This window comes from Carcharhinus amblyrhynchos, unplaced genomic scaffold, assembly GCF_965287045.1.
Source record: "Carcharhinus amblyrhynchos unplaced genomic scaffold, sCarAmb.v2.hapA chromosome_131, whole genome shotgun sequence".
Lineage (NCBI taxonomy): Eukaryota > Metazoa > Chordata > Chondrichthyes > Carcharhiniformes > Carcharhinidae > Carcharhinus > Carcharhinus amblyrhynchos.
This window is the reverse complement of record NW_027649871.1, coordinates 358,928-430,306: the sequence shown is the minus strand read 5'-3', so window position 1 is coordinate 430,306 and position 71,379 is coordinate 358,928. Positions and strand designations below refer to the sequence as shown.

Genomic DNA, 71,379 nt, shown 5'->3' with positions numbered 1-71,379 from the left:
GTGAGGCAGCAGTGCCACCGTGCCGTCCCATCCAGCAAATGAACATAAGAACTAGGAGCTGGAGTGAGTCATTTGACTTTCTCTGCCATTCATTAAGATCATGGCTGATCTTCTACCGTCCCGCACAATCCCCATACCCTGTAATTTCTCCAATACCCAATATAAAAAAGGACAGTAAGAGTTTTTATAAATATATAAAGAGGAGGAGGCTGGCTAGAGTGAATGTTGGACCCTTAGAGGATGAGAGGGGGGATTTAGTGGTGGGGGATGAGGAAATGGCTGAGGCCTTAAATAAGGTTTTTGCCTCGGTCTTCACGGAGGAGAATGCGAATAGTTTGCCGGGTATTAAAGATAGAAGGATGGTAGGAGTTGAGGACCTGAATGCGATTACTGTCACGAGAGAGGTAGCACTTGATCGACTAGCGGGACTGATGGTGGACAAGTCCCCAGGACCGGATGGAATGCATCCAAGGGTTCTGAAGGAAATGGCAGAGGTGATAGTAGATGCCTTAGTGATTATTTACCAAACTTCACTGGATTCCTCGGAAGTGCCGGAAGATTGGAAAACAGCTAACGTTACGCCGCTGTTTAAAAAAGGTAGCAGGCAAAAGGTAGGGAATTATAGGCCAGTTAGTTTAACATCTGTTGTTGGAAAAATGCTTGAATCCGTCATCAAAGAAGAAATAGCGAGGCACCTTGCAAAGAATTGTTTGATAGAGCAGACACAGCACGGATTCGTTAAGGGGAAGTCGTGTCTGACAAATTTATTCGAATTCTATGAGGACGTGACTAGTGCAGTAGACAGAGGGGAACCGGTGGATGTGGTGTTTCTCGATTTTCAGAAGGCGTTTGAACATAAGAACATAAGAAATAGGAGCAGGAGTAGGCCATCTAGCCCTTCGAGCCTGCCCCGCCATTCAATAAGATCATGGCTGATCTGTCGTGGCTCAGTTCCACTTTCCCGCCCTCTCCCCATAACCCTTAATCCCCTCTCTTATCAAGAACCCATCAACCCGCTTCTTAAAAATATTTAGCGAGGCAGCCTCCATCTGCCCGTTGAAGTGGTGGAGGCTGCCTCGCTAAATATTTTTAAGAAGCGGGTTGATGGGTTCTTGATAAGAGAGGGGATTAAGGGTTATGGGGAGAGGGCGGGAAAGTGGAACTGAGCCACAACAGATCAGCCATGATCTTATTGAATGGCGGGGCAGGCTCGAAGGGCTAGATGGCCTACTCCTGCTCCTATTTCTTATGTTCTTATGTTCTTATTAATTCCAGAGATTCACCACCCTTTGAGTGAAGAAGTTCCTCCTCAACTCCGTTCTAAACCGCCTCCCCTTTATCTTGAGGCCGTGCCCCCTAGTCCTACTGTCTTTTTTGAGCGGGAAGAGTCTCTCCACCTCTATCCTATCCATCCCATTCATCATCTTCTACGTCTCAATGAGATCTCCCCTCATTCTTCTAAACTCTAACGAGTACAAGCCTAGTTTATTCAGCCTCTCCTCATAGCTCAATCCCCTCAACTCTGGTATCAGCCTAGTAAACCTCCTCTGCACTCCCTCCAAGGCCAAAATATCTTTGCGCAGGTGCGGCGCCCAAAACTGCACACAGTACTCCAGCTGCGGCCTCACCAATGCCCTATACAGCTGCAGCAAGACCTCCCTACTTTTATATTCAATCCCCCTCGCTATGAAGGCCAGCATCCCATTCGCCTTCCTGACCACCTGCTGCACCTGCAAGCTGGGTTTTTGCGACTCATGCACAAGGACCCCGAGGTCCCTCTGCACCGTCGCCTGCTGCAGTTTTTCGCCACGTAAGTAATAGTCCTTCCTACCATTCTTCCCACCAAAGTGGACCACCTCACACTTGCCAACATTAAATTCCATTTGCCATTTCCTGGCCCATTCGCCCCGCCTATCTAGATCCTTCTGCAGACTCTCCACACCCTCCGCACAATTTGCCTTTCCCCCAGTCTTGGTGTCATCAGCAAATTTCGACACCCTACACTCGGTTCCCTCCTCCAGATCATCTATATAAATGGTAAATAGCTGAGGCCCCAGCACCGACCCCTGGGGCACCCCACTAGTCACCAACCGCCAATCCGAATAGCACCCATTGACCCCCACTCTCTGTCTCCTATTTGACAACCAATCCTCTATCCACGCTAACACCCTACCCCCAACTCCATGTCCCCTGACCTTCTGCAATAACCTCTTGTGAGGTACCTTGTCAAACGCCTTCTGAAAATCCAGAAAGACCACATCCACCGGCTCTCCTCTATCCACTGCCCTAGACACATCCTCATAGAACTCCAGTAAATTTGTCAGACACGACTTCCCTTTAATGAAACCGTGTTGCGTCCGCCCTATCAAGCAATTCCCTTCAAGATGCCTCGCAATTTCCTCCTTAATGACGGATTCTAACATTTTACCTACCACAGACGTTAAACTAACCGGCCTATAATTCCCCGCCTTTTGCCTGGCACCCTTCTTAAACAACGGCGTAACATTAGCCGTTTTCCAATCTTCCGGCACTTCCCTGGAATCCAGCGACGTCTGGAAAATAACCACCAAGGCATCCACTATAACCTCCGCCATTTCTTTCAGAACCCTCGGATGCATTCCATCCGGTCCTGGGGACTTGTCCACAATCAGCCCCTCCAGTCTGTCGAGCACCACCTCTCTAGTAACAGTAATGTCATTAAGACCCTCCAGTCCTACCACCTTTCCATCGCTAACACCCGGCAAATTATTCACGTCCTCCTCCGTGAAGACAGAAACAAAAAAGTTATTCAAGACCTTAGCCATATCCCCATCCCCTACCACTAGGTCCCCTTTCTCATCCTCTAAAGAACCAACGTTCACCCTAGCCAGCCTCTTCCTTTTTATATATTTATAAAAACTCTTGCTATCCTTTTTTATATTAAGTGCTAGCCCAGCTTCATAGCTTCTCCTACCCTCCTTTATCAACTTCTTTGTCAATCTTTGTTGACATTTAAACCTTTCCCAATCCTCTTCTCGCCCACTGCTCTTAGCTACTCTAAATTCCTCCGCTTTTAATTTAACACTTTCCTTCACCTCCTTCGTTATCCACGGCTTATTAATAGTAGGAGGGATTACTATTTAAAGGGCGAAAAGCTGCAGCATGCTACGGTGCAGAGGGACCTGGGGGTCCTTGTGCATGAGTCACAAAAACCCAGTCTGCAGGTGCTGTTGGTGATCAAGAAGGCAAATGGGATGCTGGCCTTTATAGCGAGGGGGATAGAATATAAAAGCAGGGAGGTTTTGCTGCGACTGTACAGGGCACTGGTGAAGCCGCAGCTGGAGTACTGTGTGCAGTTTTGGTCGCCGCACTTGCGCAAGGATATTTTGGCCTTGGAGGGAGCGCAGAGGAGGTTCACTAGGCTGATACCGGAGATGAGGGGGTCAGACTATGAAGAGAGGCTGAATAGACTGGGTCTGTACTCGTTGGAGTTTAGAAGGATGAGGGGGGATCTTATAGAGACGTATAAGATAATGAAGAGGTTGGATAGGGTAGAGGTAGAGAGATTCTTCCCGCTCAGAAAGGACAGCAGGACGAGAGGGCACAGCCTCAAGATAAGGGGGGTGCAGTTTAGAACAGAGTTGAGGAGGAACTTCTTCACTCAAAGGGTGGTGAATCTCTGGAATTCTCTGCCTGTTGAAGTGGTAGAGGCTACCTCGCTAAATATATTTAAGACATGGGTAGATAGGTTTTTGGTAGGCAAGGGAATTAAGGGTTATGGGGAGAAAGCGGGAAAGTGGAACTGAGCCACTTCAGATCAACCATGATCTTATTGAATGGCGGGGCAGGCTGGAAGGGCTCGATGGCCTACTCTTGCTCTATTTCTTATGTTCTTATGCACCTCCCTCACGATCCCAAAATTTATTAATCTCTGCTTGTGGATATAGTGAACGTCGATGTCCACAGCTCTTTGGGAGAGACCATTCCCAAACTTCTTTCTCCTCATCTCAATCCTAATGAGCTGACCTCTGATTCTGAGACTGCAACCATCCCCCTGCCCCCCACCTCCCCCACACTCTGGTTCCAGATTTCCCAGTGGGGGCAAACATTTTCTCAGCATCCACCCTGTAAACCTCAGAGTATTTTATTTGATGGAAATAAATCCATTGGGAAAATACAGATATTCAGGCGGTGGAGATAGTGGATGGTCGTGGCAGGGGTCGGGCGTTGATGAATCATAGCATCATAGAACCACGCAGAGCAGAAGAGGCCCTTCAGCCCATCGAGTACGCACCCACACATTAGAAACACCTCAACTCTCACCTAATCCCATCTGCCTGCACTTGGCCCACAGCCCTGAATGTTATCATGTGCCAAGTGCTGATCCAGGTACTTTTTAAAGGATGGGGAGCAACCCGCTTCCACCACCCTCCTAGGCAGCGCATTCCAGACTATCACCATCCTCTGGGTGCAGCCTCCCACCCCTCTCTCCACCTTCCAAAGGCTCTTTGATTCATTCCCACCCTGGAAACCTGGAAATTAGCTGTATCTGGTCACCATGATCTTCTCTCTGTGCCTCCTTGCAGTTCCCCATTGGTAGCTCTGGAGGATTGGACTTCCTGTCCACTGACAGGCTGAAGTCTGACCCTTAGCTCAGCCCAGAGTGTTGTCATTGTGAGTCAGGGTTTGTAAAAGTCAATCCTGTCAGAATCCGTCTGCACCCCCACCACCCTGCAAAATCCAGCCCTCTGTTTCCCTTCAACTCTCGGTACTTCTCATCGAATCTACAGTGCAGAAGGAGGTTATTTGGCCCACTGAGTCTGCATCGACCACAATTCCACCCAGGCCCTATCCCCATACATTTACCCTCGCTAATCTCTCTGATATTAAGGGGCAATTAGCTTGGCCAATCCACCTAACCCGCACATTTTTGGACACTAAGGGGCAATTAGCTTGGCCAATCCACCTAACCCGCACATTTTTGGACACTAAGGGGCAATTTAGGATGGCCAATCCACCTAACCTACACATCTTTGGGCTGTGGGAGGAAACCGGAGCACCCAGAGAAAACCCACACAGACACGGGGGAGAACATGCAAACTCTGCACAGTTACCCAAGCCGGGAATCGAACCCGGATCGCTGGCACTGTGAGGCAGCCGCGCTGACCATTGGGCCACCCTGCCGCTTCTGTCAAGTAGTATTCAACTTGGGATTGCTCTCCCAACTTGTGTGAGTGAGGAAGACTTTACTGGTTAGACAGCAGGCTGTGCCTCAGCAGTGTCCAGTGCCTCGGTCAGTATTGGCTTGTCTGGGGACTGTTTTCTCATTTGACTTCTCTGGAATGGTTTGACCCAACTGAGTGGTTTTTCAGAGGGCACATGATCATCAGAATTGAAGGACATTAGCGAATCAGGTGGGTTTTTATAACAATCCAGTCGTTTCATTCTCATCACTGGGTGCAAGTGTACGAGCTGAGGGACTGGACCTCCTGACAAAGGAGTTAGGCCCTTATGCCAGGAACAATTGGTTCTGAATTGGTTTTGGGGCCACGTCTGAATGGCCTGTGACCAACAAGGGGGGGGATCCAGTAGGGAATGAGTTAATGAACTTTGTAATACTTGGGAGAATGGAAAAAAAAATCCAGTAGTCTATATGCAGCCTGTTTTCGTATATCTCAGACAAATGTAACTTTGTTTTTGTGTGTCCAGACTGTAGCTGCCCTTGCTGTTGTACACAAGTTTCAGGTGACCCAGACAGGGAGACTGCAGCTGCTCTTGCTGTTGTACACAAGTTTATGATAAGCCCACTCAGAAATGTAGCTGACCCAACTTGTGGTTAAGTTGTGTCTTTAATTTTGTGGACTTTCGCCTAACATAGTGAAACTTGCATGTCCTAAATATATTCATATATATATATCCGTTATACACTGCTTATGTGTCATGTACCAACATACTACACATATACACATATTATACAACTTGTGAGCATAGTTGTACCGGCCCGTTAAGTTTAACTTGTCTTGTCGGCCTGTATGTTAGCTAAGGGCTAATCACACACGTCAATCACAACCTTGAGATAACCATGAAGAAATGCCGAGTCAGCCATGTTCCCATGATGGAGGACAACCCACAGCCTGGGAACCTGCTGAGAATGAGAGCGGGGGGGACGCGGGTATAAATATACGCTCTTAACTTGGGTTCGGGGAGACGCCTGGGGAACCGCTGTTAGGTGCCAGGTGTATCTCCCAAAAGCTTTTGAATAAACTGCTGTACTTTGACTCACAATTAGTTTCAGAGGTATCTTTACCGACCACACCACATTAAAATGCCGGATATTTCAGATATAGATATTGCTGCCCAAAATCTCACAATAATCCAGCCGGGATTTCAATTTTTCTGGTGTTTTGGGGATTTGGTGACTCCTTACCCAGATGCCTCCGCGAAGTGGGAAAGTTGCCGCGCATGCGTATAGCGGGAGACCGAAGGGTGGCCAGCGGCCAGCACGCAGGCACGACCCGCTGGTCTCACGTGTCATCAGCGGCACGCCCAGCCCATGATGGAAACAGAGCGCGACGTGGGCAGTGGGCCACGTGGTCTTCCCCACGTGTGTGCCCAGCTTCGCACTGGGAGGGAATTTGTCACTTTCGCAGATTCACCATTGAGTCTACATGGCAGGTTGTTCATCAGATTAAATCTCACCTGATCCAGGGTGAGGTAACCAAATGGATACAAAATTGGCTTGGTGGCAGAATACACAGGGTGGTTGTAGAGGCCTGTGACCAGCGATGTGCCTCAGGGATCGGTGCTGGATCCACTGTTATTTGTCATTTATATTAATGATTTGGATGAAAATATAGGAGGCATGGCTAATAAGTTAGCAGACGACACCAAGATTGGTGGCATAGTGACAGTGAAGAAGGTTATCTCATATTGTAATAGGATCTTGAACACTTGGGCCAGTGGGCTGATGAATGGCAGATGGAGTTTAGATAAATGCGAGGTGATGCATTTTGGTAGATCAAACAAGGGCAGGGCTTAGTTAATGATAGGGTGTTGGGAAAAGTTACAGAACAAAGAAATTGCAGAATACAGGTTCATAGCTCCTTGATAGTGGGCTAAGAGATGGACAGGGTGGTTGTCGGCGCAACATCAAGGGCTGAAATGTTCTATGTTCGATGTAAGAAGGCATTCGGCATGCTTGGTTTCATCGGTCAGAACATTGGATACAGGAGTTGAGACGTCTTGTTGAAGTTGGACAAGACATTGGTGAGGCCACACTTGGAATACTGTGTACAGTTCTGGTCACCCTATTATAGAAAGGATATTATTAAACTAGAAAGAGTGCAGAAAAGATTTGATTTGATTTATTATTGTCACATGTATTAACATATGGTGAAACGTATTGTTTCTTGCACGCTATATAGACAAGCATATCGTTCATAGAGAAGGAAAGGAGGGCGCAGAATGTAATATTACAGTTGTAGGGTGTAGAGAAAGATCAAATTAATGCAAGGTAAGTCCATTCAAAAGTCCGACAGCAGCAGGGAAGAAGCTGTTCTTGAGTCGGTCGGTACGTGACCTCAGAATTTGTGTCTTTTTCCCAACGAAAGAAGGTGGAAGAGAGAATGTCCGGGGTGCGTGGGGGGTCCTTAATTATGCTGGCCGCTTTTTGAGGCAGCAGGAAGTGTAGACAAAGTGGATGGGTGGGAGGCTGGTTTGCGTGATGGATTGACCAACATTCACGACCCTTTTGTAGTTCCTTGCGGTCTTGGGCAGAGCAGGAGCCCATATCAAGCTGTGATCCAACCAGAAAGAATGCTTTCTATGGGGCATCTGTAAAGGTTGGTGAGAGTTGTAGCGGACATGCCAAATTTCCTTAGTCTTCTGAGAAAGTAGAGGCGTTAGTGGGACTTTCTTAACTATAGTGTCGGCACTGGGGAGACCAGAACAGGTTGTTGGTGATCTGGACACCTGAAAACCTGAATGTCTCAATCCTTTCTACTTCGTCCCCATTGATGTAGACAGGGGCATATTCTTCTTTACGCTTCCTAAAGTCAATGACAATTTCCTTCATGGTTCGGTGTGGCTAGCCTAGGACTCAAGCTTGGTCCGGGACTGTCTTTTGGCATCTTTTGATGGCTCTCCTTAGATCGTATCTGGCTTTCTTGTATAGGTCAGTGTCGCCTGACTTGAACACCTGAGACCTGGACTTCAGCAAGCAGTAGATATCCCTGTTCAATCATGGTTTCCAATGAGCTGCCAGAGGTAGAGGTGGGTACAATTCTGTCTTTTAAAAAGCGTTTAGACAGTTCCATGGGTACAATGGGTATAGAGGGATATGGGCCAAACACAGGCAATTGGGACGAGCTTAGTGGTTTAAAAAAAAAGGGCGGCATGGACAAGTTGGCCTGTTTCCATGGTTAAACCCCTATGACTGTATAACTGTTTTAAGTTTGAGTTGGAAGCTAAAGTGTTAAATAAAGGTTAATTGTTGACAGAATTAGGAGTTGACTCCTGTCCTTGTTGTCACATTAAACTGGAATACTTAAAAGAAATTAAATGAGTAGGTGAATGATAGTCCTGTGTACTCCTAGAAGGAGAGAACCTACAAACATGTCTGGGACATAACTAGCAGGATATGATTCCTGCTGATATTGTGATCATCTTCCATTATCTCCACAGGAGGTGACAGTTCAGTTCGTATTTCTTCTTCCTTTGGTGTGTCCCTGGTTGAAAAAAAGGGAACACCATTCCATTGTCTTGCTCTCAGGGCTTTGTGTAATCCATAAAGGTTGAATTCAGTCACTGAATTTACATTCTCACTATTCACATCCTTAGCCATCTTTGTCTTTTATGTCAGAGGTAGTCGTAGAGTCATTAAGTCATAGAGGTTTACAGTAAAGAACATAAGAAATAGGAACAGGAGTAGGTCATCTAGCCCCTCGAGCCTGCCCCGCCATTCAATAAGATCATGGCTGATCAGAAGTGGCTCAGTTCCACTTTCCCGCTTTCTCCCCATAACCCTTAATTCCCTTGCCTACCAAAAACCTACCTACCCGTGTCTGAAATATATTTAGCAAGGTAGCCTCCACCACTTCAACGGGCAGAGAATTCCAGAGGATGGTCACAGGCCCTTCAGCCCAACTTGTTCACACTGCCCTTTTTTTAAAACACCAAAGCTAGTCCCAATTGTCCACATTTGGCCTATGTCCCACGATACCCATCTTACCCATGTAACTGTCTAAATGCTTTTTAAAAGACAAAATTGTACCCGCCTCTACTACAATCTCTGGCAGCTTGTAAATAATGAGGGGCACAGATCAGCAAGATAGTCAATATCTTTTCCCAAAGGTAGGGGACTCTAAAACTAGAGGGCACAGGTTTCAGGTGAGAGGGGAGAGATACAGAAGTCTCCAGAGGGGCAATTTTTTCACAACGAGGGGGGTGAGTGTTTCGAATGAGCTGCCAGAGGCAGTAGTAGAGGCAGGTACAATTTTGTCTTTTAAAAAGTGTTTAGACATTTAAATGGGTAAAATGGGTATAGAAGGATGTGGGCCCAAATGCGGGCAATTGGGATTAGCTTAGGGTTTTAAACAAAGGGCAGCATGGACAAGTTGGGCTGAATGGCCTGTTTCTGCGATGGAAACCTCGATGATTCTTTTAGTCTTGGGTGGTTTTGGAAGGTCTTGTCCAACTAACCTTGGTGAGTTGTTGCTGCAGTGCCTATTATAGATTGTCCACACTGCAGCTGTTGTTTGTACGGGTAGTTCCCCCTTTGGAGGGGACTGAGCTCCCACTACTTCAGCCAAGTCAGTGAGAACCCTCTGTGTTTAATCACTGGCTCTGGGCAGCCAGACCACAAGCACTGGCTCTCTGTAATAATTAGCTGCTGCCACAGGATGGCAGTGTAAGACCATCAGACAGAGAGGAGCTGCAGTGGGTGTTGGTGAATTTACAAAGAGAGAAGGACAGGTTTGAGAGCCTGGAAACTCTTCAACAGAATCTAAACCCAGAGAGAGGGAAAGGGCAAGGGATGGGTTAAACACAGAAACTCACTGACTGTGAAAAGCTTGTTTACATCCAGAGGACGTAAAGGAATTTTATAAATACCTAACGGTCTCATTTCTGCTCTCTCTCAGCTGTTCCTAACTCTTTCTGTCTCTCACTTTCCCTGTTTCTCTGTCACTCTCTCTGTTTCTCCTGCCTCTCTGTGTCTGCTGGATTATCCTGCAAGCTGCCCTGATAAATGCAAAATGAGAAGCTTCACCTTTACCAAAAGTCTGAGGTCACGTACCGACCGACTCAAGAACAGCTTCTTCCCTGCTGCTGTCAGACTTTTGAATGGACCTACCTCGCATTAGGTTGATCTTTCTCTACACCCTCGCTGTGACTGTAACACTACATTCTGCACAGTCTCCTTTCCTTCTCTATGAACAGTATGCTTTGTCTGTATAGCGTACAAGAAACAATACTTTTCACTGGAGAGAAAGATCAAAATCTTTCAAAAATCAGATCAAAATCTAGCTATGACTGTAACACTACATTCTGCATCCTCCTTTCCTTCTCTATGAACAGTATGCTTTGTCAGTATGACATGCAAGGAACAATAGTTTTCACTGTACGTTAATACAACTGACAATAATAAATCAAAACAAACGTCCCTTTGATCAGCGATAAAAGCTGTGTGCACTGTGTGTGTTTGTATATGTGTGTCTGTGTGTGTGTGCGCGCATGTGTCTGAGAGTATGTCTGTGTGTGTGCACTATGTGTGTTTGTATATCTGTGTAAGTGTCTGTGCACATGTGTCTGAGAGTATGTCTGTGTGTGTGCGTTTGTATATCTGTGTAAGCGTCTGTGTGTGTGTGCGCATGTGTCTGAGAGTATGTCTGTGTGTGTGCACTGTGTGTGTGTGTTTGTATATCTGTGTAAGCGTCTGTGTGTGCGTGTGTGCGCATGTGTCTGAGAGTATGTCTGTGTGTGTGCACTGTGTGTGTTTGTATATCTGTGTAAGTGTCTGTGTGTGTGCGCATGTGTCTGAGAGTATGTCTGTGTGTGTGCACTGTGTGTGTGCGTTTGTATATCTGTGTAAGCGTCTGTGTGTGTGTGCGTGTGTCTGAGAGTATGTCTCTGTGTGTGCAGTGTGTGTGTGTTTGTATATCTGTGTAAGTGTCTGTGTGCGTGTGTGCGCATGTGTCTGAGAGTATGTCTGTGTGTGTGTGCACTGTGTGTGTTTGTATATCTGTGTAAGTGTCTGTGTGTGTGTATAATATATGACGTGTGTGAATCTTTGTCTCTGGGTATCTGTGTTTTTTTTATTCATTCGTGGGACATGGACTTTGCTGGCTGGCCAGCATTTATTGCCCATCCCTGGTTTGATTTGATTTGATTTATTATTGTCACATGTATTTGGATACAGTGAAAAATATTGTTTACTGCACACGAACTCGACAAAGCATACCATTCATAGAGAAGGAAAGGAGAGGGTGCAGAATGTAGTGTTACAGTCATAGCTAGATTTTGATTTGATTTATTATTGTCCCATGTATTAACATACAGTGAAAAGTATTGTTTCTTGCGCTATACAGACAAAGCATGCCGTTCATAGAGGAGAGGGTGCAGAATGTAGTGTTACAGTCACAGCGAGGGTGGAGAGAAAGATCAACTTAATGCGAGGTAGGTCCATTCAAAAGTCTGACAGCAGCAGGGAAGAAGCTGGTCTTGAGTCGGTCGGTACGGGACCTCAGACTTTTGTATCTTTTTCCCGATGGAAGAAGGTGGAAGAGAGAATGTCCGGGGTGTGTGACCTCCTCCATGATGATCCTCAACACTGGTGTCCCACAAGGCTGTGTTCCCAGCCCCCTCACTATACTCCTTATACACCTCTGACTCTGTGGCCAAATTTCCCTCCAATTCGATTTTCAAGTCTTCGATTGTCAATGACACTACCGTAGTGAGTCGGATCTTAAAAAATGACGAGACAGAGTACAGGAATGAGATAGAGAATCTGGAGAACTGGTGCGGCAACAATAATCTCTCCCTCAATGTCAACAAAACAAAGGAGATTGTCATTGACTTCAGGAGAACATGCCCCTGTCTACATCAATAGGGACAAAGTAGAAAGGGTCGAGAGCTTCAGGTGTTTGGGTGCCCAGATCACCAACAACCTGTCCTGGTCTCTCTGTAGTCCCTTTATAGTTGCCATTAACGCCGACAGTCTGATTTCTGCTCTCAGCTGTTTCTAACTCTTTCTGTCTCTCTCTCACGCTTGTGTTATTTTTCTAACACACTCTATTTTTCTCCCGTCTCTCTGTGTCTGCTGGATTATCCTGCAAGCTGCCCTGATGAGTGCAAAATGAGAAGCTTCAGCATGTCTTTTTGATCAGTGTATGCATCTCTGTGTTTGTCTGTGTACCTGCCCAAGTCTGTGTGTCTTGCATCTTTGTATCTATGTGTGTGTACCTTTTGTGTATCTGCCTGTGTGTGTGTAGGTGTATGTGTGTCTGTCTGTGTGTGTGTGTGTGTGTGTGTGTGTGTGTGTGTGTGTGTGTGTCTGTCTGTGTCTCTCTCTGTGCTGTTGCTACAATACGTGTTGTTCTATCAGGGGTGGGTTTGATGAATTACACACAATGCTACCCTCTGGTTGATGGGCTCCACTACAAGCTGCAGGTCCTGTGGATGGGGATCCATGGACTGTGCTGTAGGAGCGACTGTCCACCAGCAGAGAGCGGTGTTGTATCACTTCACACCGCAGAGAAAAAGTTCATTCACACCCAGTGGATCCTGCCTCACCTCAACATCCCCCTCTCCAACACCTCCCCCCCTCCCCCTCCCCTGTGCCGCCCTCCCCCTCCCCTGCACCTCCCTCCCCCTCCCCCCTGCACCGCCCTCCCTCTCCCCTACACCTCCCTCCCCTCTCCGCTACACCTCCCTCCCCTCTCCGCTACACCTCCCTCCCCATCTCCTCAACTTCCCTCTCCCCTACACCTCCCTCCCCTTCCCTGACATCTCCCTCCCTCTCCCCTGCACCTCCCTCCCTCCCTCTTCCCTACACTGCCCTCTCTCCATCTCCGACATCTCCCTCCCACTCCCCCTACACCTCCCTCCCTCTCTCCTGCAACTCCGTCCCTCCCTCCCTCTCTCCTGCAACTCCGTCCCTCCCTCCCTCTCTCCTGCAACTCCGTCCCTCCCTCCCTCTCTCATCCAACTCCGTCCCTCCCTCCCTCTCTCTCCACCTCCCTCTCTCCTCCAACTCTGTCCCTCCCTCCCTCTCTCTCCACCTCCCTCACTCCCTCCCTCTCCACCTCCCTCACTCCCTCCCTCCCTCACTTTGTCCTCCACCTCCCTCCCTCACTTTGTCCTCCACCTCCCTCCCTCACTTTGCCCTCCACCTCCCTCCCTCACTTTCTCCCTCTCCACCTCCGTCTCTCTCTCTCTCCACCTCTGTCCCTCCCTCTCTCCTCCACCTCCCTCCCTTCCTCTCTCTCCACCTGCCTCCCTGACTTTCTCCTCTATCTCTCTCCCTCCTTTGAATGGACTTCTGAGCTGATCTTTCGCTCCAGTGACAAGTGTTGTTTCTTGCGCGCTATACAGACAAAGCATACCGTTCATAGAGAAGGAAAGGAGAGACTGCAGAATGTAGTCTTACAGTCATAGCTAGGGTTTAGAGAAAGATCAATTGAATGTGTATGTATGAACATAGCAATTTGATTTGATTTATTGTCACATGTATTAACATATAATGAAAAATATTGTTTCTTGTGTGCTATACAGACAAAGCATACTATTCATAGAGAAGGAAAGGAGAGGGTGCAGAATGCAGAGTTACAGTCACAGCGAGGGTGTAGAGAAAGATCAGCTTAATGTGAGGTAGGTCCATTCAAAAGTCTGACAGCAGCAGGGAAGAAGCTGTTCTTGAGTCGGTCGGTACGGGACCTCAGACTTTTGTATCTTTTCCCCCCGACGGAAGAAGGTGGAAGAGAGAATGTCCGGGGTGGGGGTGGGGGTGGGGGCCTTAATTATACCGGCTGCTTTTCCCCCCCGAGGCAGCGGGAAGTGTAGACAGAGTCAATGGATGGGAGGTTGGTTTGTGTGATGGATTGGGGCCACATTCACCACCCTTTTGTAGTTCCTTGCGGTCTTGGGCAGAGCAGGAGCCCAGACCGAGCTGTGATCCAACCAGAAAGAATGCTTTCTATGGGGCATCTGTAAAAGTTGGTGAGAGTCGTAGCGGACATGACAAATTTCCTTAGTCTTCTGAGAAAGTAGATGCGTTGGGGGGACTTTCTTAACTATAGTGTTGGTGTGGGGGGGACCAGGACAGTTTGTTGATGATCCGGACACCAAAAAAACCTAAAGTTCTCGATTCTTTCTACTTCGTCCCCCTGGATGTAGACAGGGGCATGTTCTCCAGAAGGGTAAATACATGACATTACTGGGATAGGGTCTGGGTCAAATTTATATCCACACCTAAGAATGTAGTTGCTAACTGGCCACTCCTCAAGGCATTGCTAACCAGAAGCAGACCATTTGGCCCATTGAGACTGCACCGACTACTGTGCCATCTGCAAACTTACTAACCATGCCTCCTATACTCTCATCCAAGTCATTAATATAAACAACCAAGTCCCGGTAGCATCCTAGCACAGGCAGTGAACTGAGTCTGGAATTGAACCAGGGTCCCTCGCACTGTCAGGCAGCAGTGCTAACCTCTGTGCCACCGTGCACATGTATTGAATACGATACTGCACTGGTGTAAGTGTGCTGTTGTAACTTGTAATAGAACAGACAATGCTGGAAAAAACTCAGCAAGTCTGACAGCATCTGTGTAGAATTGTAATTTGTTACGTGTGTAATAACATGTGAACATGCATGGTGGAAGCGAGGAGGAGGAGGAAAACAGCAGAGAGAGGTCAGGCCAGACGAGTATGAGCTTTGATCTGTGTCTGAGTTACTCTGGAAAGGAAAGGCTGTGTGTGACTCCTGAACTAATGCCTGTTTATTGAGTACTGCTATGATTACTTCATAAATCCCTTCAGTCGTTGCACACAAACTACTGTCTGCCACTCAAATTCCAAATGAAGGTTCATTTACACAACCTTAAAACAGAGCCACATTGTAACCGTTATCCATAAGACATAGGAGCAGAATTAGGCCACTCGGCCCATCAAGTCTGCTCCACCATTCAATCATGGCTGATATTTTACTCATCCCCATTCTCCTGCCTTTTCCCCATAATCCCTGATCCCCTTATTAATCAAGAACCCATCTATCTCTGTCTTAAAGACACTCAATGACCCGGCCCTCCACAGCCTTCTGAAGCAAAGAGTTCCGCAGATTTATCACTTTCTGATTAAAGAAATTCCTCCTCATCTCTGTTTTAAAGGATCATCCCTTTAGCCTGACATTGTGCCCTCTGGTTCTAGTTTTTCCTACGAGTGGAAACATCTCCACGTCCACTCTATCCAGGGCCTCGCAGTATCCTGTAAGTTTCAATAAGATCCCTCCCCTCATCCTTCTAAACTCAAACGAGTTCAGACTCAGAGTCCTCAACCCGTTCGTCATACAACAAGCTCTTCATTCCAGGAATCATTCTTGTGAGCCTCCTCTGGACCCTTTCCAAAGCCAGCACATCCTTCCTTAGATATGGAGCCCAAAACTGCTCTCAATATTCCAAACAAGGTCTGACCAGCTTCAGAAGTCCATCCCTGCTCTTGTATTCTAGCCTTCTCGACATGAATGCTAATGTTACATTTGCCTTTCTCGCTGCCGACTGAACCTGCACGTTAACCTTAAGAGAATCTTGAACAAGGATTCCAAGTCCCTTTGTGTTTCTGATTTCCAAAGCATTTCCCCATTTAGAAATAGTCTATGTCTCCATTCCTCCTTCCAAAGTGCATACATTTGTCAGGAAAATGAAGAATTCTAATATTTTTCGTCTGGAAATAACACTGTTGTATTTCTCACAGATTGGAAAATAGGCTAGTGAGTGTGTGATTGGTTTAATTGAATTAAGAGAGACTGTAAGGGTCTGAAGATGAGTAAGAAACAGTGTTGATATGTTAATGAACAGAGTGTACCGGGGAATTTCATTAGAATTTACATCAGGCAATAGAATAAATCGTTTGGAACTGGGTTGCTTCAGTTCAAACAGGAACATATCCAAGTTGTAAAATTGTCAGCATATGAGGTAAAGATAGGGTAAGTTTCCTTTTTAAAATGTAGCAGCTTAATTTTGGTAAAATTCAGGCTGTAACTTTGATTTGATTTATTATTGTCACGCAATAACATACAGTGAAAAGTATTGTTTCTTGTGCGCTATGCAAAGAAAAAGAAAGGAGAGAGTGCAGAATAATAGGGTGCAGAGAAAGATCAACTTAATGTAAGGTAGGTCCATTCAAAAGTCTGGCAGCAGCAGGGAAGAAGCTGCTCTTGGTACGTGACCTCAGACTTTTGCATCTTTTTTCCAAAAGGAGGAGGTGGAAGAGAGAATGTCCGGGTTGCGTGGGGGTCCTTAATTATGTTGGCTGCTTTGCCGAGACAGCTGAAAGTGTAGACAGAGTCAGTGGATGGAGGCTGGTTCTTTGCAAAGAATTACAAAAGGTCGTGAATGTAGCCCAATCCATTCATTAATTAATTTTACCAAAATTAAGCTCCTACATTTTCAAAAGGAAACTTACTCTACCTTTATCTCATGTGCTGACAATTTTACAACTTGGATATGTTCCTCTTTGAACTGAAGCAACCCAGTTCCAAACGATTTATTCTATTGCCTGATGTAAATTCTAATGAAATTCCCCCGGTACACTCTGTTCATTAACAGAGCAGGAGCCCAGACCACGCTGTGATCCAACCAGAAAGAATGCTTTCTATGGGGCATCTGTAAAAGTTGGTGAGAGTCATAATAGACATGCCAAATTTCATCAGTCTTCTGAGAAAGTAGAGGCGTTGGTGGGGGTTTCTGAACTATAGTGTCAGTATGGGGGGAACCAGGACAGGTTGTTGGTGGTGTGGACACTTAAAAACATGAAGCTCTCGATCCTTTCTACTTCATTCTGCTATAATACTGCTATTATTATTTAATAAATCCTTGTCAGTCGTTGCACCCAAACTACTGCCTGCAACTCAAGACGACAAATAAGGGTTCATTTACACAACCTGAAAACAGATCCACATTGGAACTGCTGTCAGGAAAATGAGGAGTTATAATATTTTTCTTTTGGGAACAACATTGCTGTATTTCTCACAGATTTGAAAATAGACTAGTGGGGGTGTGATTGGTGTCATTGGATTAAGAGAGACTGCAAGGATCCAACAATCTGTCTTGGTGCCCCCCATGCCGACTTTCTCAACTTTAGTTGTACAGTCCCACACTGTCACTGTGTTTGTGTACAGTTCCCTCACTGTGTACAGTCCCATACTGTCACTGTGTTTGTGTACAGTTCCCTCACTGTGTACAGTCCCACACTCTCACTGTGTTTCTGTGAATTTCCCACACTCTGCTTCGGATAAGTTGTCCAAACAACTTCAATTGGAGATAATAAAATTCCCCACTCAATAATCCAATTTCTTATCCATACCTTCCTCAGAACATGTTTAATGGAAGAATCTGAATATCTGTTGCATCTTGGAGGTTGTTCAGAGGTGAAAATAAAGTCTTGATGTTGTCCATCTTTTGACCATGAGTTTCAGTTCTGCCAGTCTGTCACCTGTGGGTAAACATAAACCTGTTCATTGGTACAAAGTACAATATCAGAATGGTATTTCCATATTTAAAGTGGTGTGCTTATACTTCTTAGGAACAAAGTCTCTCTGGGAGGTCCCCCTGCTCAGATTAAATCTGACTCTGCTCTCTGAGGGGAAGTGGAAGGAGAAGGAACTTGTCTTGATGATATCGCTGAGTTTCGGACATCTGTCAACTGTTAAAGACAAATACTCACTGTCCTTCTAGTAAACGAAGATGGCTCCTTTAGTGATTTAAGAAGCGATAATTCAAACTTAATTCAAATATCGCAATCTCCCAAACTTCCATTTTATTTAAGGAAAACATAAGATAATGAAAGGGATGGATAGGGTAGAGGTGGAGAGATTCTTCCCGCTCAGAAAGGATAGCAGGACTAGAGGGCACAGCCTTAAGATAAGGGGGGGTCAGTTTAGATCGGAGTTGAGGAGGAACTTCTTCACTCAAAGGGTGGTGAATCTCTGGAATTCTCTGCCCGTTGAAGTGGTGGAGGCTACCTTGATAAATATATTAAACTCACGGATAGATAAGTTTCTGACAGACAAGGGAATTAAGGGTTATGGGGAGAAAGCGGGAAAGTGGAACTGATCCACTTCAGATCAGCCATGATCTTATTGAATAGCGGGGCAGGCTCAAAGGGGGAGATGGCCTACTTCTGCTCCTATTTCTAATGTTCTGATGTTCTTAAAGCTCTCTTTACACTGTCCTCCCATCAAACACTCCCAGAACAGGTACAGCACGGGGTGAGACACAGAGTAAAGCTCCCTCTACACTGTCCCCATCAAACACTCCCAGGACAGGTACAGCACGGGGTTCGATACAGAGTAAAGCTCCCTCTACACTGTCCCCCCATCAAACACTCCCAGGACAGGTACATCACGGGGTTAGATACAGAGTAAAACTCCCTCTGCACTGTCCCCCCATCAAACACTCCCAGGACAGGGACAGCACAGGGTTAGATACAGAGTAAAGCTCCCTCTACACTGTCCCCCCATCAAACACTCCCAGGACAGGTACAGCACGGGGTTCGATACAGAGTAAAGCTCCCTCTACACTGTTCCCCCATCAAACACTCCCAGGACAGGTACAGCATGGGGTTAGATACAGAGTAAAGCTCCCTCTACACTGTCCCCCCATCAAACACTCCCAGGACAGGTACAACACGGGGTTAGATACAGAGTAAAGCTTGTACCTAAAAACTTGAAGCTCCCGACCCTTTCTACTTCATCCCCTGTTGATGCAGACAGGGCCATGTTCTCCTTTAGGCTTCCTGAAATCGGTGACAATCTCTTTCGTTTTGTTGACATTGAGGGAAAGATTATCCTCATTATCTGCTGTACCTGCACACTCCTTTTCTGCGATTCATACGCGAGGACACCCAGATCCGTCTGCATCGAGATACTACGCAGCCTCTCTCCAATTGGATAACAACCTCCTCTGTATTTTTCCTACCAAAACAGATAACCTCACATTTGTTTGATTTGATTTGATTTATTATTGTCACATATATTAACAGTGAAAAGTATTGAATCTAGCGCACTTTACAGACAAAGCATACTGTTCACAGAGAAGGAAGTTGAGGGGGTTGAATCCGGAGTTGAGGGGGTTGAACTATGAGGAGAGGCTGAATAAACTGGGCTTGTACTCGTTGGAGTTTAGAAGAATGAGCGGAGATCTCATTGAGACGTATAGGATGTTGAATGGGATGGATAGGATAGAGGTGGAGAGGCTCTTCCCGCTCAGAACATAAGAACATAAGAAATAGGAGCAGGAGTAGGCCATCTAGCCCTTCGAGCCTGCCCCGCCATTCAATAAGATCATGGCTGATCTGTCGTGGCTCAGTTCCACATTCCCGCCCTCTCCCCATAACCCTTAATCCCCTCTCTTATCAAAAACCCATCAACCCGCGTCTTAAAAATATTTAGCGAGGCAGCCTCCACCACTTCAACGGGCAGAGAATTCCAGAGATTCACCACCCTTTGAGTGAAGAAGTTCCTCCTCAACTCCATTCTAAACCGCCCCCCTTTTATCTTGAGGCTGTGCCCCCTAGTCCTACTGTCTTTTTTGAGCGGGAAGAGTCTCTCCACCTCTATCCTATCCATCCCATTCATCATCTTATACGTCTCAATGAGATCTCCCCTCATTCTTCTAAACTCTAACGAGTACAAGCCCAGTTTATTCAGCCTCTCCTCATAGCTCAACCTCCTCAACTCCGGTATCAGCCTAGTAAACCTCCTCTGCACTCCCTCCAAGGCCAAAATATCTTTGCGCAGGTGCGGCGCCCAAAACTGCACACAGTACTCCAGCTGCGGCCTCACCAATGCCCGATACTGCTGCAGCAAGACCTCCCTACTTTTATATTCAATCCCCCTCGCTGTGAAGGCCAGCATCCCATTCGCCTTCCCGACCACATGCTGCACCTGCAAGCTGGGTTTTTGCGACTCATGCACAAGGACCCCGAGGTCCCTCTGCACCGTTGCCTGCTGCAGTTTTTCGCCACGTAAGTAATAGTCCTTCCTACCAAAGTGGACCACCTCACACTTGCCAACATTAAATTCCATTTGCCATTTCCTGGCCCATTCGCCCAGCCTATCTAGATCCTTCTGCAGACTCTCCACACCCTCCGCACAATTTGCCGTTCCCCCAATCTTGGTGTCATCAGCAAATTTTGACACCCTACACTCGGTTCCCTCCTCCAGATCATCTATATAAATGGTAAAAAGCTGAGGCCCCAGCACCGAAAGGACAGTAGGACTAGAGGGCACAGCCTCAGGATAAAGGGGGGGGCGGTTTAGAATGGAGTTGAGGAGGAACTTCTTCACTCAAAGGGTGGTGAATCTCTGGAATTCTCTGCCCGTTGAGTGGTAGAGGCTGCCTCGCTAAATATTTTTAAGACGCGGGTTGATAGGTTTTTGATAAGAGAGAGGATTAAGGGTTATGGGAAGAGGGCAGGAATGTGGAACTGAGCCACGACAGATCAGCCATGATCTTATTGAATGGCGGGGCAGGCTCGAGGGGCTGGATGGCCTACTCCTGCTCCTATTTCTTATGTTCTTATGTTCAAGGAAAGGAGACAGTGCAGAATGTAGTATTACAGTCACAGTTAGGCTGTCGAGAAAGATCAACTTAATGCGAGGTAGGTCCATTCAAAAGTCTGACAGCAGCAGGGAAGGAGCTGTTCTTCATTAAAAAGATTTGCTGGGGTATATTGAAAGAAACTATCTCCTTGCTGGGGGCTGTCGAGAATAAGTGGACAGAACCCAAAACTCTGTGCCAGGTGGTTGAGAGGTGAAGTATTTCTTCACATAAAGCACGGTGAACATCTGCAAATCTCAAACCTGAAATGATATTGAGGCTGGAAGGTCAACTGAAATATTCAATATTGTGACTGACAGAATTTGGTTAAAGTACAAGAATTGAAGGATCCAGAAACAAGGCAGTTAAATGGAGTCAAGGTACAGATACAATTGTATAGGGCATCGGTGAGGCCACAATTGGAGAACTGTGTGTAGTTTTGGTGTCCTTATTGAGGAGGGATGTCCTTGCTATAGAGGGAGTGCAGAGAAGGTTTACCAGGCTGATTCCTGGGATGACAGGTCTGTCATATGAGGAGAGACGAAAACAGTTAGAATTATATTCACTGGAGTTTAGAAGAGTGAGAGGGGTTCTCACAGAAACTTATAAACTTCTAACAGGATTAGACAGGGTAGATTCAGAAAGGATGTTCCCTGTGGTGGGGGGTGCCCAGAACTAGGGTTCATAGTTTGAGGATAAGGGGTAAAATTTTAAGAACTGATGTGAGGAGAAATATCTTCACCCAGAGGGTGGCGAATGTGTAGAATTCACTATCAAAACAGTGTGTGATTTCAAGAAGGAATTAGATATCACTTCTGGGACTAAAGGGATCAAGGGATATGGGAAGAAGTGGGGGAAGCAGGATATTGAATTTGATGATCAGTAATGATCACAATGAATGGTAAAGCAGGCTCGAAGGGCTGAAGGGCCTCCTCCTGCTTCTAGTTTCTATATTTCAATCAGCCATGGTCGATCTGAATGACAGAACAGCATCGAGAGGCCGAATGGTCTATTCCCATTCTGATTCTCCAATGTCTTTCAGCAGATTCTCTCAATGTGCAGCTGTTGAGTTATGAGAAACAGGTTTGAGACCCTTGATCCTGGAGAAACTTTCAGAAAGTGTTTGATAAAGTCCTGCACAAAAGCTTATCGTGCAAGATTAAAGCACGTGGGATTGGGGGAAGTGTATTGAGATGGGTAGAAAACTGCTTGGCAGAGAGGAATGATGTGGAGATGCCGGCGTTGGACTGGGGTAAACACAGTAAGAAGTCTGACAACACCAGGTTTAAGTCCAACCGATTTATCTGATAGTAAACTCACAAGCTTTCGAAGTTCCCCTTTTCGTCAGGTGAATGAAGAGTTCTAGCCTCAGACAGAGCATATAAAGCACAGACAGTTTACAGATTACTGCTTAGAATGTGAATCTTTACACCTAACCTGCCATTCAAGTCTTAAGGTGGCTAACAATGTGAATGGAAGGAGCACTGGGCATAGGTTAAAGAGATGTGTATTGTCTCCAGACAGTATAGTAAGTGAGGTTTTACAAACCCAAGCAAGTCATGGGGGTTACAGATAGTGCGACATGAACCCAAGATCCCTGTTCAGACCGTCCTCATGTGTGTGGAACTTGGCTATCAGTCTCTGCTGAGCGGCTCTGCGCTGTCGTGTGTCGTGCTCAGAAAGGACAGTAGGACTAGGGGGCACAGCCTCAAGATAAAGGGGGGGGCGGTTTAGAACGGAGTTGAGGAGGAACTTCTTCACTCAAAAGGTGGTGAATCTCTGGAATTCTCTGCCCATTGAAGTGGTGGAGGCTGCCTCGCTAAATATTTTTAAGACGCAGGTTGATGGGTTTTTGATAAGAGAGGGGATTAAGTGTTATGGGGAGAGGGCGGGAATGTGGAACTGAGCCACGACAGATCAGCCATGATCTTATTGAATGGCGGGGCAGGTTCGAGGGGCTAGATGGCCTACTCCTGCTCCTATTTCTTATGTAAATCTTGAGGAACTTGGTCAAGTATTTAAAGAAAGGCATTGGTTTGGATCATCAGGAAAATTGAGATGACCTCAGATTGAAGGTGCTGATTAACTGGTTAACAACACAGGGAATTCACCCTGTGACCCAGAAACATTGAACTGGAAATGCCAGTTCAACCCATGAATCTGGCTCCTTCCACAGCCCATGTACAATCTACACTGTCCTGGGATTATCACCCATTTAATCTCCATCCACAGCCCATGTACAATCTACACTGTCCTGGGATTATCACCCATTTAATCTCCTTCCACAGCCCATGTACAATCTACACGGTGCCACCATCCTTCAGCTCTCTGGAAGAGCATTCTTGAGATGTTAAATTCACCAAAACACATTTTCTTTGGATTTAAGAATGTACCGGCACAGGACCCACTTACTTCCACCTGCAGTTGCAGAGTTGAGAGCTGTTCACTCCTCGGCGACCTGGCTCCAACTGCTCTCAAATTGGCTAAACTAAAACTGAAAAGCTTTTTTAATCTGATGAGGAGGAGCTCCGTCTGATCAGCAGCAACGCAAACCTCTGCTGGGCGCTTCATTAACTCTTCACGCCGTCGCTCTCTCTCAGCACAACAGAAACTCAGTTATAACTGAACATAAGAACATAAGAGCATGAGAAATAGGAGCAGGAGTAGGCCATCCAGCCCTTCGAGCCTGCCCCGCCATTCAATAAGATCATGGCTGATCTGTCGCTGCTCAGTTCCACTTTCCCGCCCTCTCCCCATAACCCTTAATCCCCTCTCCTATCAAAAACCCATCAACCCGCGTCTTAAAAATATTCAGCGAGGCAGCCTCCACCACTTCAACGGGCAGAGAATTCCAGAGATTCACCACCCTTTGAGTGAAGAAGTTCCTCCTCAACTCTGTTCTAAACCGCCCCCCTTTTATCTTGAGGCTGTGCCCCCTAGTCCTATTGTCTTTTCTGAGCGGGAAGAGTCTTTCCACCTCTATCCTATCCATCCCATTCATCATCTTATACGTCTCAATGAGATCTCCTCTCATTCTTCTAAACTCTAACGAGTACAAGCCCAGTTTATTCAGCCTCTCCTCATAGCTCAACCCCCTCAACTCTGGTATCAGCCTAGTAAACCTCCTCTGCACTCCCTCCAAGGCCAAAATATCTTTGCGCAGGTGCGGCGCCCAAAAATGCACACAGTACTCCAGTTGCGGCCTCACCAATGCCCTATACAGCTGCAGCAAGACCTCCCTACTTTTATATTCAATCCCCTTCGCTATGAAGGCCAGCATCCCATTCGCCTTCCTGACCACCTGCTGCACCTGCAAGCTGGGTTTTTGCGACTCATGCACAAGGACCCCGAGGTCCCTCTGCACCGTCGCCTGCTGCAGTTTTTCGCCTCGTAAGTAATAGTCCTTCCTACCATTCTTCCTACCAAAGTGGACCACCTCACACTTGCCAACATTAAATTTCATTTGCCATTTCCTGGCCCATTCGCCCAGCCTATCTAGATCCTTCTGCAGACTCTCCACACCCTCCGCACAATTTGCCGTTCCCCCAATCTTGGTGTCATCAGCAAATTTCGACACTCTACACTCGGTTCCCTCCTCCAGATCATCTATATAAATGGTAAAAAGCTGAGGCCCCAGCACCGACCCCTGGGGCACTCCACTAGTCACCATCCGCCAATCCGAATAGCACCCGTTGACCCCCACTCTCTGCCTCCTATTTGACAACCAATCTTCTATCCACGCTAACACCCTACCCCCAACTCCATGTCCCTCGACCTTCTGCAATAACCTCTTGTGAGGCTCTTTGTCAAACGCTTTCTGAAAATCTAGAAAGACCACATCCACCGGCTCTCCTCTATCCACCGCCCTAGACACATCCTCATAGAACTCCAGTAAATTTGTCAGACACGACTTCCCTTTAATGAAACCGTGCTGCGTCTGCTCTATCAAGCAATTCCCTTCAAGATGCCTCGCAATTTCCTCCTTAATGACAGATTCTAACATTTTACCTACCACAGATGTTAAACTAACCGGCCTATAATTCCCCGCCTTTTGCCTGGCACCCTTCTTAAACAACAGCATAACATTAGCCGTTTTCCAATCATCCGGCACTTCCCCGGAATCCAGCGACGTTTGGAAAATAACCACCAAGGCATCCACTATCACCTCCACCATTTCTTTCAGAACCCTCGGATGCATTCCATCCGGTCCTGGGGACTTGTCCACAATCAGCCCCTCCAGTCTGTCGAGCACCGCCTTTCTAGTAACAGTAACGTCATTAAGACCCTCCAGTCCTACCACCTTTCTATCACTAACACCCGGCAAATTATTCACGTCCTCCTCCGTGAAGACAGAAACAAAAAAGTTATTCAATACCTTAGCCATATCCCCATCCCCTACCACTAGGTCCCCTTTCTCATCTTCTAAAGGACCAACATTCACCCTAGCCAGCCTCTTCCTTTTTATACATTTATAAAAACTCTTGCTATCCTTTTTTATATTAAGCGCTAGCCCAGCTTCATAGTTTCTCCTACCCTTCCTTATTAACTTCTTTGTCAATCTTTGTTGACATTTAAACCTCTCCCAATCCTCTTCTCGCCCACTACTCTTAGCTACTCTAAATTCCTCCGCTTTTAGTTTAACACTTTCCTTCACCTCCTTTGTTATCCACGGCTTATTACCTCTCCTCCTACTATCCTTTTTGACCATCGGAATAAATTTCCGTTGAGCACCAAGAAAGATCTCCTTAAAGATCCTCCACTGCTCCTTAACAGACCCTCCCTCCAACGCGCTCTCCCAGTCCACATTCGCCAATTCTTCTCTCATCCTACCGTATTTCCCTCTATTCAAAGGACGCGTGTCCGGGAACCCACTTTCTCCTCCTCCATCTGCACCAGAAACTCCACCATACAATGATCACTCTCCCCAAGAGGATCCTTCACGACAAGGTCCCTAATTCTACCCGCCTCGTTACATAGCACCAGATCCAAGATAGCTCGCTCCCTCGTCGGCTCCAACACACATTGTTCGAGGAAACTATCCCGGCAGCATTCCAAGAACTCTTCCTCGAGCCCCCACGTCCAACATGGGTCGACCAATCAATATGCAGATTGAAATCCCCCATAACTACGGCCGTCCCATTCTTGCACGCCGCACTTATTTGCGCGTTAACAGCCCGCCCCATCTCCAGATCATTATTCGGGGGCCTATAGACGACACCCACCAGCGTCTTCCTCCCTTTGCTGTTCCTAATCTCCACCCACAACGATTCCACCCTCTGCTCCTTGGCTCCAATATCATCCCTTGCTACCACCGTGATGCTATCCTTAATCAGCAGAGCTACGCCCCCCCCTTTTCCCTCCTGTCTATCCTTCCTAAACACTTGATAGCCCTGTACATTCAGCTCCCAGTCCCTGTCACCCTGCAGCCACGTCTCTGTAATGGCCACCAGATCGTATCCATTTGTGTCGATCTGCGCCATCAGCTCATCCACTGTATTCCGAATGCTTCGTGCATTCAGATAAAGTGCTTTCATCCCAGCCTTCACCTGGACCCTATTTGCCGCAACACCACCAACTATACTCACGCCCCCTACTCCCTCTATTATTGGGACATCCTCGGCCTCTTCCCTTACATGTACACTCTCCTTAACTTTAGACCTCGTAAGGTCACCTACCCTCACACCCTCCCCCCCCCAAATTAGTTTAAAGCCCTGTCTACAGTTCTCTTTACTCGATTCGCCAACACTCTGGTCCCAGCACGGTTCAGACCAACCCCATCCCTCCCGAACAGGTCCCACCTACCCCAATACTGGTGCCAATGCCCCATAAATTCAAACCCATTCCTCCCACACCAATCCCTGAGCCACCCATTCACTTCCTTAATCCTGTCAACCCTACGCCCATCTGCACACGGTTCAGGCAGTAGCCCAGAGATAACCACCTTGTCGGTTCTACTTTTTAATTCCATTCCAAGCTTTTCATACTCCCTCCCCAGATCCTCAGTCTGCATTTTGCTTACGTCGCCGGCACCCACATGTACCACAACGACCGGATTCTCACCCTCCCACTCCAGGTTCCTCTGCAGCCCAGCTGCGACATCCTGTACCCGAGCACCAGGCAGACAACACACCCTTCTGTGCACTTTGTCATTGTGACAAAGGACAGTGTCAATACCCTTCACCCCACTATCCCCAATAACTACTACGTTCCTTTTCCTTTTCTCTTTGCCTATGTCCTGCTGCAGCACTGTACCGTGTGCAGCTTGCTCACCAACCTCACCTGCCTCGTCCTCGTCCAACTTGGAAGCAAGAACCTCAAACCTGTTATGCAGATTAAGAGGCTGAGGCCTCCGCTCCTCACCCCCCTTCCTCTTCCCAGTAGCCCCCTCTTGTCCCTGACCCTTAGAGTTAGCCAGTCTAGGGGGGGTGGCACCCTCTCTCCCCTTGATGAGCCTCAGTGTCTGTAGCTCAGAGGCCAGCTCATTTACCCTGAGCTGGAGCTCCTCCAGCAACCTGCACTTACTGCAGACATGGTCACTGGGATGAACCCTAGGGTCCACCAGTTCCCACATCATGCAGAAACCACACATCACATGCCCCTCCATTATTTACTGTAGTAGTTTTAAAAAAATATTTTTTTGTTTGTTTTTTTTTGTTTTTTTTGTTTTTCAAACGAACTCACCTGGCCTTTTTTCTTTCAAGCCCTTTTTGATATTTTTGATATTGTTGGTTGAACCAACCCCCCCCACACACACACACCTTTGTTCAGCATGAATCTAACCACAATTATTTTGCTGCTGGTTTCTCTTAAATGAAATGAAGCTGGAATTGGTTTCATTAATTTTCCCCCCTCCACACTCTGGGTTTGCATGCCTCCCACTTTCCCCCCTCAGGGTTTATGAGTGATTTGGGAAGTGGCCTGGATGAGCCCCCTGAGACCCCCTCTGCAGACTGAGTGGAGGAGACTGAAGGAGCGGCCTCGCGAGCTCAGCCTTTTAAACCCCAACGGCAAAAGCGCGAGCCGCCGCCAGAGGGAGCGCGGGAAAAAAAAACTCCCGCTCTGATTGGAGGGTCAGGCAGCACGAGCGGGCGGGGCGAGGGGAGGGCATGGAGCACGTGGGGAAAGCTCCCGCTCTGATTGGAGGATCGGGCAGTCATTCAGCGCGAGGGGAGGGGGCGGAGCTAGAGTTTCAAATCCCCAACGGCCGCGAAGCGCGAGGGCGTCGAGACGCGATGTTCTGATTGGCTGCTCGGCCAGCGCGTGCTTGAGGGGGGGCGGGGCGATGAGGCGAGGATTTAAATCCCAACGGGCGGAGCGCGCGGGAGGGGAGGGAGAAGCGGTGATGTGATTGGCTGTCCCTGGGGGTGGGTCGACTATTTAAAGGGCAGGGGGAGGCAGCGTGAGGGCAGTTGGTCCAGGGGATGTGGGTTGGGAGTTAGGGGTGTTGTCTCAGTACACTGAACCCAATAAAACTCTGACCATGTCCAGCTCAGCTTCCCAAATCTGCACAACACACACAAACCTCAGCATCAGTGAAATGCGGGAAGGTTACTTTGGGATGGAAAGCTGCCTTCGTTACCCAGGCTGTCCTCTGTGTGACTCCAGTCCCACTCTCCAATCTTCACTGCCCATCTGAAATGACCCCCTGGGGCCACAACGTCTCAACAAACCCAGACCCAAGAGGAAAAGTAATCAGTCCACATCGTATATTCCTCTTCAATCTCCTATCGGTCTGGTTAATCTGTGCTGCATCCTCTCCGCAGACAGGATGTCCTTCCTGAGGGACGGCTAACCACAGCTGAGGGAGATAGGAGCAGAGTGGGAATGTCACTGGACTGGGAATCCAGAGGCTAATCTCCTGGGAATAGTTCAAATTGGAGCAATGCAGAGACAGTCTATCTAACCCCGTGCTGTACCTGTCCTGGGAGTGTTTGATGGGGGGACAGTGTAGAGGGAGCTTTACTCTGTATCTAACCCCGTGCTGTACCAGTACTGGGAGTGTTTGATGGGGGGACAGTGTAGAGGGAGCTTTACTCTGTATCTAACCCCGTGCTGTACCAGTACTGGGAGTGTTTGATGGGGGAACAGTGTAGAGGGAGCTTTAGTATCTAACCCCGTGCTGTACCTGTCCTGGGAGTGTTTGATGGGGGACAGTGTAGAGGGAGATTTACTCTGTATCTAACCCCGTGCTGTACCAGTACTGGGAGTGTTTGATGGGGGAACAGTGTAGAGGGAGCTTTACTCTGTATCTAACCCCGTGCTGTACCAGTACTGGGAGTGTTTGATGGGGGAACAGTGTAGAGGGAGCTTTACTCTGTATCTAACCCCGTGCTGTACCTGTCCTGGGAGTGTTTGATGGGGGACAGTGTAGAGGGAGCTTTACTCTGTATCTAACCCTGTGCTGTACCTGTCCTGGGAGTGTTTGATGGGGGGACAGTGTAGAGGGAGCTTTACTCTGTATCTAACCCCATGCTGTACCTGTCCTGGGAGTGTTTGATGGGCGTGATGTGGAGATGCCAGTGTTGGACTGAGGTAAACACAATTAAAAGTCTCACAACACCAGGTTAAAGTCCAACAGGTTTACTTGGTAGCAATAGCTTTCAATGCGCTGCTGTTTCGTCAGGTGAGTGGGAGTTCTTATCACAAACAGGGCACATAAAGACACAAATCCAATTTACAAAATAATGGTTGGAATGCGAGTCATTGCATCTTATCTGCTTTCTTCCAAAGACCTGTAAAGACTTCTTACTGAATTCAAATTTAACCAAGTTAAAGTCTAACAGGTTTATTTGGTAACAGGAGCTTTCAAATGTGACAGTGTCAGGTGTATCCAACGCTATTGTATTGGTAATATGATACAACGTGCTTGTGGCTACTTATGATACTATTAAATAGACTTTAAGCTGCCCATTTCCAGCTCTGGCTCTGAACAACAGTGCTCCTGCGCACACCGCCATCTTGACTTGGCTCCTTCTCCCCACCGGCATCCTGTCCGGTCCCTTCCCCTCACAAACAATTTCCGGTTCCTTTCCACAAACGCTATTTCCAGTTCCTCACAGACAACATCCGGTCTTTTATTCAAAACGTCAGTTCCGGTTCCTACCCCATTTCCTGTCCTTTTACCTTCGCCGCCGGCGCCATTTCCTGTCCATTCCCCCACCCTCTGACGCTGTTTCCGGTCTAAGATGGCGCTGGCTGATGTGCTGAGCTGTTCCTCGCTCGGCCTCCGTTCCAAATGGAGCCCGGGGCTGGAGCCGGGACTGGGCCTCCCCCGGGGCCCGGGCCTGGATTTCCTCCTCGCCCCGGGGCAGCAGGGCGCCGAGAGCAGTGGCGCCGGGGAGAGGATCGAGATTTTACACGGGACAACCACCCTGGGCTTCAAAGTGAGAGAAAATTCCCGAGGGAGGAGGGGAGGGGAGGGGGGGGGGGAGGAGGGGAGGGGAGGGGAGGGGAGGGGAGGAGGGGAGGGGAGGGGGGGGGGGAGGAGGGGAGGGGAGGGGGGGGGGGAGGAGGGGAGGGGAGGGGAGGAGGGGAGGGGAGGGGGGGGGAGGAGGGGAGGGGAGGGGAGGAGGGGAGGGGAGGGGGGGGGGAGGAGGGGAGGGGAGGGGGGGGGGGAGGGGGAGGGGGGAGGGGAGGGGGGGGGGAGGGAGGGGAGGGGGGAGGGGGTGGGGGGGGAGGGGAGGGGGAAGGGGGGGGAGGGGAGGGGGAAGGGGGTGGAGGGGAGGGGGAAGGGGGTGAGGGTGAAGGGGAGGAGGTGAGGGGGAGGGGGTGAAGGGTGTGGGGGGAGGGGGTGTAGGGGGAGGGGGTGAAGGGGGAGAGGTGAAGGTGAGAAGGAGAAGTGGGTTTAGAGAGGAGGAAGTGGGAGGAAGGGAGAGTGTTAGGGAAGGGGTAGGGGAGGAATGGCTGAGGGGAATGTGGGGGTGGTGGAGTGTGGGGATGGAGAAAGTTAGAGGGGGCTGGTGTTACTCGGAGTTGGGGGGGGGGGGTAATGACGGGGTTGGCGTTGGAGCAAGGCTGGGTTTACAGATGTCGGTTGGTGTGGAGCTCGGAGAGTGAGTAAGGTTTAAGTTCATCCATTAGTTTCAAGTAAGACTTAGATTAGTACCAAGCAATGGAGTTACTGTGAAAATCCCCTAGTCGCCACACTCTGGCGCCTGCTCGGGTTACACTGAGGGAGAATTCAGCACGGCCTGATGTGCCTAACCAGCACGTCTTTCGGACTGTGGGAGGAAATCGGACCACCCGGAGGAAACCCGCGCAGTCATAGGGAGAACATGCAGACTTCGCGCAGACGGTGACCCGAGCCAGGAATCGAACCCGGATCCCTGCGTGTCAGGCAGCAGCACTAACTCAGTGTGAGGTGCTGAGGGTGATTGAGGGGAAGAGGGAGGATGGGTTTGAGATAGACGGAACGAGGAGGAGAGTCCGATGGTGGTTGGGCTGAGGGGGAGGTTTTAGTCAGCGCATACACTGACACATCATCTCTCTTTCTCTCCACCCCCCCCCCACACACACACAGTTTGACCACGGGGTGATCGTGGCAGTGGACTCCAGAGCCACCGCCGGCTCCTACGTGGCGTCCCAGACGGTGAAGAAAGTGATCGAGATCAACCCCTACCTCCTGGGCACGATGGCGGGCGGCGCAGCCGACTGCAGCTTCTGGGAGAGGCTCCTCGCTCGCCAGTGCCGGATCTACGAGCTGCGGAACAAGGAGAGGATCTCGGTGGCTGCCGCCTCCAAGCTGTTGGCCAACATGGTCTACCAGTACAAGGGCATGGGGCTCTCCATGGGGACCATGATCTGTGGCTGGGACAAGCGCGGGCCAGGTGAGTAAGCGAGGGGAGGCCTGGGCTCGACTCGAGGGCTGGCTGTCAAAACCGTGCTACCTCCACGGTCAACTGGATCTGGGTGCTGGGCTTGGGATCAGCACGGAGATCGTTGTGTAGTGCGTTTGATTCCTGATTTTGATTTATTATTGTCACATAAGGCACAGGGGTGGAATTAAAGTTTATTTATTTGTCACAAGGAGGGCTTAGATTAACACTGCAGTGAAGTTACTGTGGAATTTCCCCTAGTCGCCACACTCTGACGCCTGTTTGGGTCAATGCACCCTAACCTGCATGTCTTTCAGGTTGTAAAGGGGGGGGGAAGCAGGAGCACCCGGAGGAAACCCATGCAGACGTGGGGAGAATATGTAAACTCTAGGCAGACAGTGGCCCGAGCCGGGAATTGAACCCAGGTCTCTGGCACTATGAAGCAGCAGTGCTAACTACAGTGCCACCCCAAGCCATTCGGCCCATCGAGTCTGCTCCGCCATTCAATCATGGCTGATATTTTCCCCATCCCCCATTCTCCTGCCTTTCCCCCCCCGATCCCCTTATTAATCAGGAACCGATCTGTCTCTGTCTTAAAGACACTCAGTGACCCGGCCTCCTCTGCGGCAAAGAGTCCCACACATACCCCACTCTCTGGCTGAAGAAATTCTTCCTCTTCTCTGTTTTAAAAGATCGTCCTTTCAGCCAGAGGTTGTGCCCTCTCTGGTTCTAGTTTTTCCGACTAGTGGATTCACGTGTATTGGGATACAGTGAAAAGTATTGTTTCTTGCGTGCTATACAGACAAAGCATACCGTTCATAGAGAAGGAAAGGAGAGGGTGCAGAATGTAGTGTTACAGTCACAGCGAGGGTGTAGAGAAAGATCAGCTTAATGCGAGGTAGGTTCATTCAAACGTCTGACAGCAGCAGGGAAGAAGCTGTTCTTGAGTCGGTCGGTACGGGACCTCAGACTTTTGTACCTTTTTCCCGATGGAAGAAGGTGGAAGAGAGAATGTCCGGGGTGTGTGTGGGGGGGGGGTCCTTAATTATACCGGCTGCTTTTCCCCGAGGCAGCGGGAAGTGTAGACAGAGTCAATGGATGGGAGGCTGGTTTGTGTGATGGATTGGGGGCTACATTCACCACCCTTTTGTAGTTCCTTGTGGTCTTGGACAGAGCAGGAGCCCAGACCGAGCTGTGATCCAACCCAGAAAGAATGCTTTCTATGGGGCATCTGTAAAAGTTGGTGAGAGTCGTAGCGGACATGCCAAATTTCCTCAGTCTTCTGAGAAAGTAGAGGTGTTGGTGGGGGCTTTCTTAACTATAGTGTCGGCGTGGGGGAACTAAGACAGGTGATCTGGACACGTAAAAACTTGAAGCTGTCTACTTTGTTCCCATTGATGTAGACAGGGGCACGTTCTCCTCCTCTTGAAGTCGATGACTAGCCCCTTTGATTTGCTGAGATTGAGGGAGAGATGATTGTTGTGATTACTGATGTGCTCTAACCTGTCTCTCCTCTCTCTCTCCCCTCAGGCCTTTATTACATCGACAGCGAGGGTAACCGAGTCTCGGGGCAGGTTTTCTCGGTGGGCTCGGGTTCGGTCTACGCTTACGGCGTGCTGGACAGGGGCTACCGAAGCGACATGAGCCCCCGCGATGCCTATGAGCTGGCCAAGCAGGCCATCTACCACGCCACCTACCGCGACGCCTACTCTGGAGGAATAGTCAGCCTGTACCACGTCAAGGAGAGCGGCTGGGTGCGCATCTGCCGCGATGACGTCATGGACCTCCATGACAAGTACAAGGCGGGGTGCGCCTAGTCTGTGGGGGGGGGGAGCGGTGTGCGGGTTTGGGGTGGTGGAGGGGTTGTGCCAGCCCAGAGTGCAGTAGTAGGACTGAGGGTGGGGGGGGGGGGGGGATTGTGTGTCCGGCAGTAATAACTCCGTGGAATTGCTCTCCAGTCCCCTGGGTGTGTGTTTGGAAATGTTCGACTGTGGGAGGGTGACTGGGAATCTCCACTCCTCCCTCCCTCCCTCACTCCCTCAGCTGTTTGACCCAGGGAGTACTGCTCCCTCGCGGCTACTTCAGAAACACTCAAAGCAGGACAGGGACTGAGAGCCTCTCGCTCCCTTCCCCCACCGTCCCTGAGCTCAGGGCTGGGGCAGGCGGGGGTGGAGTGCCTTGGTCTGTTTGCTCAGGAATTGGGGGGGCAGTAGGGAGGGTGAGGGGGGGGGGGGGGAGACACAGATTGTGGTGTCTCATTGTACCCGTGCTGTGACCCAGTTTTGCTGAAATGTGGGAAGGGGAGTTTGGGTCCTGATAATAGGCAGTGGGGGCTGGGGGGAGTGTTTCACAAAATTATCTTCGTGGAGAGAGGTAGTAGATTCGTTAAAACAAACCAAGACTTGGGTGTTTTATAGTTGCACCTTTGCAAGTTATCTTTGAACAACTGTAGTTGTATTTTCTTTTTTGCAATGTCAATAAACTGTTAGAGTTAAAACTGTGTGCGCGCGCGCGCCCAGGTTATAATGGGCAGTACAATTGATGTCTGCCAGGCCTTTGACAAGGTACCGCATGGTAGGTTGTTGCATAAGGTTAAGTCTCACGGGACCCAAGTGAGTATCTAAATGGATACAAAATTGGCTTCTTGACAGAAGGCAGGGTGGTTGTAGAGGGTTGTTTTTCAAACTGGAGGCCTGTGACCAGCGGTGTGCCTCAGGGATCGGTGCTGTGTCCACTGTTATTATTTATATTAATGATTTGGATGAGAATATAGTTGGCATGGTTAGAAAGTTTGCAGATGACATGAAGATTGGTGGCATAGTGGACAGTGAAGAAAGTTATCTCCAATTGTAACGGGATCTTGATCAATTGGGCCAGTGGGCTGACGAATGGCAGATGCAGTTTAATTTAGATAAATGCGAGGTGATGTGTTTTGGTCGATTGAACCAGGGCAGGACTTACTCAGTTAATGGTAGGGCGTTGGGGAGAGTTACAGAACAAAGAAATCTAGGGGTACAGGTTCATAGCTCCTTGAAAGTGGAGTCACAGGTGGACAGAGTGGTGAAGAAGGCATTCAGCGTGCTTGGTTTCATCGGTCAGAACATTGAATACAGGAGTTGGGGACGTCTTGTTGAAGTTGTACAAGACATTGGTAAGGCCACACTTGGAATACTGTGGACAGTTCTGGTCACCCTATTATAGAAAGGATATTATTAAACTAGAAAGAGCGCAGAAAAGATTTACTAGGATGTTACCGGGACTTGATGGATTGAGTTATAAGGAGAGGCTGGATAGACTGGGAGTTTTTTCTCTGGAGCGTAGAGGGGTGATCTTATAGAGGTCTACAAAATAATGAGGGGCACAGATCAGCTAGATAGTCAATATCTTTTCCCCAAAGGTAGGGGAGGCTAAAACGAGAGGGTTTAAGGTGAGAGGGGAGAGGTACAAAAGGGTCCAGAGGGGCAATTTTTCACACACAGGGTGGTGAGTGTCTGGAACGAGCTGTCAGAGGCAGTAGTAGATGGGGTATAATTTTGTATTTTACAAAGCATTTAGACAGTTACATGGGTAAGATGGGTATAGAGGGATATGGGGCAAATGTGGGCAATTGGGACTAGCTTAGGGGTTTGAGAAAAGGGTGACATGGGCAAGTTGAGCTGAAGGGCCTGTTTCCATGCTACAAACCGCTATGAAATCTATACTTCCCCTTGAAGCCTCAAAGCTTCTGTAATGCAATAGAAATGTCCCCAAGGTGCAGTAAGTCACAAGTGATTTCGGTGCTGAGCTGCTGAAAGATGTGGGCGATAGGGAACGAGAACCTCGGAGACAGGTTAGCTTAGCAAGAGTGGGGAGGGAGAGAGACATGTTCGGGGAACTAAACCTGCCACAAAGAACCCAGGCAGCCAAACCCACAGACAACAATGGCACAGCAAGGTTCAAACTGGCTGAGGGTCGGATTTGAGGACCCGTGACCTTGGTACAGTTGGGGGGTGGGGCTGGAGGAGGTGAGGGAGGGCGGTGGGGCTGGAGGAGGCGAGGGAGAACGGTGGGGAGGGCTGGAGGAGGCGAGGGAGAACGGTGGGGAGGGCTGGAGGAGGCGAGGGAGAACGGTGGGGAGGGCTGGTGGAGGCAGGGGAGGGCGGGGGGGCTAGAGAGGTGAGGGAGACTGGGAGGGTGGTGGGTGGGGCTGGAGAGGTGAGGGAGACTGGGAGGGTGGTGGGGCTGGAGGAGGTGAGGGAGGGTGGGGTTGGGGGAGGTTTATGGGTCTTAGATTCGATATTCCACACGGCTGTTAATCTACATTTTACTGTTCTCGACAGAATTACACAGGTATAGTTATACTCTCATATACGTGGGCTGCTATTTACTTTTTATATACACAGGGACTGCTATTCTGTATAATATACACAGGGACTGCTATTCTGTATAATATACACAGGGACTGCTATTCTGTATAATATACACAGGGACTGCTATTCTGTATAATATACACAGGGACTGCTATTCTCTATAATATACACAGGGACTGCTATTCTCTATAATATACACAGGGACTGCTATTCTCTATAATATACACAGGGACTGCTATTCTCTATAATATACACAGGGACTGCTATTCTCTATAATATACACAGGGACTGCTATTCTCTATAATATACACAGGGACTGCTATTCTCTATAATATACACAGGGACTGCTATTCTCTATAACATACACAGGAGCTCCTATTCTCTGTAATATACACAGGGGCTGCTGTTCTCTATAATATACACAAAGACTGCTGTTCTCTGTAATATACACAGGGGCTGCTGTTCTCTATAATATACACAGAGACTGCTATTCTCTGTAATATACACAGGGGCTGCTATTCTCTATAATATACACAGGGGCTGCTGTTCTCTATAATATACACAGGGACTGCTGTTCTCTATAATATACACAGGGACTGCTATTCTTTATAATATACACAGGGACTGCTATTCTTTAAAATATACACAGGGACTGCTATTCTCTATAATATACACAGGGACTGCTATTCTCTATAATGTACACAGGGACTGCTATTCTCTATAATGTACACAGGGACTGCTATTCTCTATAATGTACACAGGGACTGCTATTCTCTATAATGTACACAGGGACTGCTATTCTCTATAATGTACACGGGGGATGCTATTCTCTATAATATACACGGGGGATGCTATTCTCTATAATATACACAGGAGCTCCTATTCTCTGTAATATACACAGGGGCTGCTGTTCTCTATAATATACACAAAGACTGCTGTTCTCTATAATATACACAGAGACTGCTGTTCTCTGTAATATACACAGGGACTGCTGTTCTCTATAATATACACAGGGACTGCTGTTCTCTATAATATACACAGGGACTGCTATTCTTTATAATATACACAGAGACTGCTATTCTCTATAATATACACAGGGGCTGCTGTTCTCTATAATATACACAGGGACTGCTGTTCTCTATAATATACACAGGGACTGCTGTTCTCTATAATATACACAGGGACTGCTATTCTTTATAATATACACAGAGACTGCTATTCTCTATAATATACACGGGGGCTGCTGTTCTGTACGGAGTACACGGGGGCTGCTGTTCTGTACGGAGTACACGGGGGCTGCTGTTGTATACATTTTAAGGGGGGGGCACGTATTCTCTATCATATACACAATGCACTGAAATCCTCTCATTTGCCTTTTTACTGCCTGTTGCACCTTCACGCTTGCCTTTCGTGACTGGTGCCCCAGGACACCCATGTCCCGCTGCACACACTCCTCCTCTAATCTACAGCCCGTCAGATGATAATCTGCCTTCCTTATTTTCATACTGAGGTGGATGTTTATCTGCATGCCTCCGCCATGCATTTACCCACCCATTGTCCAAATCATACTGAAGGATCTCTGCTTCCACCTCACAGCCCTCCCACTCACTCAGCATTGTGTCGTCTGTACATTTGGGGATATTACATTTAGTTCCCTCATCTAAATCATTAATATATATTGTGCACCGATCCCACTGGTCGCTGCTGCCGTTTGGAACGTGACCTATTTATTCCTACTCTATGTTTCGTGTCTGCCAACCAGTTTTCTATTCGTCACAATACCCTGCCCCCAATCCCGTGTGCTTTAGTTTCACACGCTAAGCCCTTCTGTGGCAATTCGTGAAATATCTTCAAGTCCAAATATACCACATCCACTGACTTCCCCTCATCAAGCCGCCTAATTATATCCTTGAGGAATTCCATAGTAGCCTTTGTCCAAATATTGATGAACGAGCTGAGGTCCAGAGTCAAGGAGGTTTACAGCATGGAAACAGGCCCTTCGGCCCAACTTGTCCATGCTGTCATTTTTTTTAAACCCCAAGCTAATCCCAATTGCCCACGTTTGGCCCATATCCCTCTATACCCATCTTACCCATGTAACTGTCTAAACATTTTTTAAAAGACAAAATTGTACCCACCTCCACTACTGCCTCTGGCAGCTTGTTCCAGACACTCACCACCCTCTGTGTGAAAAAATTGCCCCTCTGGACCCTTTTGTATCTCTCCCCTCTCACCTTAAACCTATGCCCTCTAGTTTTAGACTCCCCTACCTTTGGGGAAAAGATATTGACTATCTAGCTGATCTGTGCCCCTCATTATTTTATAGACCTCTGTAAGATCACCCCTCAGCCTCCTACGCTCCAGAGAAAAAAGTCCCAGTCTATCCAGCCTCTCCTTTTAACTCAGGTGACAGTGACTGCCCTCCCCTTGGTATCGAGGCAGCTTTTAACTGAGTGTGGTTTCGAGGAGTCCTGGCAAAACTGGAATCAATGAGAATCAGGGGAAAACTCTCCACTCTCTGGAGTCATACCTGGCACATGAGAAGATGGTTGTGGTTTGTGGAGGTTAATCATCTCAACTCCAAGACATCACTGCAGGAGTTCCTCAGGGTTAGTGTCCAAGGCCCAACCATCTTCAGCTACTTAATCCATAAGACACAGGAGCAGAATGAGGCCACTCGGCCCATCGAGTCTGCTTCCCCCATTCAATCACGGCTGATATTTTCCCCATCCTCCATTCTCCTGCCTTTCCCCGATCCCCTTATTAATCAGGAACCGATCTATCTGTCTTAAAGACACTCAGTGACCCGGCCTCCTCTGGGGCAAAGAGTTCCACACATTCCCCACTCTCTGGCTGTAGAAATCCCTCCCCATCTCTGTTTTAAAGGATCGTCCCTTTACCCTGAGGTTGTGCCCTCTGCTTCTAGATTTTCCTACTAGTGGAAACATCCCTCTCCACGTCCACTCTATCCAGGGCCTCGCCGTATCCTGTAAGTTTCAATAAGATCCCCCCAACACACCCCCATCCTTCTAAACTCCAACGAGTACAGACCCAGAGTCCTCAATCGTTCCTCATACGACAAGCTCTTCATTCCAGGGATCATTCTTGTGAACCTCCTCTGGACCCTTTCTGAGGCCCAGCGCATCCTTCCTTAGGTACGGGAACCAAAACTGCTCACAAATGGGGGTCTGACCAGAGCCTTATACAGCCTCAGAAGTCCATCCCTGCTCTTGTATTCTAGTCCTCTCGACATTAATGCTAACATTATATTTGCCTTTCTCACTGCCAACTGAACCTGCACGTTAACCTTAAGAGAATCTTGAACAATGATTCCCAAGTGCCTTTGCATTTCCGATTTCCCTAAGCATTTTCCCATTTAGAGAATAGCCTCTGCCTCCATTTCTCCTTCCTGAAGATGCACTGTTGAGGATTAACCCAAATAACGCACACAGAGTACTCAAACCTTTCATTGTTTTAATTACTTGTGCACAAGTGAGGACAGAATACAACGCAAAGCATTGCAGAGTGTTGGTTCATACGGAAAATGCAATAGTTTTGGTTCACCGTGCTTGCTTTTTGGAATTTTGTTATTGAGAAGGGTCTCATCTTCGTCCTGTTGCCAAGGTTGGAAGCAGTGTTTGTGGAACTAACACAAGATTTAGTCGCTTATCCTGAGTATATAAGCGTTGGCCTCACTGAAGGCCTTGCTTGGCTAATAATCATTTTCCACTGCTTGCTTGAGTTGTTTTTCATAACTTAATTTTTCCAGCTCCTGCAATTTGGAGCTGCTTTTAACTATAGTTTGACTATATTGCTTTAAAATCATAAAATCCCCACAGTACATAAGGAGACCATTCAGCCCATTGGGTCTATACCGACCACAATCCCACCCTGGCCCTACACTCCCATAACCCCATGCATTTACCCTGCTAATCCCCCTGACTTCAGGGTCAATTTAGCATAGCCAATCAGCCTAACCCACACATCTTTGGACCGTGGGAGGAAACCCACACGGATACAGGGAGAATGTGCAGACTCCACATGAGGTAATGCATTTTGGAAGGTCAAATACAGAGAGGAAATATACAGTAAATGGCAGAACACTTAAGAGTATTGATAGGCAGAGGGATCTGGGTGTACAGGTACACAGGTCACTGAAAGTGGCAATGCAGGTGGAGAAGGTAGTCAGGAAGGCATACGGCATGCTTGCCTTCATTGGCCGGGGCACTGAGTTTAAAAATTGGCAAGTCACGTTGCCGCTTTATTGAACCTTAGTGAGGCCGCACTTGGAATATGGTGTTCAATTCTGGGTCACCCACACTACCAGAAGGATGTGGAGGCTTTGGAGAGGGTTACAGAAAAGATTTACCAGGATATTACCCTGGTATGGAGGGCATTAGCTATGAGGAGAGGTTGGAGAAACTTGGTTTGTTCTCACTGGAGGTTGAGGGGGAGACCTGATAGAAGTCTACAACATGATGAGGGACAGAGTGGATAGTCAGAAGCTTTTCCCCCCCAGGGTGGAAGAGTCAATTACTGGGGGGGGGGGGGCACAGGTTTAAGGTGCGAGGGGCAAGGTTTAAAGGAGATGTACGAGGTGGGGTTTTTTTACACAGAGGGGGGTGGGTGCCTGGAACTCGCTGCCGGGAGTGGGAGCAGATACGATAGTGAGTTTTAAGAGGGCGTCTGGACAAATCCATGAACAGGATGGGAATAGAGGGATACGGTCCCCGGAAGGGGAGGGGGTTTTAGTTCAGTCGGGGGCAGCATGGGTCGGTGCAGGCTTGGAGGGGCCGAACGGCCTGTTCCTGTGCTGGAATTTTCTTTGTTCTTTGTCCACACAGTCAGTGACCCGAGGCTGGAATTGAACCTGAGACCCTGGTGCTGTGAGGCAGCAGTGTTAACCCACTGGGCTCACCATGCCTCCCTTTTGAACTGAGCATCCTTCATCCTTCAGAACAAACCAAATTAAATATTTGGCCGTAGCTGGAATTATAATTTAATTTTCACACATCCAACAACATCGATCTTACCGGCTCAACTAATTAAAGCCTTGGACACTTACTAGTTCCTTCCCCCCTCTGCAGCAATTTCCCAGCTAATAGCACCTGTACACACTCTGGGGGCCCTGTCACAGTCGGCCTCCACACTCTGCCTTGTAAATAAAGATTTATTTATTTTCCCTAACCTTCAATAACCTGAAAATGTCATCGTTAAATCAGAGGAACCCAGGCTTGAATTTTAGCAGTCCAAACATTACGCCCCTCTGTTACGTCCATTCCCAGGGGTCCCCAGTGCGTCTCACTCCTGATTATTTCCAGAAGAACCTGGCCTCCTCTCTGGAACCTCAATGGAAACGTTTTCTCGGAAAGAAGTCGGAGAAAAAGAGCGTGAATGTGGAGCAGGCTGCCACAGGGAGTTGGTCAAGGCGTGGATATATTTAAAGGAACACTGGATAAACAAACGTGGGGGAAACTAGTAGAAGGAGATGGTGATGGGGTGAGATGGAGAGGTGGTGGGAGGAGGTGCGTGTGGACCAACACACACCAGGTAGGCTGAACAGCCTGGTCCTCTGCTCCTGACTTGGCAGAAAGCAGCAGGGAATGAAGATGGCAAATAGAATTTTGTCCTTCACTGTGAGAGGGATGGAGTTTAAAAACAGCGAGGTTATGTCAATAAAAACATAAGAAATAGGAGCAGGAGTAGGCCATCCAGCCCCTCGAGCCTGCCCCGCCATTCAATAAGATCATGGCTGATCTGTCATGGCTCAGTTCCACATTCCCACCCTTAATCCCCTCTCTTATCAAAAACCCATCAACCCGCGTCTTAAAAATATTTAGCGAGGCAGCCTCCACCACTTCAACGGGCAGAGAATTCCAGAGATTCACCACCCTTTGAGTGAAGAAGTTCCTCCTCAACTCCGTTCTAAACCGCCCCCCCTTTATCTTGAGGCTGTGCCCTCTAGTCCTACTGTCCTTTCTGAGTGGGAAGAGTCTCTCCACCTCTATCCTATCCATCCCATTCATCATCTTATACGTCTCAATGAGATCTCCCCTCATTCTTCTAAACTCTAACGAGTACAAGCCTAGTTTATTCAGCCTCTCCTCATAGTTCAACCCCCTCAACTCCAGTATCAGCCTAGTAAACCTCCTCTGCACTCCCTCCAAGGCCAAAATATCCTTGCGTAAGTGTGGCGACCAAAACTGCAAACAGTACTCCAGCTGCGGCCTCACCAGTGCCCTGTACAGTTGCAGCAAGACCTCCCTACTTTTATATTCAATCCCCCTTGCTATGAAGGCCAGCATCCCATTCGCCTTCCTGACCACCTGCTGCACCTGCAAGCTGGGTTTTTGCGACTCATGCACGAGGACCCCAAGGTCCCTCTGCACCGTCGCCTGCTGCAGTTTTTCGCCACGTAAGTAATAGTCCTTCCTACCATTATTCCTACCAAAGTGGACAACTTCACACTTGCCAACATTAAATTCCATTTGCCAGTTCCTGGCCCATTCGCCCAGCCTACCTAGATCCTTCTGCAGACTTTCCACACCCTCCGCACAATTTGCCGTTCCACCAATCTTGGTGTCATCAGCAAATTTCGACACCCTACACTCGGTTCCCTCCTCCAGATCATCCATATGTTGCAGCTGTATAAGGTGCTGGTGAGGCCACACCTGGTGTTACTGTGTACAGTTTTGGTCTCTGTACTTGAGAAAGGATATACTGGCACTGGAGGGGGTGCAGAGGAGATTCACTAGGTTGATTCCGGAGGGTTGGATGATGAGGAGAGACTGAGTAGACTGGGACTATACTCATTGGAATTCAGAAGAATGAGGGGGAGATCTTATAGAAAGATATATGATGATGAAGGGAATCGATAAGATAGAAGCAGGGAAGTTGTTTCCACTGGGGGGTGAAACTAGAACTAGGGGGCATGGCCCCAAAATAAGGGGGAGCAGGTTTAGGACTGAGTTGAGGAGGAACTTCTTCACACAAAGGGTTGTGAATCTGTGGAATTCCCTGCCCAGTTGAGGCTACCTCGTTTTTGAACAGGAAAGGAAGTAAGGGTTATGGTGAGCAGGTGGGTAAGTGGAGCTGAGTCCACAAAAAGATCAGCCATGATCTTATTGAATGGTGGGGCAGGCTCGAGGGGCTGGATGGCCTACTCCTCCTCGTTCTCATGTTCTTAAAGGCCAGGAGAAGTCGAACGAAGGGCACCAAGAGGATGAGACATCACACGCAGCGGCGCAGAAATGTCCGACTGGTCATCCCGGTGTTACGAGACGGGGTGAATCTGCCGGTGCCTCACCAGGTGGGAAGTGCGGATGAAGCCCTTGCCACACACCGAGCAGGTGTATGGCCTCTCGTCGGTGTGCACGCGCTGGTGCCTCAGGAGGTGGGAGGAGTCGGTGAAGCCCTTCCCACACACGGTGCAGGCGAAGGGCCGGGTGGCTGAGTGATAGCGCTGGTGGACCAGCAGGCTGCCGGCGCTCTTGAAGCACTTCCCGCAGGTGGGGCAGGGGAAGGGCCTCTCGTCAGTGTGGACCTGCTGGTGGGTCAGCAGCTTGGAGGAGCGGATGAAGCCCTTGCCGCACACGGCGCAGGTGAAGGGCCGCTCCCCGGTGTGGATGCGCTGGTGGGTCAGCAGGTTGGAGGACTGGGTGAAGCCCTTCCCGCACACGGCGCAGGTGAAGGGTCTCTCGCCGGTGTGAACCCGCTGGTGGGTCAGCAGGGCGGAGGAGCGGGCGAACCCCTTCCCGCACACCGAGCAGGAGAAGGGTCTCTCCCCCGTGTGAACCCGCTGGTGGGTTTCCAGGTTGGAGGACTGGGCGAATTCCTTCCCGCAGGCCGAACAGGAGAAGGGTCTCTCGCCGGTGTGCACCCGCTGGTGGGTCAGCAGGTTGGAGGAGCGGGCGAACATCTTCCCGCACACCGGGCAGCTGAAGGGCCTCCCTCCCCCGCCGCCTTCTTCCAGCTGGTGCCTCCTCAGCTCCTGCTCGCACTTAAAGCTCCTGCCGCACTCGGGGCACCTGAACGGCCTGGCGTCGGCGTGGAACCGCTGGTGTCTCAGGAGGGCGGACGAGCGAGTGAAGGCCTTCCCGCAGTGGGGGCAGGCCAGCAGCCGCCGAATGGCATGTCCTCTCTGATGCCGCTGGAGGTCGGATAACTGAGGGAAGCCCTTGGCGCAGACGGAGCAGGCGAAGGGCTTCTCGCCTGTGTGCAGCCGGCGGTGTCGCTTCAGCTCCTGCCTGCTTTTAAAACCCTTCCCGCAGTCGGAGCACTCCCACGGCCTCTCGTCGCAGTGAACCCGCTGGTGGGCGTGCAGGTGGGACGGGTAGGCGAACCCCTTCCCGCACACGGAGCAGACAAAGCGGCCCTCCACTCCGGCAGCAGCGCGGTGAGGCTCCGCCACGTCCTGGGATCTTTCCCTGCCTTCACCCCGCTCCCCCTGGCCATCACAGCGCACGAGTCTCTCCGGGTCGGAGGCTTGTCCGCAGACGGAATGAGCGTGCGGATTGTCCACCTGGCGATCGCTGCTTTCTCCCTCCACGTCCAAAGGCCGGTGAGATTCAACTTCTGAAGACTTGGCTGACTGACTCAGATGCGGTCTCACCTGCGCTCCCTCCATTTCTAAAACCCTGTATAAGCAGGAGGTGTAAAAGGAAGAATTATTCACTGGCTCTGCCCCAAAGAGCCGTTTATATTATTTATCCGTGGGATCACTGGCTGGGCCAGCATTTATTGCCTGTCCCGAATTGCCCTTGAACTGAGTGGCTCACTAGACCATCTGTGTGCCTGTGGGACAGCGTCGCTCCCTCAGCACTGACCCTCCCCACAATGCGTCGCTCCCTCAGCACTGACCCTCCCCACAGTGCGGCGCTCCCTCAGCACTGACCCTCCCCACAGTGCGTCGCTCCCTCAGCACTGACCCTCCCCACAGTGCGGCACTCCCTCAGCACTGACCCTCCCCACAGTGCGGCGCTCCCTCAGCACTGATCCTCCCCAGTGTGTGGCGCTCCCTCAGCAGTGACCCTCCCCACAGTGCGGCACTCCCTCAGCAGTGACCCTCCCACAGTGCGGCGCTCCCTCAACACTGACCCTCCCCACAGTGCGGCGCTCCCTCAGCACTGACCCTCCCCACAGTGCACGCTCCCTCAGCACTGACCCTCCTACAGTGTGGGGCTCCCTCAGCACTGACCCTCCCACAGCACTGACCCTCCCACAGTGCGGGGCTCCCTCAGCACTGACCCTCCCACAGTGTGGCACTCCCTCAGCACTGACCCTCCCCACAGTGTGGTGCTCCCTCAGCACTGACCCTCTCACAGTGCGGCGCTCTCTCAGCACTGATCCTCCCCACAATGCGGCGCTCTCTCAGCACTGATTCTCCCCACAGTGCGGCGCTCCCTCAGCACGGACCCTCCCCACAGTGTGGCACTCCCTCAGCACGGACCTTCCCCACAGTGTGGCGCTCCCTCAGCACTGAGCCTCCCACAGTGAGCACTAACTAACTCTGTAGTTAGTGTGGAGAAACTACCTCTGCTGGTTGGAGACTCAGGGCTAAGGAAGAAAATACAAACATAAGAGCCAAATTTTGATATCAGAGATAGCAGATGGCAGTGGCTGGAATTGAACCCGGGACCCTGGCGCTGTCAGGCAGCAGTGCTAACCACGGCAGTGTTATCCATGGCAGTATCTGGAATTGAACCCAGGACTCTGGCCCTGCGAGGCAGCAGGCGGTGCTGACCACATCAGTGTTAACTATGGCAGTGTTAACCACGATGTGGAGATGCCGGCGTTGGAGTGGGGTTAACACAGTAAGAAGTCTCACAACACCCGGTTAAAGTCCAACCAATTCATTTGATAGTAATCCAAAAGCTTGTGGGATTACTCTTAAATAAACTGGTTGGACTTTAACTTGGTGTTGTGAGGCTTCTTACAGTGTTAACCACATCAGTGTGAACCGTGGCAGTGTTTCGGCCAAATGGAGGCAGCCCTACCCAGAATCCCCAGCGGCTGGGAAACCGCCCTATCTGCCTGACGGTGGCCAGTGACGCGCCTGCGCAGGGCCGTGAGCGGGCACCCAGGAAACCCCGTGGACAGCCCACCGGCGGAAAGGGAATTTCCGAAGGGTCTGATTTATCAGCGGGGTGAGGTAGGAGAGGGGAAATGAATCAAATAAAATACGAACCGGGAATGCTTCGCCCGCCTTTTCAGCAGCGGCCGGGAACCGAGCGGCCGTCACTTCAACGACAGCACAGCGTCCTCCGTAATGGCCGCCGTCCCCGACCAATGGGGAGCGAGAACCGAGCCTGGAGGACTCCGCGCGGGGCACCCGGTCCTCCAACCAATGGGGAGACATAACCGAGCCTGGAGGACTCCGCTTGGCATCCGGTCCTCCAACCAATGGGGAGCGAGAACTGAGCCTGGAGGACTCCGCGCGGGGCACCGGTCCTCCAACCAATGGGGAGAGAGAACCGAGCCTGGAGGACTCCGCGCGCCATCCGGTCCTCCAACCAATGGGGAGCGAGAACATTGTTCGCTCTTGGGGAGGGGGCAGGAGGCAACTCGGCCCATAGTGTCTGTACTGGCCCACCCCAATTTAGCATCACGACTTGGTGCCCATTCCTCTGAACACTGTTTCCATTAGAGTCATAGAGCATGGAAACAGGCCCTTCAGCCCAACTTGTCCATGCTACCCTTTCTTTTAAACCCCTAAGATAATCCCAATTGCATTTGGCCCATATCCTTCTATACCCATCGTACTCATGTAACTGTCTAAATGCTTTTTTAACATAAGAACATAAGAAATAGGAGCAGGAGTAGGCCATCTAGCCCTTCGAGCCTGCCCCGCCTTTCAATAAGATCATGGCTGATCTGAAGTGGATCAGTTCCACTTTCCCACTTTTTCCCCATAATCCTTAATTCCCTTGTCTATCAAAAACCTATCTACCCATGTCTTAAATATATTTAGCGAGGTAGCCTCCACCACTTCAACAGGCAGAGAATTCCAGAGATTCACCACCCTTTGAGTGAAGAAGTTCCTCCTCAACTCCGTTCTACGCTGACTCCCCCTTATCTTGAGGCTGTGCCCTCTAGTCCTGCTATCCTTTCTGAGCGGGAAGAATCTCTCTACCTCTACCCTATCCATCCCCTTCATTATCTTATACGTCTCTATAAGATCCCCCCTCAGCCTTCTAAACGCCAACGAGTACAGACCCAGTCTACTCAATCTTTCCTCAAAAGCTAAGCCCCTCATCTCCAGTATCAGCCTGGTGAACCTTCTCTGCACTCCCTCCAAGGCCAAAATATCCTTGTGCAAGTGTGGCAACCAAAACTGCACACAGTACTCCAGCTGCGGCCTCACCAGTGACCTGTACAGTTGCAGCAAGACCTCCCTGCTTTTATATTCTATCCCCCTCGCGATAAAGGCCAACATCCCATTTGCCTCCTTGATCACCTGCTGCACCTGCAGACTGGGTTTTTGCGACTCATGCACAAGGACCCTCTGCACCGTAGCATGCTGCAGCTTTTCGCCCTTTAAATAGTAATCCCTCCTACTATTATTCCTGCCAAAGTGGATAACCTCACACTTGCTAACATTGTACTCCATCTGCCAGGTCCTCGCCCACTCGCTCAGCCTATCCAGATCCCTCTGCAGTCTTTCCACACCCTCCGCACAATTTGCTTTTCCACACATCTTCGTGTCACCAGCAAATTTCGTCACCCTACACTCAGCCCCCTCCTCCAGATCATCTATATAAATGGTAAATATCCAAGGCCTGCAGCACTCCACTAGTTACCAACCACCAATCAGAATAGCACCCATTGATACCAACTCTCTGCCTCCTATTAGACAACCAATCCTCTATCCACGCTAACACCCTACCCCCAACTCCATGCCCCCTAACCTTCTGAAGCAACCTTTTATGCGGCACCTTATCAAACGCCTTTTGAAAATCTAGAAACACCACATCTACCGGTTCCCCTCTGTCTACCGCACTAGTCACATCCTCATAGAAATCCAATAAATTCGTCAAACACGACTTCCCCTTAACGAATCCGTTCTGCGTCTGCTCTATCAAACCATTCCTTTCCAGGTGCCTCGCTATTTCTTCTTTGATGACGGATTGCAGCATTTTTCCAACAACAGATGTTAAACTAACCGGCCTATAATTCCTGCCTTTTGCCTGCTACCTTTTTTAAACAGCGGCGTAACATTAGCCGTTTTCCAATCTTCTGGCACTTCCCCGGAATCCAGTGAAGTTTGGTAAATAATCACTAAGGCATCTACTATCACCTCTGCCATTTCCTTCAGAACCCTGGGATGCATTCCATCCGGTCCCGGGGACTTGTCCACCATCAGTCCCGCTATTCGATCAAGCGCTACCTCTCTAGTGACAGTAATCGCATTCAGGCCCTCAACTCCTACCATCCTTCTATCTTTAATACCCGGCAAACTATTCGCGTTCTCCTCCGTGAAGACCGAGGCAAAAAACTTATTTGAGGCCTCAGCCATTTCCTCGTCTCCTACCACTAAATCCCCCCTCTCATCCTCTAAGGGTCCAACATTCACCCTAGCCAGCCTCCTCCTCTTTATATATTTATAAAAACTCTTACTGTCCTTTTTTATATTTACTGTCCTTTTTTAAAAGACAAAATTGTACCCACCTCTACTACTACCTCTGGCAGCTCGTTCCAGACGATAACCACCCTCTGTGTGAAAAGAATTGCCCCTCTGGACACTTTTGTACCTCTTTTCTTGGAAAAAAGGTGTTACAGTTATAGCTCGGGTGTACAGAAAGTTCACCTTTATAGAAGGTAGGCAAGAAGCCTAAGAAACACCAATACTTTTAGAGATTGAAACAGAACATTGTGAGAGAGTTTCTAAGAATTGGAGTTAAATGAGAGTAAAAGATAGAATTAGAGGGTGTGATGAGGACAAGTTTACAAAAAATCACCACAATCTTCAATCCAACTTGTGGCTGTTTAGCGCCTTTCGCCAGTTAAGAAGGCAAGTGCAATGTTAGCATTCATGTCAAGAGGGTTAGAATACAAGAGTAGGGATGGACTTCTGAGGCTGGATAAAGCTCTGGTCAGACCTCATTTGGAGCAGTTTTGGGTCCCCGTATCTAAGGAAGGATGTGATGGCCTTGGAAAGGGTCCAGAGGAGGTTCGCAGGAATGATCCCTTGAATGAAGAGCTTGTCGTATGAGGACAAGGACTCTGGGTTCTTACTCGTTGGAGTTTAGAAAGATGGGGGGGGGGAGGCGGATCTTATTGAAACTTACAGGATACTGCGAGGCCTGGATAGAGTGGACGTGGAGAGGATGTTTCCACTCGTAGGAAAAACTGGAACCAGAGGGCACAATCTCAGGCTAAAGGGACGATCGTTTAATCATAGATCATATGATCTATGATTAAACGATCAGTACAGAAAGAGGCCATTTGGTCCATCAAGGCTGCACCAACCACAATCCCACCCATGCCCTACATATTTACCCACTAATCCCTTTAACCTACGCATCTCAGGACACTTAGGGTAATTTTTAGCATAGCCAATCGACCTAACCCGCACATCTTTGACCGTGGGAGGAAACCGGAGCACTCGGAGGAAACCCATGCAGACACGAGGAGAGTGTGCAAACTCACACAGACGGTGACCCGAGCCGGGAATCGAACCCAGGTCGCTGGAGCTGTGAAGCAGCAGTGCTAATCACTGTGCACCATTGTGTCACTGTTGGTTCGCCTCACAAGACAGAGAGAGGGAGGGAGAGAGAGAGACAGACACAGGCAGAGAGAGACAGTGCTGTCATGCCACCCCTTTAAAAGAGATGGGGGGGGAATTTCTTCAGCCAGAAAATGATAAATGTGTGGAACTCTTTGCCACAGAAGGCTGAGGAGGCCGGGTCATTGAGTGTCTTTAAGACAGAGATAGATAGGTTCTTGATTAATAAGGGGATCAGGGGTTATGGGGAAAAGGCAGGAGAATGGGGATGAGACAAAAATCAGCCATGACTGAATGGCAGAGCAGACTCGATGGGCCGAGTGGCCTAATTCTGTTCCTAAGTCTCATCGTTTCACGTGAAAATAGCCTCTTGCCACATTCCGGCGCCTGTTCAGGTACACTGAGGGAAATTTAGCATGGCCAATGCACCTAACCAGCACATAAGAACACAAGAAATAGGAGCAGGAGTAGGCCATCTAGCCCTTCGAGCCTGCCCCGCCATTCAATAAGATCATGGCTGATCTGTCGCTGCTCAGTTCCACATTCCCGCCCTCTCCCCATAACCCTTAATCCCCTCTCTTATCAAAAACCTATCAACCCGCGTCTTAAAAATATTTAGCGAGGCAGCCTCCACCACTTCAACGGGCAGAGAATTCCAGAGATTCACCACCCTTTGAGTGAAGAAGTTCCTCCTCAACTCCGTTCTAAACCGCCCCCCCCCTTTATCTTGAGGCTGTGCCCCCTAGTCCTACTGTCCTTTCTGAGCGGGAAGAGTCTCTCCACCTCTATCCTATCCATCCCATTCATCATCTTATACGTCTCAATGAGATCTCCCCTCATTCTTCTGATCTCTAACGAGTACAAGCCTAGTTTATTCAGCCTCTCCTCATAGCTCAACCCCCTCAACTCCGGTATCAGCCTAGTAAACCTCCTCTGCACTCCCTCCAAGGCCAAAATATCCTTGCATAAGTGCGGCGACCAAAACTGCACACAGTACTCCAGCTGCGGCCTCACCAGTGCCCTGTACAGTTGCAGCAAGACCTCCCTACTTTTATATTCAATCCCCCTCGCTACGAAGGCCAGCATCCCATTCGCCTTCCTGACCACCTGCTGCACCTGCAGACGTGGGAGGAAACTGGGAAGAAGGTGCAAACTCCATACAGACAGTGACCCAGGCCGGGAATCGAACTGGATCCTTGGCGCTGGGAGGCAGCAGTGCTAACCCACTGTGCCGTTCCAACAATCCATGCATACAGACACACAAGACCCTCTGATGCTGCAACCACTTTTAGGGACACGATGAGCTCTTGGTATTATCTAAAGTTCCTGTACTCTGTCTCGTGAATGAATTTCATGAATGAATAATTGGCAAAAGAGGAGACAATGTGATCATCCTGGATTCTGAACACATTATAACATAGGCACTGGGGCAAAAAGGGTCAGGATTGGGTAGAAAGGTCACAGTCTGATATTGTTGGACGCAATGCAGAGTCCTGAGATCTGCCTAATCGGTAGATGAGGTGTTGCTCCTCCAGTTTGCAGTGGGCTTCTTTGGAAAGCATTCTTTCTGGTTGTATCACAGCTTGGTCTGGGCTCCTGCTCTGCCCAAGACCGCAAGGAACTGCAAAAGGGTGGTGAATGTAGCCCCAATCCATCACACAAACCAGCCTCCCCATCCATTGACTCTGTCTACACTTCCCGCTGCCTCGGGGAAAAGCAGCCGGCATAATTAAGGACCCCCCCCCCACCACCCCACCCCACCCCACCACGCACCCCGGACATTCTCTCTTCCATCTTCTTCCATCGCGAAAAAGACACAAAAGTCTGAGGTCACGTCCCGACCGACTCAAGGACAGCTTCTTCCCTGCTGCTGTCAGACTTTTGACTGGACCTACCTCGCATTAAGTTGATCTTTCTCTACGCCCTACATGACTGTAACACTGCATTTTGCATCCTCTCCTTCTCTATGAACGGTATGCTTTGTCTGTATAGCGCGCAAGAAACAATAATTTTCACTGTATCCCAATACATGTGACAATAATAAATCAAATCAAAATCTCGCTGTGACTGTAACACTATATTCTGCACCCTCTCCTTCTCTATGAACAGTATGCTTTGTCTGTATAGCGCACAAGAAACAATACTTTTCCCTGTATCCCAATACATGTGACAATAATAAATCAAATCAAATTTTAAAAAAAGGCCTCTTGCTTCCTGAGCTGTAAAGAAATGGTTAAGAGTGAGGACCAAGGCTTCAGATTGAAGGAAGATGATGCAATTTGGAAGGACGACATGACTTGGAGACGTGAGAAAGGGCAGTTTTTTTCCCATAACACAATGGCTGGCACGTTGGTTCATCAGTTCTGTGTTTGGTATCACCACTCTTGTGTGGCAGTCTCTGTCGTACTCATGGCTGACGACACAAGACTCCAATCCCTCTCAGATTGGGCCATGGTGCCGGGGGCCGGTTAATATTACACCAAAGATAAATAGATAAATCTTTGCTCAGTGTTTGTACAAGGCCTTTTGCCCTAGGATTAGAACACAGACTGTTTCTAAATTCAGTTTATTGTTTGAATTTTAGATTTCAGACATTGGAGGTACAGGCGACATTATTGACATTCACTGACGATCGCACTGCAGGGAGCTTCTGCGTAACTGAAAAGTCATCACAGAATCCCTGCAGTGCAGAAGGAGGCCATTCAGCCCATTGAGTCTGCACCGACAACATAATAACATAAGAAATAGGAGCAGGAGTAGGCCATCTAGCCCCTAGGAGCCTGCCCCACCATTCAATAAGATCATGGCTGATCTGAAGTGGATCAGTTCCACTTTCCCGCTTTCTCCCCTTAATTCCCTTGTCTATCAGAAACCTATCTACCTGTCACTTAAATACATTCAGCGAGGCAGCCTCCACCACTTCAACGGGCAGAGAATTCCAGAGATTCACCATCCTTTGAGTGAAAAAGTTCCTCCTCAACTCCGATCTAAACTGCTCCTCCCCCCTTATCTTGAGGCTGTGTCCTCTAGTCCTGTCTTTTCTGAGCGGGAAGAATCTCTCTACCTCTACCCTATCCATCCCCTTCATTATCTTATATGTCTCTATAAGATCCCCCCCCATCCTTCTAAACTCCAACGAGTACAGACCCAGTCTACTCAATCATTCCTCATAGTCTAACCCCCTCATCTCCGGTATCAGCCTGGTGAACCTCCTCTGCACTCCCTCCAAGGCCAATATATCCTTCTGCGAATACGGCGACCAAAACTGCACACAGTACTCCAGCTGAGGCCTCACCAGTGCCCTGTATAGTTGCAGCAAGACCTCCCTGCTTTTATATTCTATCCCCTTCGCGATAAAGGCCAGCATCCCATTCGCCTTCTTGATCACCTGCTGCACCTGCAGGCTGGGTTTTTGCGATTCGTGCACAAGGACCCCCAGGTCCCTCTGCACCGTAGCATGCTGCAGCTTTTCACCATTCAAATAATATTCCATCCGACTATTATTTCTTCCAAAGTGGATAACCTCACATTTGCTAACAACAATCCCACCTTGGCCCCATCCCCGTCACCCCACATATTTACCCCGCTAATCCCTCTAACCTACCCATCCCGGGACACTAAGCGGGCAATTTAGCACGGGCCAGTCCACCTAACCTGCACATCTTTTGGACTGTGGGAGGAAACCGGAGCGCCTGGAGGAAACCCACGCGGACACGGGGAGAATGTGCAAACTCCACACAGAGACAGTGACCCAAGCCTGGAATCGAAGCCGGGTCCCTGGAGGCAGCAGTGCTAACCAGTGTGCCACCCACCACCAACCCCCCACCCCCCCCGATCCCCGGTCGGTCAGTTGATCAGGCCACTGCTTCATCTTATCTCTGCTTTTCTTGCCATCGTAAGCAAGAGCACAGACTGATCATTCCCGTCCTCCCTACCTTCAGTTGGGGGTGGAGGGGGTGCTGCTGCTGGAACTCTTCCTTTCGAGCAAGATGAGCGCTGGTAAGTCAAATGCGAGGTGACACACTTTGGAAGGAGTAGTTGGACAGGGAAGTATTCAATGAATGGTGGGGCACAAGGAAATCCTGTGGAACAAAGGGGCCTTGGCGTGTTTTTGCCCACAGATCTCTGAAGTCGGAAGGCATGTTAGCTGGTAGGGTGGTGGGAAAGGGTCTTCCTCAATCGAGGCATCGATTGCAAGAACAGGAAAGCCATGTTGGGGTTCTACGAGGCCACAGCTGGAGGGCTGTGCGCAGTTGTGGTCACCACATTATCAGGAGGGATGTGATTGCACTGGAGGGGGTGCAGAGGAGATTCACCAGGATGCTGCCTGGGAATGGAACATTTAAGTTATGAAGAGAGGTTGGTTGGATAGCCTTGGGTTGTTTTCTCTGGAGCAGGGAAGACTGAGGGGGTGATCTGATCGAGGTGAACAACATTATGAGGGACACGGACAGAGTGGATAAGGGGCAGCTGTTCCCCTTAGTTGAAGGGTCAGAGAGGTTTACAGCAAAGGAAATGGGCCCTTCGGCCCAACTTGTCCATGCCGCCCCCCCCCCTTCTTTTTTGTAAACCCCTAAGCTAGTCCCAATTGCCCGCATTTGGCCCACATCCCTCCATACCCATGGAACTGTCAGTCACGAGGGGCCGTGGGTCCAAGGTGAGGGGCAGGAGGATGAGGGGGGGACGTGAGGAGAAACTTTTCTACTCAGAGGGTGGTGACGGTTTGCAATGCGCTGCCTGGGAGGGTGGTGGAGGCTGGAAGCCTCACATCCTTTGGAAGGTCTCTGGAGGAGCACTTGGCACATCCAGGCTCTGGGCCAAGTGCAGGCAGATGGGGTTAGGTGGGAGCTCAGGTGTTGTTAATGTGTCGGTGCGGACTCGACGGGCCGAAGGGCCTCTTCTGCGCCGCACAATTCTATGCAATGCGAATTATCTACTTGTTTCGAAATACCAGCCAGGTCTGGTTTCCACAGTAACTTCACTGCAGCCTACTTGTGACATTATTAATCAACTTCCTTTTCTGGTTTGCAGTCCTGTCGATTTAGCGTGCGCAATATTCACCACCCACCCCACCCCACCCAACCACCTTCACCAACTTTCAATCCTTTAGTGCATCTTTTTTTAATCAGTAGTTCCCCCCCCACTGAGTCCCCAAGTCTCACAAGGCAGACGTAAAGGGTGGGATTCTTTGGCCGCGCTTGCCCCTGTGTCGTTGGTGTACCTTTAAGAAAGGGTTTTTTAATTTAAAATCCTGTTGTAAGCGGACCTTTCTTTCAGTTCGGTTTTATTGCTGCCGTAGATTTCAGACTCCAGAGGGATATTCACATTTACTCGTGGGACATGGGCGTCGCCGGCTGGGCCCAGCATTTATTGCCCATCTCTAGTTGCCCCTTGAGAAGGTGGTGGTGAGCTGCCTTCTTGAATCGCTGCAGTCCACGTGCTGTGGGTTGATCCACAATGCCGTTGAGGCGGGTGGGGGGGGAATTCCAGGATTTTGACCCAGCGACTGCGAAGGAACGGTGATATATTTCCAAATCGGGATGATGAGTGGCTTGGAGGGGAACCTGCAGGTGGTGGTGTCCCCCATGTATCCGCTGCCCTTGTCCTTCTAGATGGAAGCGGTCAAGGGTTTGGAAGGTGCTGTCTAAGGGTCTTTGGTGCACCTTGTAGATGGTACACACTGCTGCTGCTACTGAGCTTTGGTGGTAGAGGGAGTGGACATTTATGAAGGTGGTGCCAATCAAGCGGGGCTGCTTTGTCCTGGATGGTGTCGATCTTCTCGAGTGTTGTTGGGAGCCGCACCCATCCAGGCAAGTGGGGAATATTCCATCACATTCCAGATTTGGGTCCTTGTAGATGGTGGACAGGCTTTGGGGAGTCACTTGCCGCAGTATCCCCAGCTGACATTACTGCGCCCGAGAGTTCCATTCACTGATCACACTGCAGGGGGCTACTGCGTAACTGAAAAAATCCCTACAGGGCAGCTGGAGGCCATTCGGCCCATCGAGTCTGCAGCGACAACAATCCCACCTCGGCCCCAATCCCTGTCAGCCCACACTTTTGCCCCGCTAATCCCTCAAATCTACGTGTCCGGGGACAGTAAGGATCAGTTTTAGCATGGCCAATGTATCTAACCCGTACATCTTCGGACTGTGAGAGGAAACCGAAATACCCGGAGGAAACCCACGCAGACATGGGGAGGACATGCAAGTCTCCAACAAGGGCTCCTTTTGTTGTTACTGCAATAGCTTAAATGGGGTCTAGTTATTTTTACTCTGGGTGTTTTATGATCCTGTATTGTTCAGATGGGTCATGTGTTTTTTGAATTTCTTTGTTTTGTAGCAATCATAGTACAGAAGGAGGCCATTCAGCCCATCGAGTCTGCACTGACTAATCCCAACCAGGCCCTATCCCCATATCCCTACATATTGACCCACTAATCTCTCTAACCTACGCATCCCAAGATGCTAATTTTAGCTTGGCCAATCAACCTAACCCGCACATCTTTGGACCGTGGGGAGGAAGCCGGAGCACCCGGAGGGAACCCACGCAGACACAAGGAGAATGTGCAAACTGCACACGGACAGTGAGCCAAGCCGGGAATCAAACCCAGGTCTCTGGAGCTGTGAAGCAGCAGTGCTAACCACTGTTACCGTTTCATTTCCCCGAGTTTAAGGTTTAATTTTCTGTTTTGGCTGCAGTTAAGATTGGAGTTTTAGAAGGGATAGCAGGCTGAGAAGAAGTGTCTCTCTCTCTCCCTAATTTTGGAAATTCTGCAGGTTAGGCGAAAGCCTTCCTGAAGTAGAAAATCTGCTCTTGGTGGCTTGACCAGAGCCTGCCTGGGGTTCTGGGAAAATGTTCCGACTTCAAACTGTTCTGGGTGCATTCTGAGAACTTCAACCAAAGGACTCAATTCCAGTATCACGTCAGCATTAGTCTTTGCTGTGTTGAACTTGTTTAAAGAGATTTATCCATGGCAAGGGTTTTGTTTGATTGGAACATATTAGATATATTTGTTAAGGTTTATACGTCATTGTGGTTGTTTTGCTTTTGTTTGTAACTGATAAAAGTTATTGCTGATTTTTCTTTCCGTACGTTAACTATATTCTTAAATAAACTGTTTAATAAAAGCTCCCTAGTGGATCATTTGAATCATACCTGAAGTGAACCCGATCATGCTTATCCAAGTCAAATTCAAAGTGCAGAAGTTATGATCCAGGCGGGCTCCATAAAACACACTGGAGTTTCTAACCTGAATCCACAACACCTCAAAACCGGACAATCCCACCTGAGATCAATGGACCGTCGCATGGTCCGTTCCCCCATCCACCACAATTTTGCTTCTCAATAGTTTGATCATGTGGGTGAACACACATCGCTGATCACCAGCCTCACTTCCGCATGTTACATCCTCGCTTTGAGGGTGAATGGGATCACAGGTTATGGGGAGAAAGCAGGATGAGGCTGTTGAGTTGGACGATCAGCCATGGTGGCGATGAATGGCGGAGCAGGCTCGAAGGGCCGAATGGCCTCCTCCTGCTCCTATGTTTGTGATGGTAGACCTCCTTGCTGGATCTTACTGGTCAAAGCCTGCCCAGATTTGGCCTCTGACCTTCGGGTAAGCGTTCTCCAAGGCGGCCTTCACGACACACGACAGCGCAGAGTCGCTGAGCAGAGACTGATAGCCAAGTTCCGCGCACATGAGGACGGCCTCACCCAGGACCTTGGGTTCATGTCGCACTATCTGTAACCTCCGTGACTTGCCTGGGTTTGCAAAACCTCGCTCACCGTGCTGTCTGGAGACAATACACATCTCTGTAACCTGTGATCAGTGCTCCTTCCACTCGCACTGTCTGCACCTTTAAGACTTGAACAGCAGGTTAGGTGTAAAGACTCACATTCTAATCAGTGATCTGTAAACCGTCTGTGCTGTTATACGCTCTGTCTGAGGCCAGAACTCTCCATCCACCTGACGAAGGGGCAAACCCCGAAAGCTTGTGAGTTTACGATCAAATAAACCTGTTGGACTTAAACCTGGTGTTGTCAGACTTCTTACTGTGTTTACCCCAGTCCAACGCCGGCACCTCCACATCAGATTCGATTAGTCAGAGTGTAATCGCAAGTCTTGGCTAACCGGACCTCACTTCATCTCTATAAATGTTTAAACAAAGCAGTCTGCTTCACGAGTCGAGTGCTAAGTCAGGAATTCCACCTGCAAGTGTTGCTCCAGCTGTAATTTAGCCCAACAGCTGGACTTTGACGTAGAATTTTAAAACTGGGAGTGAGTTAACAGTAACTTCCCGGTGCTGGCAGCTGTCAGCCAACTGAAAGCCTGTGTAGTTACTGTGATAGGAACCAAGAGCGAAGAAAATTCCAGCACAGGAACAGGCCCTTCAGCTCTCCAGGCCTGCACCGACCCATGCTGCCCCCGACTGAACTAAAACCCCCTCCCCTTCCGGGGACCGTATCCCTCTATTCCCATCCTGTTCATGGATTTGTCCAGACGTCCCTTAAAACTCACTATCGTATCTGCTTCCACTCCCGGCAGCGAGTTCCAGGCACCCACCACCCTCTGTGTAAAAAAACCCGCCTCGTACATCTCCTTTAAACCTTGCCCCTCACACCTTAAACCTGTGCCCCCCCCCCCCCCCCCCCCCCCAGTAATTGACTCTTCCACCCTGGGGGGGAAAAAGCTTCTGACTCTCCACTCTGTCCCTCATCATCTTGTAGACTTCTATCAGGGTCTCCCCCTCAACCTCCAGTGAGAACAAACCAAGTTTCTCCAACCTCTCCTCATAGCTAATGCCCTCCGTACCAGGGCAAACATCCTGGTAAATCTTTTCTGTACCCTGTCCACATCCTTCTGGTAGTGTGGGAGACCAGAACTGAACACTACGTTCCAAGTGCGGCCTCACTAAGGTTCTGTAAAGCTGCAACATGACTTGCCAAGGAAGTTGGCTTAATGGTTGTAACTTGGGTGCAAGTCACCAGGTCTGTATAAAAGTTGACAGGTTTTGCTACTGCAGGGACACATCGGGTAAAGACTGCTTGGTGAATTAACGGCAAAATCAGGAATTTGGTTAAGTGGGAATTCAGTCTGGGGGGGGGCGGGAAAGGGGTGTGGTTTTTCATTTTATTCTATTTCCAGTAGTTAGACATTTTTCTTCACAGGTTTGGCAATTGTGACTTGCCATTATGTTAAGCTAACTAAATTAGTAACTATTTGACTCATTAACTCAGTACAATCAGATAGACAATGCAGGATGTGCCCAGGCTGTGTAGTATGTACAAATCTGTTGGACACGTTGCTGTCCTGGTCAACCACATCAGCGGTAGGGATCTGTGTCTTCAGCAAACATTGAGGGGCATCAGGGATGGAAAGGAGCTAGCACAGCTGCCTCACAGCGCCAGGGACCCGGGTTCGATTCCCGGCTCAGCGCACAGTGGGTTAGCGCTGCTGCCTCACAGCTCCAGGGACCCGGGTTCGATTCCCAGCTCAGCGCACAGTGGGTTAGCGCTGCTGCCTCACAGCACCAGGGAGCCGGGTTCGATTCCTGGCTCAGCGCACAGTGGGTTAGCGCTGCTGCCTCACGGCACCAGGGACCCGGGTTCGATTCCCGGCTCAGCGCACAGTGGGTTAGCGCTGCTGCCTCACAGCGCCAGGGACCCGGGTTCGATTCCTGGCTCAGCGCACAGTGGGTTAGCGCTGCTGCCTCACAGCGCCAGGGACCTGTGTTCAATTCCGGCCTCGGGTCACTGTCTGTGTGGAGTTTGCACATTCTCCCTGTGTCTGCGTGGGTTTCCTCCAGGGGCTCTGGTTTCCTCCCACAGTCCAAAGATGTGTAGGTTAGGGTGGATTGGCCATGCTAAATTGTCCCTTAGTGTCCAAAGATGTGTAGGTTGGGTGGATTGGCCATGCTAAATTGTCCCTTAGTGTCCAAAGTTGAGTAGGTTGGGTGGATTGGTCATGTTAAATTGCCCTTAGCGTCGAATGATGTGTAGATTAGGGGGAATTAGTGGGGTGACGATGTGGGGTTATGGGGATAGGGCTTGAAGAAGATGCCCTGTCGGAGAGTTGGTGCAGACTCAAATGGTTTCATCGAAACATCGAAAAACTACAGCACAAACAGGCCCTTCGGCCCACAAGTTGCACCGATCATATCCCGACCTGCAAGGCTTACTTATAACTCTCAATCCTATTAAGTTTCCTTCTAGACTGTAGCGATTCATTGGGGTCCTTGTGCACAAATCGCAAAAACCCAGCTTTCAGGTGCAGCAGGTGGTCAGGAAGGCGAATGGGATGCTGGCCTTCATAGCGAGGGGGATTGAATATAAAAGTAGGGAGGTCTTGCTGCAGCTGTATAGGGCATTGGTGAGGCCGCAACTGGAGTACTGTGTGCATTTTTGGGCGCCGCACCTGCGCAAAGATATTTTGGCCTTGGAGGGAGTGCAGAGGAGGTTTACTAGGCTGATACCGGAGTTGAGGGGGTTGAGCTATGAGGAGAGGCTGAATAAACTGGGCTTGTACTCGTTAGAGTTTAGAAGAATGAGAGGAGATCTCATTGAGACGTATAAGATGTTGAATGGGATGGATAGGATAGAGGTGGAAAGACTCTTCCCGCTCAAAAAAGACAATAGGACTAGGGGGCACAGCCTCAAGATAAAAGGGGGGCGGTTTAGAACGGAGTTGAGGAGGAACTTCTTCACTCAAAGGGTGGTGAATCTCTGGAATTCTCTGCCCGTTGAAGTGGTGGAGGCTGCCTCACTAAATATTCTTAAGACGCGGGTTGATGGGTTTTTGATAGGAGAGGGGATTAAGGGTTATGGGGAGAGGGCGGGAAAGTGGAACTGAGCAGCGACAGATCAGCCATGATCTATTGAATGGTGGGGCAGGCTCGAAGGGCTGGATGGCCTACTCCTGCTCCTATTTCTTATGTTCTTTATGTTCTTATGATTCTATGACAGCCTGGTGTTCCATCACCTAGCGATGGAAGAGCCTCAGGCCTTGACTTTAACTAACAGGTACAAGTTGCTTGTGTGGATGAGGAGGGGGACTGCAGTGTTACTGATCAAACTGACCTTTGTGACATGGTGCAGTGTGTCATTCAGGGATCTGGTTATGATGAAGGACACGAAACCAGGGAGATACATACTGTTCTCTGCAGCTGCAACTGGGAACTCCAAAGGTTGTGTTGCCTGCTAGGTGTCAGGTTCACGGACACTGCCTCATGGCCAGGGACGGACAGGAAGCGGGATCCAGTTGCCAAGATCCACGTGGGAACCAACGGCATTGGCTGGACTAGGAATCATGTTCTGCTGAGTTTGAGGAATTAGAGCTCAAATGAAAACTCAAGACGTTTAGTTTAGAGGATGGCATGTTGGCACAGTGGGTTAGCACTGCTGTTTCACAGCGCCGGGGACTCGGGTTTGATTCCTGGCTTGGGTCACTGTCTGTGCGGAGTCTGCACGTTCTCCCAGTGTCTGCGTGGGTTTCCTCCAGGGGCTCTGGTTTCCTCCCACATTCTGAAAGACGTGCTGGTTAGGGTGAATCATGGAGCCCTACAGGGCAGAAAGAGGCCCTTTGGCCCATCCAGTCTGCACCAAACACAATCCCACCCAGGCCCCACCCCCACATCCCTACATATCATACCCACTAATCCCTCTAACCTACACATCCCTGGACACTAAGGGGCAATTTCTTAGCACGGCCAATCAGCCTAACCCGCACATCTTTCGGACTGTGGGAGGAAACCAGAGCCCCTGGAGGAAACCCACGCAGACATGAGGAGAATGTGCAGACTCCACACAGACAGTGACCCGAGCCGGGGATCGAACCCGGGTCCCTAGCGCCATGAGGCAGCAGTGCTAACCCACTGTGCCACCCTCAGTTTCCTGCCAACCCTGAGCAAAGGTGGACTATCCGATTTAATCTGTCACATGCCTGCGATTTCATTCCACTTCGGGTCAACATCAGGTTTTCCTTTTAAAACAGAGAAATTAAAAACTTTTACAAGAGAGATCGACTCCCCCACCCCTCCCCCCGATTGGGGGATGATGCTGAGAGATCGGGAGTGAAAGCCCAGGGTGGACAGAGTTAGATTTTGTGACTTGCAGAATGCGCTAGAGGGACTGAATGGCCTCCTCTTCCCATTTCAACCTCTCAATCACAGCCGCCACGATGTGGACACTCAGGGGTGTGGGATGCACGCGGAAAATCCCTCCCCCCCCCCCCACCTCACCCAGAAGCCAACTCTAACTGATCTCGAGTCGTGGGGTTGGTGGAGAGCAGCTAACTGAGCTCACAAGAACACAGAGTGTCTACTCAGGGTTTATCAGCAGCGCCGCACAACGCAGATCTGATAATCATTTCCTCAACCCCAGGGGATAACGGCAGGGAGGATTTGCCAGCGGCCTCCCCGAGAGGCTGTTCCAACTGGAGAGGGGTTTTAAATGTCCTGCTTCTGCTCCACAAGCTTGGTTAGCCCCTCAGTAAGTGTACACTGTTCAGATAACCTGTCTGTTGATTAAACTCCTAAACTCCTAGAGATGGAGTGAATCTAGTCCCTCTGTGGCCAGATTGGAACCACAGGCCTGTGTCCTTATCGCCAGCTCTCCCCTTGACAGTCTGTGAAGGTTATGATTAGATTATCATTTCAATGTCGCTGGTCTAGTAATCCAGAGATCCAGGGAAATCTCTGGAGATCGGGGCTGGAATCCCACCAGGGTAGATGGTGAAATTTGAATGTGACAGGAACCTGTAAATCTGTTCTTAGATAGTCAATACCTTGCCCCAAAGGTAGGGGAGTCTTAAACTAGAGGGCACAGGTTTAAGGTGAGAGGGGTAGAGATACAAAAGGGTCCAGAGGGGCAATTTTTTCACACAGAGGGTGATGAGTGACTGGAACGAGCTGCCAGAGGTAGTAGTAGAGGTGGGTGCAATTTTGTCTTTTAAAAAGCGTTTAGACAGTTACGTGGGTAAGATGGGTATAGAGGGATATGGGCCAAATGTGGACAATTGGGACTAGCTTAGGGGTTTAAAAAAAGAGGCGGCATGGACAAGATGTGCCAAAGGGTCCGTTTCCATGCTGTAAACCTCTACGACTCTATGTAAAGTTAAAGTTTATTTATTAATCATGAGTAGCTTATATTCACACCGCAATGAAGTTACTGTGAAAATCCCTTAGATGCCACAGTCTGGCGCCTGTTCGGGTACGCCGAGGGAGAATTTAATCATGGTCAACCCATTAACCTGCACATCTTTCGGACTGTGGGAGGAAACTGGAGCACCCAGAGGAAACCCACGCAGACATGGGGAGAATGTGCAGACTCCGCACAGACAGTGACCCGAGCCGGGAATCGAACCCGGGTCCCTGGCGCTGTGAGGCAGCAGCGCTAACCCACTGTGCGCTGAGCCGGGAATCGAACCCGGGTCCCTGGCGCTGTGAGGCAGCAGCGCTAACCCACTGTGCGCTGAGCCGGGAATCGAACCCGGGTCCCTGGCGATGTGAGGCAGCAGCGCTAATCCACTGTGCGCTGAGCCGGGAATCGAACCCGGGTCCCTGGCGCTGTGAGTCAGCAGTGCTAACCCGCTGTGCCATCGCGCTTGCTGGAATCAATATGGAATTACGAGTCTGATGATGGCCATTGTACACTGCTGTAAAGACCTATCATCCGGTTCACTAATGTCCGTTAGGGAAGGAAATCTGCCATCCTTACCTGGTCTGGCCTACATGTGACTCCAGATCCAAATGGGCAAAACTCTCTGAAATGGCCGAGCAAGCCATTCCGTTCAAGGGACGGTCAATAAATTCTGGGCCAGCCGGCGACTCTCTCATCTCCTGAACAAATAAAAACAGTGGTGTGATCCCGTGCTGCACATTGAATTTTTTCAAAAATACATTTACGGTTTGTGCAATTGCCCCTTGAACTGCTGCCTTCCCGTGTGGTCTTAGTACATCCACGGCACTTGTTAGGGAGGGACTTCCAGGACTGTGACCCCAGTGAACGTCTGATACTTTTCCAAGTCCGGTGGCGGCGGGGGGTGGCGAGTGACTCGGTGGGGACCTCCAGGTGGTGGTGTTCCCCGAGTATCTGCTGCCCTTGTCCTCCTCGATGGTAGAGGTGATGGGTTTGGAAGGTGGGTCGCTGCGGTGCCTCTTGTAGACGGTACACACGGCTGCCGCTGTGCGCTGGTGGTGGAGGGAGCGAACGGTTGTGGACGGGCTGCCAATCAAGCTTAGTCCTGGAAGTATTGAGTTTCCTCAAGTTGGAGCCGCACCCATCCAGGCAAGTGGGGGCTATTCCGTCACACTCCTGGCTTGTGTCCTTGTAGACGGTGGACAGGCTTTGGCGGGGGGAGTCAGGAAGTGAGTTACTCGCCACAGGAATCGCAGCCTCTCAGCTGCTCTGGTATTTATACGACTGGGTTCCCGCTCAGTGGTAAATCCCCAGGACGTTAACAGTGTGAGGGGAATCAACGGTGACGATACCATTGAATATCTATGGATGACGGTAGGGTTCACTCTTTTTGGAGGTGATCGTTGTCTGGACACTTGTGCCGTGGGGACATTAGTTGCCACTTGTCAGTCGGAGCCCGGATATCGTCCAGCTCTCGTTGCATTTGAACACGGACTGATTCAGTGTCTGAGGAGTGGCGAACGGTGCTGAACATCGCGTGAACCTCCCCACTTCTGACCTCACGATGGAGGGAAGGTCATTGATGAAGATGGTTGGGGCTAGGACACTAATCCTGAGGGATTCCTGCAGAGATGACCTGGAGGTTGTGGACCGCCACAACCACAACCATCTTCCCTTGTACCAGGTACGACTCCAACCAGCGGAGGATTCCTCCCCCCACTCCCCGATTTCCATTGATTCCAGTTTTGCGAGGGCTCCTTGGTGCCACGTTTGGTTGAATGCGGCCTTGATGTCAGGGGGCAGTCGCTCTGACCCTCACCTCTGGAATTCAGCTCTTTTGTCCATATTTATACGGCTGGGTCCCACTTCAGTTTCTGGTCAGCGGTAATTCGCAGGATGCCGATAACTGTCCGAATCGGCCCCAAAATAGTCAAATCGCGGGAGGGCGCGCTTAGAAAGGTTAAACCGCAGTTTGAAAAAAAAAAATCGATGCTCTCGTGCTCACCCCACCGCAGGGCCACGCACGCGCGTGTGCTACGGCGCACTGTGCACTCGCTGGTGTTTCAGCAGATGGGACGAGCGAGTGAATCCCTTCCCGCAGAGGGAGCAGGAGTACGGCCGCTCCCCGGTGTGGATTTGCTGGTGGGTCAGCAGGTTGAAGGAGCGGGTGAATCGCTTCCCGCACGCCGTGCAGACGAAGGGCCGCGGCCCGGTGTGGAGGCGCTGGTGCTTGAGCAGGGCGGGCGACTCGCTGAATCCCTTCCCGCAGCGGGAGCAGGCGTAGGGGCTGTTGGAGGCGTGGACCCGCTGGTGCGCCACCAGGCCGGACCAGCGGGTGAAACGCTTGTCGCAGCGGGAGCAGGCCGAGAGCCTCTCGCCCGTGTGCAGGCGCCGGTGGCGGGTCAGGTCCCTCTGGGTCTTGAAGCTCTTGCCGCAGTCGGGGCAGGGGAAGGGCCTGTCGTCCGTGTGCACCAGCTGGTGGGCCAGCAGGTTGGAGGAGCGAGTGAACCGCTTCCCGCACTCTGAGCAGGCGAAGGGACGCCTCGAGGTCCCCTCCGGGCACCGGCCCTGCGGCTCCCGGCTGCCGCCCTCGTCGCCTTCGGGCACCCCCTGGCTGTGGACGGGCTGGTGCCGGAGCAGGTGGGAAATCTGAGCGAACCCCTTGCCGCAGACGGGGCAGACGAAGGGCCTCACGCCCGTGTGGACCTGCTGGTGCCGGAGCAGGTGGGAGGAGCGGGTGAACTGCATCCCGCACTCGGGGCAGGTGAAGAGGTTCTCCCCGGTGTGCAGCCGCTGGTGTCGCCTCAGCTCCTGGTAGAGTTTGTAGCACTTGCCGCAGGCGGAGCAGATGAAGGGCCTCTCGTCGCTGTGGGCCTGCTGGTGGCTCAGCAGGTTGGAGGAGCGGGCAAACCCTTTGCCGCACACCGGGCAGGCGAAGGGGCGCTCACCCGAGTGGAGGAGCCGGTGGGCCAGCAGGTTGGAGGAGCGGCTGAAGGCCTTGCCGCAGACGGCGCAGACGAACGGCCTCACCCCGGTGTGCACCCGCAGGTGCTCCCGCAGGTTCTGCGACCGCTTGAAGCTCTTGCCGCAGAGGGAGCAGCCGTAGGGTCTCTCCTCGGTGTGGACCAGCCGGTGCGCACTCAGGTCCCGGGGGCTTTTGAAGCTCTTGCCGCAGTCGGGGCACTGACAGGGCCTCTCCTCGCTGTGGACCAGCCGGTGCGCCTGCAGGTGAGAGACGCACACGAACCCCTTCCCGCACGCGGGGCAGGTGAAGCGGCTCTCCCCGGCCGGAGGGAGGCGGTATACGTCTGGCACGGTCGGGGAGGTGAAACCCATCTCGCGAGCCCCAGCCGCACTCAGGCCCTCCTCCCCCTGGCAGCGCGCGTGCCCCTCCAGCTCCGGCAAGCGGCCGAACGGGAGAGCGCGGACGGGGCAGTTGTACAGTCCGTCTGCGTGCCGGGCGTTGCCTTCTCCTTCGATCGGCAGAGGCCAGAAATAGTCGGGTCCCAACGAGCTGAGCGACTCCGGGTGTGACGTCTGCTCGGAGCTTCCTCTCTGGAACGGATCCATTCCCACGGCCCTGGAAAATGACCACAGGAAAGGGATATGATATTGAAAGATCTACGAGGGGCGCCAATTTGTTAGACAAGTTAAAAGGGTTAAGTCTATTTATTAGTCACCAGTGAGGCTTACTGCAATGAAGCTCCCCCAAGTCGCCACACTCCGGCACCTGTTCGAGTCAATCCCCCTAACCGGCACATCTTTCGGACTGTGGGAGGAAACCGGAGCACCCGGAGGAAACCCACGCAGACACGGGGAGAATGTGCAGACTCTGCACAGACAGAGACCCGAGCTGGGAATCGAACCCGGGTCCCTGGCGCTGTGAGGCAGCAGCGCTAACCCACTGTGCGCTGAGCCCGGAATCGAACCCGGGTCCCTGGCGCCGTGAGGCAGCAGCGCTAACCCACTGTGCGCTGAGCCGGGAATCGAACCCGGGTCCCTGGCGCTGTGAGGCAGCAGCGCTAACCCACTGTGCGCTGAGCCGGGAATCGAACCCGGGTCCCTGGCGCTGTGAGGCAGCAGCGCTAACCTACTGTGCCACCCACCCATTGTCTGCACTCACTTGACATCAAGGGTATCCTTCCTCAGGTAAGGAGGCCAAAACTGCACACAATATTCCAGGTGTGACCTCACCAAGGCCCTGGATAATTGCAACAACACATCCCTGTTCCTGTACTCGAAACCTCTCGCAATGAAGGCCAACATGCCATTTGCCTTCTTTACCCCACTGCTGCACCTGCACGCTCACCTTCAGAGACCGGTGCACAAGGACACCCAGGTCCCTCTGCACACTCCCTTCTCCCAATTTACAGCCACTTAGATAATAATCTACTTTCCTATATTTCTCCTCATCTCACAATAAGAAAAAGTGGTACTATTGTGTGGTTGGCATGGTGGCACAGTGGTCAGCAATGCTGCCTCACAGCACCCGGCTTGGGTCACTGTATGGAGACTGCACGCTCCCCCACTACCCCACGTCTGCGTGGGTTTCCTCCGGGTGCTCCAGTTTCCTTCCACAGTATCAAAGACGAACTGGTTAGGGTGCATCGGCCGTGCTAAGTTCTCCCTCAGTGTAACCTGAACAGATGCCGGAGTGTGGCGACTAGGGGATTTTCGCAGTAACTTCATTGCAGTGTTAATGTAAGCCTACTTGTGACACTAACAAATAAACTTTCAAACTTGAACCAGAGGGAGGGCACTGGAAAAAAGATTTAAGGATATTCAAATGCACAGAGACTCTGACGAACAAGGTTATCAGGATAGGTGGGATGCAGAATTGTGTCCACAGTCAGATCTGTCACGATCTTATTTAATGTCAGAACAGGTGAAGGGGCTGAGTGGCCTCATCCTGCTCCTAATTAGTGTGTTTGCTATGCTTACCCAGTGAGGATCAGCCAGACTCAACCTTTCCGTGTTCCTCTACGCAATCTCTTCATCAAACTGAGGGCCTCCTGTGTCACACGGAAGAACGAGTCCTAGTGGCAGCCACCTCTATACATATCCACAAGCACGCCAGCGACAGCCCTTAACCAGCGCCCTGCAAACTACCCCCACCATTGCCACCCCCTCCCCCTCCTCACTGCTTCGACCACACAGCCCAAATGTGGATGTGCCGGCGTTGGACTGGTCCAATCGGTTGGACTAAAACCTGGCGTTGTCAGACTTTTTACTGTGGTTGCTCCCAAATAGCCAAAGCTTGCCTTGCACCAGACGCCACATGGAGAAGAACGGACACATGTATCCATCAGTGACACTGACTCTATCTGTACTGATGTTAATCCAGCTCCCTCACTCAGTAACCCCTCTCTCCCCCCAGCACCCTGTGTTACTGACTGTATCTGTACTGATGTTAATCCAGCTCCCTCACTCAGTAACCCCTCTCTCTCCCCCAGCACCCTGTGTTACTGACTGTATCTGTACTGATGTTAATCCAGCTCCCTCACTCAGTAACCCCTCTCTCCCCCCAGCACCCTGTGTTACTGACTGTATCTGTACTGATGTTAATCCAGCTCCCTCACTCAGTAACCCCTCTCCCCGCCCCCAGCACCCTGTGTTACTGACTGTATCTGTACTGATGTTAATCCAGCTCCCTCACTCAGTAACCCCTCTCTCCCCCCAGCACCCTGTGTTACTGACTGTATCTGTACTGATGTCAATCCAGCTCCCTCACTCAGTAACCCCTCTCTCCCCCCCCCAGCACCCTGTGTTACTGACTCTATCTGTACTGATGTTAATCCAGCTCCCTCACTCAGTAACCCCTCTCTCCCCCCCCCAGCACCCTGTGTTACTGACTGTATCTGTACTGATGTTAATCCAGCTCCCTCACTCAGTAACCCCTCTCCCCCCAGCACCCTGTGTTACTGACTGTATCTGTACTGATGTTAATCCAGCTCCCTCACTCAGTAACCCCTCTCTCCCCCCAGCACCCTGTGTTACTGACTCTATCTGTACTGATGTTAATCCAGCTCCCTCACTCAGTAACCCCTCTCTCCCCCCCAGCACCCTGTGTTACTGACTGTATCTGTACTGATGTTAATCCAGCTCCCTCACTCAGTAACCCCTCTCTTCCCCCAGCACCCTGTGTTACTGACTGTATCTGTACTGATGTTAATGCAGCTCCTTCACACTATCACTCAGTAACCACCCCCCCTGCCCACCTTCTACGCAGCTGATCTTTCTCTACACCCTAGCTATGACTGTAATACCTCTTTTCCTCCTCATCTCTGTACTCTATGAGTTATGCTTCATCTGAATAGCGTACAATAGAATACTTTTCATTGTCTACTAATACATGTAACAATAATAAATCATTTTTTCACCTCCCCCTCCACTCTATGAATGATATATTTTCAGAGAATGGTAGAGAGAATCACAGAAACCCTACAGTGCACAAAGAGGCCATTCATCCATCAAGTCTGCGCTAACAACAATCCCACCCAGGCTTAACCCCATGTATTTACCCTACTAATCCCTCTGACACTATGGGGCAATCTAGCATGGCCAACGCACCCAACCAGCACACCTTCCGGACTGTGGGAGGAAACCGGAGCACCCGGAGGAAATACATGCAGACACAGCGGGGGGGAGAACTTGCAAACACATACAGTTACCCTGGCTCCTGGTGCTGTGAGACACAAGTGCTAACTGTCGTGGCACTATGCCACCCCTGTTTTGTCTATATAGCATAAGAAACAATACTTTTCATTGTATACTAATATATATGACAGTAATAAATCAAATCCTCATCCCCTATGTCGACTATGAACAGTATGTTGTGTCTACACAGCACACAAAAAACAATACTTTTCACTGTATACTAATACATGTAACAATATCAAATCAATTCCTTCTCCCCTGTGTACTCTACAAACAGTATGCTTTGTTTGTATAGCACGCAAGAAACAATACTTTTCACTGTATGTTAATACACGTGACAATAATAAATCAAATCCTTCTCCCCTATGTACTGTATGAACGATATGCTTTGTTTGTATAGCGCGCAAGAAAAAATACTTTTCTCTGTGTTAATTTATGTGACAATAATAAATCAAATCCTTCTCCCCTATGTACTCTATGATTGGTATGCTTTGTTTGTATAGCACGCAAGAAAAAATACTTTTCACTGTATCTTAACACAACTGACAATAATAAATCAAATCCTTCTCCCCTATGTATTCCATGAATGGTATGCTTTGTCTGTGTAGCGCCCAAGAAACAATACTTTTCACTGTATCCCAATATATGTGACAATAATATATCAAACCCTTCTCCCCTATGTACTCTATGAACAGTATGCTGTGTCTGTATAGCACACTAGAAACAATACTTTTTACTGTATCCCAATACATGGGACAATAATAGATCAAAGTTGTTGTTGTTGTCTGGGCAGCTGGCCCTGGAAGCCCCGCCCCTCCCGCGCTCCCATTGGCTGGAGGACCAGGCGCCTTCCTTGGTCCTCCGAGCTCCGTCCGCTGCTGCGATTGGTCAGGGACGCTGTCAATCACCGCCGCGGCTCTGATCACGTGTTCGCAGCTGCCCGGCTGCAAACGGACACCGGGCGCTGGCTTCGCCCGGTGGGGGATGGGATGGGTCCGCATGTGGACCGCTCCGGTCAGTATTCCCTCCGATTCATCCCATTCCCTCCCGCGCCTTTTCCGCCCTCCCGTTATCAAACCTCTCACCGAACTCACTTTCCGCCAGCGGCCTCCCAACGGTTTGAGCCCCTGGCCCGCCCCCCCCCCTCAGAAAGGGCGGCGATGCCGCGCAGGCGCGTTGGCAGCGCGCTGGTGGGCTAGCCGGGCATGCGCAGTGGCGTTTCCGGCGCGGAGCTGCGCAAGCGCTGTATTCAGGGCCGAGAGGGCAGCTTCCCCCGCGCCAGGGATTGTGGGTGGAACGGCCACCATTGGAGCCAATTCTGCCATAAAGGTGGATGACACCACAGGAAGTAATCCAGATACCCTGCCTGTTGAAAAAAAGGTCTGTCTTTGGTCTCCTGCAATGAAGCGCAACGCAAACTGGAGTAACATCATCTCATCTTCCGGACAGGTGTTTTACAGCCTTCTGGTCTCAACATCGAATTCAACAACTTTAGATGGTTTGCTTGACCCCACCTTGACCCCTTTGTTTTCATTTTGTTTTATGTATCACTGTTCTATACTTTTTATTCCTTTATTGCCTTTCTTCATTTTTCTTTCCCCCAACTCTTTCATAAGAACATTAGAAATAGGAGCAGGAGTAGGCCATCTAGCCCTTCCAGCCTGCCCCGCCATTCAATAAGATCATGGCTGATCTGAAGTGGATCAGTTCCACTTTCCCGCTTTCTCCCCATAACCCTTAATTCCCTTGTCTATCAGAAACCTATCTACCCATGACTTAAATATATTCAGCGAGGTAGCCTCCACCACTTCAACGGGCAGAGAATTCCAGAGATTCACCACCCTTTGAGTGAAGAAGTTCCTCCTCAACTCTGTTCTAAACTGCCCCCCCCCCTTATCTTGAGGCTGT

General features: G+C 49.9%; 2 protein-coding genes across 2 annotated transcripts; one reads left to right on the top strand and one right to left on the bottom strand.

The window, feature by feature from the left end:
• The first annotated feature begins 29,950 nt into the window (after positions 1-29,950).
• Positions 29,951-33,469, top strand: LOC145338654 (proteasome subunit beta type-5-like). Its single transcript, XM_080183046.1, has 3 exons — positions 29,951-30,174; positions 31,311-31,617; positions 33,136-33,469. The coding sequence occupies exons 1-3, from the start codon at positions 29,977-29,979 to the stop codon at positions 33,420-33,422; spliced, it is 792 nt and encodes a 263-aa protein (XP_080039172.1). The 5' UTR covers positions 29,951-29,976; the 3' UTR covers positions 33,423-33,469.
• A 9,400-nt stretch (positions 33,470-42,869) lies between these two features.
• Positions 42,870-70,472, bottom strand: LOC145338658 (uncharacterized). The gene is made up of 3 exons (XM_080183050.1): positions 70,270-70,472; positions 64,860-66,394; positions 42,870-43,916 (listed from the first exon to the last, which is right to left on the bottom strand). Exons 1-3 carry the CDS (start codon positions 70,470-70,472, stop codon positions 43,228-43,230), a joined length of 2,427 nt encoding a protein of 808 aa, XP_080039176.1. The 3' UTR covers positions 42,870-43,227.
• Positions 70,473-71,379: the final 907 nt, after the last annotated feature.

Coding starts and splice junctions, on each gene's coding strand:
- LOC145338658 (XM_080183050.1), bottom strand. CDS start 70,472: ATGCGGACCCATCCCATCCCCCACCGGGCGAAGCCAGCGCCCGGTGTC. Junction 66,395..70,269: donor GGAGGGGCGGGGCTTCCAGG/GCCAGCTGCCCA, acceptor GTCATTTTCCAG/GGCCGTGGGAATGGATCCGT. Junction 43,917..64,859: donor GAAACACCAGCGAGTGCACA/GTGCGCCGTAGC, acceptor AGCTGGAAGAAG/GCGGCGGGGGAGGGAGGCCC.
- LOC145338654 (XM_080183046.1), top strand. CDS start 29,977: ATGGCGCTGGCTGATGTGCTGAGCTGTTCCTCGCTCGGCCTCCGTTCC. Junction 30,175..31,310: donor CAACCACCCTGGGCTTCAAA/GTGAGAGAAAAT, acceptor ACACACACACAG/TTTGACCACGGGGTGATCGT. Junction 31,618..33,135: donor CTGGGACAAGCGCGGGCCAG/GTGAGTAAGCGA, acceptor CTCTCCCCTCAG/GCCTTTATTACATCGACAGC.